The following is a 52,426-nucleotide window of genomic DNA, read 5'->3' on the forward strand; positions in this document are numbered from 1 at the left end:
GCCACGGCTTATAAGTCTTGCTGGGTCTGATCTGACTCTTTGGGGAGCCATTCAGGTGCCTCTGCAGTTGTTCCCCGAAACTTCTGACTCCATCAGGGCACATTAGCTTGAGCTCTTCACCACATGCTTCCAGACCCAAGATGACTCTGAGACAATCTAGGCATATTCCTACTCATAAACCCTATAAGGATAAGATGGGCCTTCTCAGAATCAGCTCTGGTACCTCTGAGCTTCAGGGACAGCATAACCACAAACTGGAAAAGCCACCTAGACACATTAGGGGTAGCTCATTTCATCAGCACTGAAAGAGAATTTTGAGCATTCAAAGTCATGCACAGATAGTATCTACTGAGGACATCACACCTTTGCAAAATAGACTGAGGAGTAAGATTTATCATTGCTTTATGATGAATGCACCAGCCTAGAAAGAGGCAAGCACACTGGTCAAGGACTCTGGAAGTATGTGTCCAGTTCTTATGTCTGCTTCTGGCCTGATGTACTGCTTTGTGCAAGTCCGTTCACCCCCCACCACCTTCCCCATCTCGGTTATCTCCACTTGTATAACTGTGGCATGCGTCTGTTGGTGAGAGGCACTAATAAAACAGAGATTTAATGGTAAAGGCTATGAGAGAACTGGTGGCAGATGGAAGATGAGGACCCACGAATTCAAGGCTGCAAGCTCTCGACCCAAGAACCCTTCATCTGAAGAATCAGTTCACGGCTTTCACTCTCATAAATGATGTTCTTCATGTGGTGTTTGGGGCAATAATCATAGCTGATGAAGGTTTTTTTGCCCCTCTATTCCAGCTGATGATGATGTTGCCCCAGCTGAAAATAAGGAGACCCATCATCTAAAAGTTGATATGAAAATGACCACACTTTGACCTTTACATTCACCAACAGAGAGCCCAGATGGGAGAGAAAGCCCTTAGGTGCTGTAACTGTGGAAATGGTTTTGATGGGAATTCTGACCTGACTCTGCATCAGCTGGTTCACACTGGAGAGAAGCCTGATCTTTGTAGTCCTTGTGGGAAGAGCTGGAGCCAGGATTCATCCCTTACTCAGCATCAATGGACCCACCTCAGCAAGAAATCAACACCTGAATGGAGCAGGGCAGGCATTCATTCCTGCACCAGAGATGGGATAAAGGTGAAGGTATCCAAGACCCCGTTGAGAGTCTTGCAGAGACTATGAGGCACAACCCCAAACAGTACAGAGAGCGATCTGACAACGCCCCAGTGCAGTGGGGTAACAGCGGTTGGATGTGAGTACCCTGCAAAGATGATGGGCCTTGGGAGGTCACGTTGGTTTGGGGAGAATCACTAATGAGGGAGGAGGAGGTGCAGGGAAAGGGGATCCTTGAAGTGGTGAGAGACAAAGAGAAGAGGTAAAAAAGGAGCAGGGTGAGTGGAGTCATCAGGATGGCAAACGGCATCTTTGGGGTGTTAAGAGACTTATCTGGGTGCTGGCTTGGTAGTTAATTGGGCATCCGGAGCACCTGCCCAAACCAGAAAGAAGATAACTTTATCCTTGTTCTGTTCTGAGAAAGCATAGTACAACGTATTCTAGAGTTATTATGAGTCATTATTTGCACTTCATTAGTCACTGCTGGCTGTAGCCTGTAAGATCCTAGGCTACACAAGACCTTATAGGGTTTGTTTCCCTCACCTTCTGTCCCTTGACAGAAGCCAAACATCTAGGTCTAATATCCACCGACATAGCTGTGACAAGCTAACCTGTAAACAACTTTTTGGTCTTTGTTTCTTTATTCTCTCAGATGCTTTGAGGACTGCAACTCACCTGTCCCAGGAGATGTGACAATTTCAGAACAGACAGAAGACTCTCACTGTGACAAACGCACTGCGAGCACAAAACAAGGATGTGGTCCCTACCTCAGCCAGTTTACAATCTAAGCCTCCCATGCAATGTAGCAAGGTTTTTTTTCTAAGGTAAAAAAAACCCCACCCTTTTTATAGGGTCATTCTGCTTTTATGTTTTCCTTGCAGTGTTATTCTTGTGCCATTCTTAATTAAATGCAAAGAAAACTAAAAATATCACACAGCGTGAATCATAAAAAAGGCCCTTTTTGTGTGTTTAGGACAAAAGCTTACTTCATGAGAAATGTGTGCCCTTGCTCATATGAAACAATTCTGCTTCAGTCTGCCCTTCCAACAATAGCACCGTAGCTCCAGACAAACAATACTTCCTCACCCTGTGTGGATGGTCATATTTTTCTGCAAGCTCACATCCATCTTTACAACCCATCATAGGGGGAAGGTTTCACTTCCCATGACTGAGGGGAAGGAGGGACATGGGGAATCCTCTCCCGGTATAAAATGGGAGGTGATTTCAGGAACATGTTCTCATTTTTCTAGTATTAAATTTGTGACCCATTATAGGATTCATGTTAAGTTTAGGGTCTTGGAAAACCACCATGGGTGGCCTAGCTGTGTTTGGGTCTTGTGCTACCATGGGCCAGAAGAGAATCTGCATTTTCAAGACCTAACAAGGTCACTGATATTAAGGATCAGAAACTAGGTGAGAGTTGGATTTCAATAAGGGTTTGGTCCCGCAGAAGATATTTGGGACCAGGGCTGTGATCTCCAGGTAAACCCTGCCAAGTTGCATTATCCTGGGCCAACACAGTGCAGGTGTTTTGGAGAACCACAGCACTAATCTTGTTGCAATTTCTGGAGTAGAGTGAGGTTTCATTGATGTACGGTTAGGATTGGATGTTGAGGATGGCAGGATTGGGTGGGACATAAAGGGCCAACCTTGGCCTTGCTTTTGCAGGGTAGGGGAGGAAGAGGGATCAGGCAAAGCCCAGAGGAGAGGGGTTTCTCCTGCTGCTGTCAGGAATGGGAGAAATAACTGTTGCGCTACAGGAGAGGGTACCCCAGGCAGTAGGATTTGCTTCCTGTGCCCAACAACTCCTCTCAGTCAGGGCAAAGACTAGGGACTGTTTCTTTGGGCTAAAGCTGATGTCCACCATCCACAGATCCGGAGCAAGCAGCCGGTCTGCAGCCCCACACATTTCCCTGCTGATGTGAGCCAGTTTGACCCGCGTGCCTTGAGCTGAATGAGGGGCTCTCGTTTCCCTCTGTAGCTAAAATAACAGAGATTTTATTTTAAAAAGCTGAAACTGTACTAAAACGGTAGATTTTTCTTGAACACTCTCACAGAAAGCCTTAGTAGTAATGCAGTGCAACTGCTTGCCCGAGCCTAACAAAAAATATCTGAGGGAGGAAAAGGTAATTTGATATTTAAACCTGCTGGTGTGATGCTGTACAGACTTCACCCACGTACAGGAGCATGTATAACAGTATGGTATTTGTGTTAATGTTATCTCACCTGGATGCAGCCAGGAGACCAGGTTTTGTCCGGAAAGCTTCCCAACAGAGGGCACTACTTTATTATATATAAAGGCTGGGAGATCGTCACCCCAAGGACTCCTCTCATGCAAAGACACGGAATGTGGAGGAAGGCAAATTTCAGCTTCGTTTGTCCTCCTCTGCAGAAACTATGAAAAATTATTGCGTTTATCTCATTAAAAGTTATGCTATTATGCGTAATTATACCCACCAAAAAACCCCAAACAAAACTCCCAAACCCAACATGCAGGTCTCAGGGAGAATTCTGAATTTCTGAACTTTTAAGTGCTTGATTTCACAGCCATTCAAGAGTCTCTTAGCACAAGCCAGGGACTTTTGTGTGCAATCTGTTAATTAACAGAGAATCATCTTTATTGGTGCATGGGACAGATTAATTTGTTTGTGGGCTGGATTTTGTGTGTAGCCAACAAGAGGAAGGAAAGTGAAGGGCTGGTCTGAGTCACTGCTACTGACCTGACTCAGATGGACGTTATCGTGTGAGGATCTCAGCTAGGAAGAAGCAGCTTACCTAGCACAGTGGTTTCTGAGTGAGGAGGGACAGGCAGGATGGGGTCGGGGCAGAGGCAGTGCTGCTGTTTTGAGCACAGGGGAGGGCTTTGAATTTCATCCTCCCACCTGTGCTGCACGTGCTAAGGTGCTGCAGCCACCTGCATGGGTAAAAACCTGCACAAGTGCATGTGCAATGTATCCAGCCCCTACACAGCAAATTCCTCTTTTCCAGGTCGAACCAGAGGGCTATTTGGCAAGCTCCTCAAAGGCAGCATGCTTCTCCTTTCATTTTTGCTCTCCATGCTGGACTTTGCTGGGGTCCTAACTATAGTTTGCTGTTTGAGCAGCTCTGGACTAGAACAAGATTGCCTGCAGTGCTGTGACTTTGTCTGTATTCCACCTTTGCCTTAAAGTAATTTATTTCTAGAGCTCACAGTTGAGCAGAAAGCCTGAAGAAATGGCCACAGGATAACTGGCCTACCTGAATCTGAAGAGAGCAGAAAGGAGGAATCAAGTTTCCTAGTTGTTCTGGTAGCAAATTGATTTCTTTATCGTCAGTGCCCTTTCTACAGAGGGCTCTGAGTGTCATACACCTAACAAGTTATTGCCGTGAACACCCATATATGTGAGAAAAATATGAGAGGAAGACTCTGCTTAAGTTCTTGCCTTGGCAAACGGAGTGGAGGTATTTTAAGAGTCGCAGTAGCCTTCTCCCGGACTTCTCAAAGGATGCTGAGGGAAAAGAAAGAGAGAAAATAGCCATTGTCACTGATCCTTTCTGTTTGACTCCTAAGGAAGGAGGGGAAACATCCGTGTGTGAGAGCCAGGTAAAGGGCAAGGCTGTTAGAGACCCCAATCCAGCATGTGTATGTAAAAGAGACGTGTGTGGAGCGGGCTGGGAAACAATTTACTGCACCAAGACATAGCATTAGGACTCTGATTCATGTTTGCACGAGGACTTAGCCGGGTCTAATTCAAGCATTTATCTGCTGCGCAGCTGCCCTCCCTGCCCCTCTGCTGCCACCCCGCAGGAAGGACGGCCGGACACCGCACTGGCAAATTCCCATTTGCCTGTTGGCTGATGCTGATCTCCACTGACTTCCTCCATCCCAAGAGGCCAAGTTCACAGGCCATCCACTCCACCAGTCTGCAGGGAGAATTTGATTCTTAAATGTCTGTAAGATCAAGAGTCCTGCAGAAGTAAAGAGAGGAAACGATAAAGTATCGAGGCTGTGAGTTACAGCCACATTGCCTCAGCTCTGGAAGGAGCCCCAGAAGAAAACGAGCAAAACTGTTATCAAATTAGTCTCCTGTTCAAGGGATAAAACATTCAAGAGGGGGCTCTTAAGAACTGGACCCCAGTCAGACAGCTGCAGAGGCACCGTGGCAGCCTCACTGCCTGGACCAGACACTGAAATATCCTCTGGAAGCTGCTGCTCCCCTGCACTGCAGCCCACAATGTTCTCAGCCGTTCTCGCAGATCTTTGATTTGTGAGGGCACCAAAGGATTTGGGGAAAAAAATAGTTTTTTGTATTCCTCCTGCAGTGTTCAGAACCACAAACGCAGAAATCAAGAGTGCTGCAGGAAAGAGAGAGCTGCCTCCTAAAGCCTCCCTGGGAGCTCTCTCTGTGAGAGGCACCTGCCAGGAATAAGCGATACCCGGAGTATCCTTTGCACGTAGCATCTCAGTGGGGAGAAAGCATAAGCCCAAAGATTTCCTTAAAATTGTAACCGAGTTAGAAATTGCCTCTGTCAATTGGCGTAAAAGAACAGCTGTTTGGAAATGTTTGCATAACCAGCTTTCATCAAGATTTTTCAAAATTTGTGGTATTTCTGGATAGTTAAGACCAATATTGCATATTAGGGGAGGTTCAGACTGGACATTAGGAAAAAATTTTCCACAGAAAGAGTGGTCAGACAGTGGAATAGGCTGCCCAGGGAGGGGGTGGAGTCCCCATCCCTGGGTGTGTTTAAGGGTCGTTTAGATGAGATGTTGGGGGATGTGGTGTAGGGGAGAACTTTGTAGAGTCGGGCTGAGGGTTGGACTCGATGATCCCAGGGGTCTTTTCCAACCTGAATGATTCTGTGATTCTATTCTGGATTACCTCAGATTAACACTTTTGATGATGGAGTAGAGGCAAAGCCCATTAAAAGCTTTCCTTTCTCCTTGTCTGACGGCTCATTCACCAATACAATTTTTTTTTTTCTCTATAATGTGTTTTTGTCTTTTAGGAGGCATCTCAATAATATGTAGCACCATTTTTTAACTTGTTTTTGTTTTCAGTGTTTTATTTCTAGTTACCTTTTGTAGATTCTCTTCAGGTAGCCTATGGACCTCCTGATATGTCTGGACAACAGGCCAGAAATTACTACAATAGCCTTACTCAGTGAAAGACACCTATACCTAGACATTCAGCACAAAGTACCAGGGAATGCCTTCACTGCTGTTCTCGGTCATAAACCATCTTTTCCCTGCACTAGTTCAAGCTTTACATTTTGGGAAAAAAAGTGTATCTCAAGCTCCTGTTACTGAGCTGCAGGAAACTTCCATATAGATTTCCATATATTAATTGGGTGGGAATAAGGCTAGAAAAGCCATATATATTCAACAGGAAGGAGTGTGATGTCATATTGCATCAAGTATATCAAATCTAATTTTTGCAATTTTGGCTGAGGAAAATCTTCCTAAAAATGTAAAAGTTTACTACTATTTCACCGAAATTTCAGTCACTGACTTGACAGATACTATTGGTGAGCTGGAAACAGGTTGCTTTGACCACAGTATGTATCGTTAAAGGTTGGCTAACTGCATCAGAGAATATACCCCATTTAGTTATAGCTCCTTTTTTCCCCCAATGTTTATTCAAAGGAGCTTCATTGCTTGTGCAAGAAGTCCATATTTTATTAATCTTGAATAAGAAAAGGATGTTTAACTGAATTGGACTAGGCTTTAAGCTATTCCTTTCTGTCTTTTAAAACAGTATATAAGGAAATAGATGTGAACTTTTGGGTTGTATTTTGCTGTAGCTAATCACATGAAATCCTGTGTAGGAGATACGTTGTGGGGATTTTTTTTCTTCTTTCTTTCTTCATTCTTTGGTTTGTACCTAATGCTATGAGCTGTTCACCGTAGTTTGTCTTGCCTTCTGCTCAGCTGACAATATTTGCACCCTCAGGAAAAAAAAAACCAAACATCTGAGACTATTTTGCCTGCTTTTGCTCTTGGAGACTGGCCATTCCTAGCTCCAATTCAAGCAAATTCAGGAAAGGTCAAGGAAACCAGCGTTGGCACGTGTGAAGCTCACACCTTTCTGAAGCCCTGGCACAAGCAGTCATTTTCCTTGACACCAGTCTGGATTGCAGTGAAAGCTGCAGCTGTGATTGTGCTGGGAAAGCCCATCAGCCTCCGCCAGGCTCACATACACAAAGTAAGAACCACCTTCTTGACTATTTAAACAGGCAGTAGTTTATAATCACGTGAATTGTTGGGTAACGTCAGGGCTAAATGGATGTATGCAAATAAAAATATGCTTTTGCCACGTTATGCAGCTGACAGGCAGGGACTCTGCAGACAAACCCTCTAAGAGCAGCTTTTGTCTCTGTCACTGTGAAGTCTTGTCCATTTGTTTAAATTTTCCTGGCAGCACCTGTAGGAAAGTGGGGTTTCGCAAGCAATCCATTTAGGAGAATGGCCCAATTTGCACATCAGGCAAGACCGCTGCTATTATTTTGGAAGAAATTTGTACAACGTGCTAAATGGGCCATCCATTCTTAATCCATCCTGCCAATGTAGACCTTCATAGTAACTAGTACATAGTTCATCACGACATAAAACTACCACTCCACGGCACATATGTAGGTATCCATTTGGACAAAGAGCCCTTACTGCTTTTTGTATTTAAAAAAAATGCATGAGGTCAGATAAGGATTATAAAGATAATTTAAGTGGATTATTTTTCTCCTGGTTTTAGTCTGTAAGAGCAGTGTTGTGTCTAGGCCGCTTGTTGGCTGCAGGCTAGTTGGGATTCCCAGGAGAGAAAGCACGTGGGAATGAAATGGGGGAAGCCTGTTTCAGTCTCTGACTGCTCTTCTCAGGATGTACATGCTCTTTGACAATACAGGTCATTGTCTCAGGACTTTTGTTATTAACTCAGATTGTGTCAGCAACACAGTTTTATAACTAGTTTCACATAGGAAAGCATCCCTAGCTATATCACGTGAAGGACTTTCCCAGTTCTGCATTTTCCTAATCCTTTCTGTCATGGCCACATATGCTGGAACAGATTTCAGGAGATTCCAGAAATCAGTCTCTGTGAAGTCCATAGGCTCTCGAAGGCCTGGGATAAGTGACAGCTCCCAGACAACAGTAGGAGTTCACCATCATAACTGCATCCACAACTGTCACTGAAGCAGATTCTCAGACTAAGACAGGCCCAAGCTCACTTCCACAAATGAAGAACTACTATAAATAAAGAAACAAAAGCTAAAAATAGTGCTCCTTCGCAGCTGTGGGGAAATCAGAGCATGAGATACACCTTAATCTGAACTGGGGAGGCCCAAACCAGTGTTTGCACGCTGAAACAGCTTAATATTCCACTGCATCCTTTCTGCCCCACCAGACTGAACCCAAAGGGATGGTCATAGCAATATATAACCCCGTCAATAATAAGGCTGTATTCAAGATGAAAACAAAAAACGTGAGTGAACTGTGCAGATCTGACATTTTTTCTTTTACTCCAGCATCTGCTGTAGCTCAGCAAGGCACCAGCACCTACAAATCCAATGAGAGGACAAGGCCTGTGGCACCAAAGCTGCGCTGAGGTCTGGGAGGCTCTGCCCTGCTCTCCGTGTGCCTGTGGAAATGCCGTGCTGGCTGCTGGGACTCCGCTAACTGCCGAGAATAAGCTGTAAAAAAGGGGCAGGGAAGAAGGTGACTGACTTTCAGAAGGACCGTTACCACTGGATGTTCACAGCAAGCTTTCAAGGAAATGAAGGAAACAGCCAGGACCTGACTCACTGGCGATGGATGTTTTACTTGCTGCTTGTATAAGCTTACTTTGGTTCAGCTTCCAAGCTCAGTTTTCCATTTCTTTCCATTCTTACAAGGGCTTTTCTTGCCATATACACAGACTTGCATCTACTTGGAGGAAGGTATAGCCACTAAACACACCCAGGGAATTTATTTGGTATTCCAAGGAACGAGGGCTCAAGCAGATGATTTTAGTTAATTTTTAAAGACCTCCCCCACAGCACTTCTGACATGTCAGCAGTTTAACCAAGAGTTACTAAAACTGCCAGGTTCTATTCTATCCTGTTGTCTGCCTGGCTTTTTACATTTACAGCCGTGTGCTTTGCATATAGAAGTTAAACCCAGAACAATGTCTGCTCTGGAGCGGCGGGGATGGGACAACACAGGACTTTAGCAGGAGGATGTCTGAGAGGGACGTTAGTGTCCGAACTGCCTCAGCCCGCTGAGGTCACGGCGTGCTCAGATAGTACAGGGCACTGCGGGAGCAGGAGCACATCAGGGTACAGGACCCTGCTCTCAGTGCTGCTGGGCCTCTTTGGAGAATCAGTGTTTGCTTGGAGGGAAAGGGACACACCAGGTACTCGGTGCAGCCCAGCGTTTGGTGGGCTGAGACAGGAGGTGATGCAGCCCAGGCCACCTGGGACACCTCTGTGCTGCTCTGTCCTGCTTCCCACTAACGCTGGCTCTCGACTTGCTGGGAGAGGACCCCTAAAGGAGGTGGAGGGATTATTCCCCCTACGGGACAGCACCTCTCTTGCTCACACTGTGCAGCGCTCCAGATGTGTGGATATTCCAAGCATAACAAAATCCTTTCTTTCACTGTGCGGGTGGTTACGCTGGCCCAGGCTGCCCAGAGAGATTGTCAAGTCTCCATCCTCGGAGATATTAAAAACCTGACTGGACACGGTCCTGTGCAGCCTGCGCCAGCTGACCCCGCTCTGAGCCAGGCCTGGGCTACATGATCTCCAGAGGTGCCAGCCAACCTCAGCGATTCTGTAGCACACCTATTCTTCAGTGACCTTTCCTCCATGTCACTGGTAGAAGAAGTACCTGAATAGCACTGCAGTAATTTTGCATGGGTCCACACAGAAGTCAGGAGCCCTGTTCCCACCAAGTTAGGGAAGGAGAGCTTGGCCCACAGAAGGATATAGATATTGTGCTGCCGAGAGCTGCATGTTATCACTTTTAAGGCACTTCTTCAGCCTATGTAATACATGAAGAGAAGTCAGGCACTCAAACTCCCTGTGCAACGGGCAGGGAAAGCAAGGTACCTCAGGATATGATTCACAAAAGCAAATAGAAAACTGCTACTGCAGCTGCTTGACATGCCGAAGAGAGGGGTAAAGGTTAAGCCCTTCTCAAGACAATGGGTTATCCATTTCTGGATGACAGAGGTGCCATTTTCCAGTCAAGATGCCCAACTCCAGCCCACTGCCAGCTGCTAGGAACTTCTTATAAAATGCAGTAGGAAGAGGCATCACCTATTTATGTAATGTCCCAGAGGTTTGAGCACCAACCCAAAAGAGACATGATCCAGAGCTGGTTTCCCAGTCTCTTGGCTTGTGGGAATTTGAAGCATCCCTTTCCTCTCTGTTGACTGTAAACGCAGTGATGTGGAATAGGAATCTCAGCTGCAGAAGCTGATCCGCTACGGTGAAATAATTCATCCACACAAATGAATTAAAGCATTAATTGAATCAGAAAGCAGTAGCAAGCATGAGTACGATTTTGTCACTGGCTGGGTAGAGCTTTCAGCATCCCACTTCTGGGGGGAGTTTTCCTGCCTGGGAGACCCTGCACGGGTCACACAGGGAAGGGAGTGTTGAGTATTGCCTGGCTGTGGGGCACAGGATTTCTTCGGTGGTCGGGACAAGCTTCCCCTTCTCTTTTGCTGAACTCATTTGGAGCACGTCCTGGAAGACAGACACCTGCAAGCCTCATGAAATGATTAGAGAAAAAAAAAAAAAAGACTCAGCAAAGAGATGGCACTGGATATCAATTTGAGGCGACAGAAAATATAATAAAGGTAATGCCTTCCTCAGTCACCTGTCTAGCATAATTGTTTGGTCACCTTGCATTCTTTGTGAGCAAAGATCTATACTGCAGTAAAGTGCATTCTCACATAAATCCTGTACTTCTTGAAGCAAATCCAGGCATCTATGCCACAAATACTAAAATTGGGGCAGTGGAGAACCAAGCAACCTACTCTGTTTATTTTGCCTTTGAATAAAAACCCCAAAATTTCTGAATTTGCCACTTCATACCCTTCATTTGCCCCTATGATCACAATAATCAGCTGTGTCAGGGTTTGCCTTTGCCCTGCTACTCCCAGACATGTTGTCTTGTATCTAGACATCCTCCCCTTTTCTTCTTTCCCTTTACATATGCCTCTTCTCTGCAAAGCTCTGTCCCACCCTCCTACGTGGGGGAAGTCTCCCTACAGACTGTATTCCCCTACCGCTACAGTCAAGCTGGCAGACAGGGACAGAATTTCCTTTATTGGGAACAGATATGCTGCGCCCTTTCAGCCCACAGCCGAGCACAGCAACCAGAGAAAGCTTCGATGCAGGTAGGGCTCCTCAGGATCTTCACCTGTGTGCCTAGGAGAGGCAGGATGCCTGAAAATGGTACCTGTGGCTTCAGATTTTTAGTACAACCTACAGAGTTCTTCCACCCGCATCCCGCTCAACTTCTGAATCCAGGTGTTTAATTCATTTACATTTATTTGACCATCTCGGATGTAATTTTGGGATCTCTGAGGTCGGCTGCTGCAGAGGCAAAGACCCGCCATGCGTTGCGAGGATGAGTCTCCCTTAAACACCATTTTTCCTTGAACTCCTGCTTTTCCTTAAAACCCCGTTTTTCCTTAAACACCCCCCCACCCCCACCCCTTTTCCTTAAGATCCTGACTGCCTGTTGGGGAGAAGAAATAATACAAAGCAGGAGGGTTCACGCACGCAAAGTTAAGGAGTGACCTCGAGGAGCGGGAGAATGAGAGACTTAGGTAATGAAGTAAAATTTAAAACTAAGTAGATAAATAAATAAACAAGTAGCCCCTCTGTTTCTAATGAAGAAAAATTTAAAAACTAAATAATCAAATAGCCCCTCTGTTTCTAATGAAGAAAAATTTAAAAACTAAATAGATAAATAAATAGCCCCTCTGTTTCTAATGAAAAAAAAATTAAAACTAAATAAATAATTAGTCCCTCTGTTTCTAATGAAGAAAAATTTAAAGTAAATAAATAAACAAATAGCCCCTGTGTTTCTAATGAAGAAAAATATAAAACTAAATAAATAGCTGGTTTCTAATGGAGAAAAAATTAAAACTAACTAAATAAATCGATAAATAGATAATTAGCTGGTTTCTAATAAAAAAAAATTAAAACTAAACAAATAGATAAATAAACAAATAGCCCCTGTGTTTCTAATGAAGAAAAATTTAAAACTAACTAAATAAACAAATAAATAGCCCCTCTGTTTTTAATGAAGAAAAATTTTAAAATAAACAAACAAATAAAAAGCCCTGCTGTTTCTTGAGCCGGTCTGGGTCCCTGGGATCAGCGGGTCAGGTGTACCCGCTCTGGTTTTACTTCGGAGGCAACGCAACCGAGCGCTAAACGCCTCGTTCTTCCCGTGCAACCCGGGGGAGACGCAGTTATTGCCCCCGTTAACAATTAAAGAAAAAAAAAAAAAAAAAAAAGGCAAAATAGCAAAATACCTTCCGCTCGGACGGAATGTTGGGGGGGTGGAGGGCTGTGCCTGGTTGGAGACGGGGGGACTGGGTCCCGCATTGTCCCTTCGGCGGCGGCTGCGGCCGGGCCGTTCCGTGCCGGGCCGTGCTGTGCCGAGCCGGGCCGGGCCGTTCCGTGCCGTCCCCGCGGCGGCCGGGCTCTCCCCGCACGCCAATCAGGGCGTCCCGCCTGCCTTCCTGTAGGTGTGCCCGGCTCACCTGGGAGCCTCGGCACTCATGACATACCTGCGGCCCCGCGGGCGGCGGGGAGACGGCGGCCGGCTGCCCAGGGCGGGGGGCCGCGGCGCGGGAGGAGGAGGAGGAGGAGGAGGAGGAGGCGGCAGCGGCGCCGGGGAGGGAAGGGGCAGCGCTGGCCCCGGCCCTGCGATGCGAGGCCGGCGCAGGTAAGGGCGGCCCGGCGGGGGCGGCGCGGCCCGGCCCGGCGGGAGCGGCGTTGCCGTCTTCCCGGGAGAGGCGGGCCTGGCGCCGGATCCCTGCGGAGCCCGGGCCGGAGGGGCGGCTGCCCGCCACCGCCACTCACCCCCCCACCCCGGGCGCCTTCTCCCCGGGGCCGAGGCGGCGCGGGAGGGCGGCCCACCATTTTAGGACCCGAGGGGGCGCGGGAGGAGGGATCTCCGGGGAAGGGCCGCCGGGCCCGCCGGGCCCGCAGGTGTGGGTGGGAGCGCGGGGGGAGGAGGGGGGCGGCCGGCGGGACCCGCAGCCCTGGGGAGCCGGTGCCGGTGAAGGGGGAACCTCTCCGCCGGCCCCCGGGCAGGCCCCGGGAGGTTGGGGCGGGCGGGTGTGTGTGTGTGTGTGTGTGTGTGTGTGTGTGCAGCCTTCGCAGCGGCCTGTGCGGGACGGCGAGGCTCCGCGCCCCGCCAGCACCCCCCCGGCTCCCCCCTCCCCACCACCGCCGGCTCCCCGCTCCTCCCCCGCTGCCGGCAGCAGGTAGGGCCCGCAGCACAGGCCCGGTCCCAGGCTCCGGTGCCAGCAGCCGGAGCCTGTTCCCGCAGAAATGGTGCCTCCCACGCAGGAGCCAGATCCCACGGTGGCGGCTGGGTTTGCTGCCCGTGGCCGGGGCCCGGGAGTCTCGGGGCCGCGCTTGAACTCTGGACACCTCGTTGTTTTCCTCCTTGCTCTGCTGGCGGCCGCCTCGTGACTTTTATGGCCTGTCACGGAGGGAAAGGCAGAAAGGCGAGGTACCTGCCTGCTGCTGCCTTCCCCTCTCCTTCCCGCAGCCGCTTCGCCAGCCCCAGACACTGCGGCCGCTCTGATGGCAACCCCAGCCCCCCAGACAACCTGCCGGGGGGCTTCTGAGCTCCCACAGCTCTGGCCTGACCCATCCTGCCCCCAGCACCCGTCTTATCCTTGCGCTCGATGCCTCGCTTATTGCCAGCGGTTGGTTAAGACCTGGATCGAACCTAGTAGGGAATACAGGGTCAGGGAAGGAGATCCGGGCTCAGCTCATCTGTGTTGGCTCGTTGCAGACTTTACTAAGGAGCCTCTGGATGCGGATGCCGTTGGCTTCTCCTTGAGCTGCGTGGCCGTTCCTCTCTGACCAAGCCGCATCTGTAACGCGTTGTTGAAGTTTTGTGACCTGATTCTCTGGTGTTTTGGAGTTTCTCATAACCTAAATGGCTTGTTGGAGATGGCTCGGATAAGGGCAGAGTCCTTTTAGAGGGTTGCATGGGAGGGAGGTGGCTTGGTTTGGAGCAATAATGTATGGGTGACCCAGATTTCAGAACTGCAACTGAACTGGGCGAGGAGGAGACATCTGTAAATCAGGCTCAAAGTTGTACCAAATCCAGATTCTTCTTAATTCTCGGTTACTGTCAATACTTAGAAAGCTCAGCTGGCTTCCGTGTAGAACCACATCTTGCCAACTCATGATCGAGGGTAGCTTTTGTACCGTGCTGTCCATGCAGCGGCATGGTGATCTCAGTAAATCTGTGAGTGGGGTTTTATGGTGTCGTTGCTCGTGATAACAGGCGACTAGGCTTGAGCTTGGTGCTCTTGCTGAAGCCCCCTGTTCCTGCTCTCTGAAACAGTGGGACTCAAATGCTTCGTCTGGGAACCTCTTGTGCATCCTGGTAGATTTTGCTGGTAAGACTCTGTTCCCTGGGACTCTTATTTCATCCTGTTAACTTTAGATAGATGTTCTTTCTCCTGCTCTATTGAGTCTTCTCCTTTATTACAGTTCACTTGTTTCAAGTGCTTTCTACAAGTAAAGAGCCAAATTTTGCTATAGTGGTGGGGTTTTTTTAACATACTCTACTTTGGAGTCCAGTTTGAAGTGAGCTGTTTTATTTAATTAATTTGTATTCATGCAAATTATGTTCACTCTTCGTGGTTATTCCAGGCAAAATTTAAGAAACAACCTGCAAATGATTTCAAATTCATAATAGGAATCAATTTTTTTCCCCCGTGAATATTTGGTTCTAAGAATTATGCTTTCTGTCATCTGGTATCTTTCCAGTTTGATGTTGACTACATAGTTACAGTTTAGCTAAATTGTACATGGCTAGTTTATTTCAATAGTCATGCCTGGTAAGTTTTGTAATTCCTTTCAGCTTTGTAGCTCTCCACTGAACTCCTGTTGTATCTTTTAATGAAGTCCTTAGAAGTGTCCTCAGTGCAAGTGTAGTTGTGCTCTGTTGTTTCGGCACTTGGGCTGTGCAGAGAGAAATTGTTTCCCCCTTCTGTGAGGAGATCGTACAGTTGATGGTCCTGGTATCAGCCATTTGGGGACAGATGCCTTATTCTGACCCCTGGCAGGTATTTACATTCCCAGCTGGTTATCGCTGCATCAAATCCAAAATTCTATTAGAAAAGTACCCAGTCTTGATTTCAAGATATCAAGTGATAGACTGCACTGGTTCCCCAGGTAAATTATTCCAACGGTTGATTACACTCGCTAATTTCTTATCTCAATCTGTCCAGCCTGGTTCCTAACCACAAAGTCTTGTTACAAATTTTCATGCCAGATTACAGAGCCTGTTGCCGCCAGGATGACACATTCCAGCAAAAAGATGGCCTATTGTACCGCAAGTTTACAGCTGTTATCCGTATCTTGCTTCTGGGAAGAGGCAATCGTGGAGCTGTAGTCACAGGGTGACTGGTGTGATTTAGAGCAGCGGCTGAGTGTGCCTGGCTGTGGTGTCTGTGCGTAGACAGGGCTTTTGGAGAAATGTAATTGAATAACTTGTGTTGCTTGGAGTACGGCTTCGTGTAATGGTTAATCCAGCGTAACTACAGGCTGCTGCTGAAGGAACAATCTGGTTCTCATCCAGTCCTGACTGCAAGCTCCTGCTGCTTCCCTTGGATCGGATCTAGTGACCAAGTGGCCTCAAATCACTGCTCCAACTGAAAATAAACCCCTTTCCCTAAACAAAAAATACAACTTTTGATCTGGAAGTTGGATCACCCTGCTCTGTTGCCAGATAGTGCTAGGTCTGATGCAGAAGGGTTGCATGCTACCGGGGCACTGCTGTTGAAAGAAGCTATTGTGCTTACCTGTTGTCATTCCCTGCCGTGGTTCGTTGTGAGACCACACGCATGCCTATACCACCAGAAGAGAAATGACAGTGTGAGGATGGGAATAAGGAAGGCAGAGGGTAGGACTCCTTTTGGCAAGCCAAAGAGCTTGTGAAACTAAGGCTTGACATACAGGAATTGCCACAAGCACACCTCACTTTAAGTCTTAATGGAAGCTAATGTGTTTTTTCACCTTCCCTTTGCAGCAGACATGTGAGAATAGCTGCCCTGATTTGCTCGGTAGCCCAGGTTAACTCCGTTGCATGACTTGGGAGAACCGGGTTTAACCAAGACCGAGTTTAGTTCAGCTGCAGTTATGTCTTTGGTCAAGAAGTGTGTGTTGGAGTTAGACTTCATGTGGGAAAGAGCATTTAATGTACAAAGAAGAAAGTCTGTGCCTTGGCTGTGACATGCTGATACCTATGAAAGGTTCATCAGTGCAGAAGAGTTGCAAGCTAATGTATTTGTGTGTTCTAGATGTGAGGTTCTCAGTGGTTTTCGGTGCCTGAGCAAGGTGGGGTTCCCTTTTGGGAAAGCTTCGTTAATCTTGTCTCTTCCATTAACAAGTGACTCCAGCTTTCTTGCTCTTGTAGTGGGATTAGCTTGCTGGGACAAAATCCATTCCCCATCTATTGTTTTAAATGCCGTTCCTTTAGGTGCAACGCTGAACACCACAAGGGACATGGAACTGAGCCTGTGCTGGAGACTCATTTTGAGCTCACGCTTTGGGGGCTGGATTACAGCTAGATGAAGTCAAAGAATAATTTCCCATAACTTTAGTACAAGTTCAGTGCAAGGTCAGGGGGAGGGCTATTGCTTTTGATAGTGGGAAAAATTTAGAAGGGGGGAAGGTGATTGCTGTGACATGTGTACAAATGTATGTGTGTAAATAGACACACATATGTAAATGTATACAAAATAAAGGGCATTCTGATGCTAGAAGAGGTTGAGGAGGAGTGGCTACAGAAACTGAAATTGGGTGGTATACAAGAAGTGAACTGAGGAAGGTCATGAGCCTGCTGCTTGGAGAATATCGCGTGGAAGCAGAGCTGGCCATAAATTAGCTTCCTGGGAACATATTCTATTTGTTGTAAGTCACGTAGAAGAGTGTGACACTCAGACATCAGACTACCTCTTTGTAGTCTCAAATTGAACAACTGGCTGCACGCAGGTGTGCAGTGTGTGAGGTCTGCTGCCCGTGGCCTTGCTGGTGCTCAGAGTGCATTCAGCACTGAAGTTCCTGGCGCTGGTTGTACACAAAACTTCCCAAATCCTTACGTGGGTCAGGCTGAAGTGCCCAGTGGGATCCACAAGCTTGGTGGTGCCCTGCATGTGCCACCCGTGGGCAGAGCAGAGTCACAGGCTGGTGAGCAGACCCAGCCTTGCGCAGGGTGTGACTGGAGGAGGAACTGGAGGAGCAACAGATGCAACAGTAGAATTTATGGATCCAAAATAGAGGGGAGGGGATTGGCATCCTGGTCATGGCAGGGCACGATTCCTCCAGATGGCAGAAGCCCCGAGATAATTGGGGGACATGTGGCGCAAGGCAGGAGTCTGGATTACGCGCAGACCTGTAACCTGTGGGACGTGGTGATTGTTCACAGCTGCCACAAGGTGGCTGCAATGGCTACACTTCCATATTCACTTCATAGAGAAATAGATGTCCAGATCAGTGTTAAACTAACGCATACACCGCTGGTGGGAGGGGGGGTGGCAAGAAAAAGGTGCTCTTCCACAGTGTTGCTGGGCAGCCACAAAAAATAAGCATGTGTAAGCTTTATGGTATGTATGCTTTATACTCACAAAAATTTACAGGTGTAATGATCAAAAGTGCCTACATATATTCTTTGAATAGCATAAATCTTAACTGGGCCCTTATGTCTTTACTACAGATTCCTGTCCTGCGAGGAGGTGCTAGTGGAAACTTTGTAAGAGTATACCAGTAAGAGTGTAGCTCTGCTGGTATACTTCACTTCAAAGGAGAAGGATGCCATAGCTATACCAGTGCTGAGCGAAACTCTGATGCTGTAGCTGTGTCTTTAGTGGCTCTAGTCTCTAGGCAAAATCCTTGTGGCATGGATTAAGCCTGAGCTTCTGTTTAAATGCAGAAATTTTGCTGTAGGCGTTCCATAGTGCAGGCATCCGAGGGTAACTCTAGACCTATGAAATGTAATCTAGCTGCAACATTTGAGTCGACCTCCTTTCTAAAATAATCTGAGATCACTGTCTGTTTTTACAGGTGAGGACTGTCAGGTTGCATAGCAGTGAAGTTGAGAAGGTGCAGTGTGTATCTCTTTCCCCTCTGTTGCTGGATTTATAGGAGAAGAGATGTTCCGAGTATGCTGCCAGCCCTTCAGGACAGGGATGGTGTCTCACTGCACAATATTTAGAATGGTGAGGATTCGGTCTTGATTGCTGGTGTTGCAGTTGGCTCAAATAACTCTTCCCGTTGTTTGTTGCTTCTCTGCATCTCTCTTTTTCTATAACTCACTGTGCATGGAGATATTTCAGGCTTGAGTCTGAGTACAATATAGCTGATGGATCTTAGGGGTGGCTTTAGAATGATACACTTCTCTCTTCCCGTCTCTGTCCATCCCCAGAAAGGTGTTTTCTCCTGGAAAGGTGTGTTTCAAGTATAGGCAAGAAGAGGCTCAGGATGGATGGTGTGGGTAGCACTGAGAAGGCTGCACTACAGCACACAACCTTGTCAAGACTATACTCTAACAAACCTCGAGGTGCAGAGAGAGGATGCTGTGGCAGACAGGCAAAGAGAAGTGGGAGTACCTCTGTTTTTATAACGAATTATGGGTCATAGTGTGCCTTCCTAAATGCACAAGCGATTGAGAGAAAGGGGGGTTCACCCCTCACGTTGCCCGATAACTTCTTGACACCATCTAGTGCTGCGTTGAAGGATGGAAAATACATTAATGCATAGTCACTCTCTTCCTCATCCTTTGAAACCACTGGGAAGAGGGGATGACCTCCTAGTGCGCGTGGCAGTGATTGAAAAGGAAGCTGTAAGGTGTTCCTGTAAGCACAGGGTCAACGCTGCTCATTTCGGTCAGAGTCCTGTGCCATCTGGGAAGGCAGTCTTCTCTGGACATTGCCTGTGCAGTCCAACTTATCTTCCTGCCCCTACCCAATGAGTAAAATGAGCTGTTTCATTTCAGAGAGGTGAAGAGAAAGGAAGATGAGCAATTTGGATGTGTGCTAGAGCAATGAAATGTGCCTTATCCTGGAAGAGCGAGCTAGTTAGGTCATTGTAGCGTGTGTTCTGACCAGTTTCAACAGAGGGTCAGGGCTGTAAAAAGCAGCCTAAAATGGTGACTGTCTGTATAGAAGAATCACGCCAGCTGAGTCGCCCAGTGGGTGTTATCAGACACACCAGAGCCATTTTTCCTTCATTTTGTACACAGCATCGTTTTTACCTATTCAGCTGCTGAGTGTGTAATGATAGTGATATCAAAGGCATGAAAATAGGTATCTTGAGTGTAAAAGGGGAAAAATGGATTGACTCTGATAGTCATAGAAAAATTACTTAAAAAAAAAGAACAAGAAAAGATGAGATGTGCTGCATTGCATGTGCGATGAAAACTGGCATGAACAGAAATCTCAAGTTCAGCAAGGTAATACGAAGAAAATCTACCCTGAAATGTATTATGTTTTACTAGAATGTTGCCTTTGAAAAGTTAATTTAAAAGATGGCATTGTAGAAGGTTTGGTTGTGACAAAGGAAAAGAGTGAACAAAGCCCATTTAAAGGGAAAAAAAAAGTACTAACAGTTGCAGGAGCCGCATACAGAAGTGTTGAGGTAAGCATGTGCAAAACCACCGACTTGGTTCTAAAGAATGGCTTGAGAGATACAGTTTGTGCTTGGAGGTAGCAAGAAATATTTGGTGCTGTAGGTCCTAAGCTCATAAAATTGATGGAATTTCAGAAAGGGTCTCACCTGAATGTGGACACAGTGAGAAATAGGCAACTGTGAATATCTGACATGTGTGAGGTTATGGGGCAGGGGCTTTCATTGACTGGGCAGTGAGATCCCTACAGTGCAAGAAGTATGATACCAAAGTAACTGGGCTGAAACAACTGATTACAGACACTGCTTTGTGTGAAATACATGTCTTTTATTTGTACTAACCAAATCTGCAGCACAAAAGGAAAATATCTTAGTAACCTGGTTTGTATCTCAAAGAGCTTGGAGGCAAAAGACACGGAAGGAAGGAACAGAATGGGCAGTCAGTATATTTTTGTTGGTGAAGGGATTGCTTAAATAAGACTTTGCTTATGGTTGTAATCAGATACAGAGTTTATAACAGGGCTTTGCATATTCAGTGCACTGTGCAGCCACTCCCTGACTAATCCTCAGAGTATGTCTGTGAGGTAGGAGGGGTTAGCATTACCTCAGCTGCACAGATGACCCTCAGACGGGCAGAAACTGCTGGAAACTGCCAGAATTAGGTGATTCTGCTGGATGATGTCGGAATGATGGCACAGTTCTTGGTTGCCTTGGAAAAAAACAGTTATAATCTAAGCCTTCTGTAGATCCTTCTTTTAATGAATGACTGCAGCAGGGAATTGAAGGAAGGAGAGCTCCTAGCATCCTAACATGCCTGTTCCCATTTCAGCCTGTATTATGTTACTGATAACAGTTATCCTTTGTGGACCCACTAGCTTGAAATGTCTGGGTGACCGCAACTGTGTTTAACTGCTCATAAGCTGTAGCTGTTAGTAGAGGCAAGACTTGAAACAGCAGTCCTGTGAGTGCATCTTCATCACCTTCTGTTAGGGTAAATAGTAGTAGAGCAGGAATAGCCAAAAGTTCAGAGTGCTGGGTGTTTCCCATGTGCGCGACAACGGCGGTAATGCTGATACCTCCTGCTGTGGGTATAGCTGTAATTGCACCTTCGTTAATGGGATTGCTTCTTTGGAGCTGATCTACTGTGATCTGTGTCATACCTCCTGTGTAAAGAGCTGCCAAGGGTGACAGAGTAGATTTGTCACGTCAAGGCGTGTGTCGCTGTTCTTCAACAGCCTCGTGGCAGGGAGTCATCGCCAGGTACAACTGTCAGCGCTCCGGGATCTGCCACCGAGGCAGTTGCCCATAAAACGCCGTTGCTCGTAAAACGGTGCCTGGACTCTGGTGGTTAAAGCCTCCTACTTTGCTGCCCATCCTAGGCAAGGACCACTGCCTCAGCCTTTCACTCAGCCTGCTGCAAGGGCAGGGCCTTGCTTGTCTTGTCCTCGGCTCTCCACCTCACTTGCAGTTTTTCTGTCCTGTTGAGCTGGGGACTTATAAAAGTCACTCTGTGCCCCTGCCTGTCCGCTAACATGCTGGCCAGCTGGCTGCCACACATGGAAGAGGCAAGGTGCTGGGTTCAGTAATAGTCAGCAAACGTTTATGCTGAAAGCTGGGTTCCTTAAGTGCACCAATCTGGCAGAAGTAAGACTGAAAACCCATTTTCCATACAGGAGGGTGTTTGGGAAGGAGAATCTAAGAAGGAGAGCTCTGACTCTTCCTTTCCTCCTGGGCATGGTCCACTGACAGCCCCACCCCCTTTCCTGGTACCCTCCCAATCCTCCCCCCTTCGAGCACCTCTTTTGTTCTTAGCTTCCCTGAACTACAGCGATCATACCAGATTGTACTCTTTGCTGTTGCCTGTAGTGATTTTCTTTAAGCGCAGCGAAGCATTTTGCCGTGTGCCAAGTCCGATAAACCTGTTTAGGTGAGTTTGATGGGCAGTGTCAGAAATTACAGCTGAGAGCCACCTATGAGGCTGAACTGCAGGAACTCTGCTGTATCTCATTGAACTTGGGAGAGATGGGATGTTTATGTGTTTATTTATGCCCCACTGATCAAAGCGTGTTGCAGGTAATGGGAAAGACGGCGAGCCGAGTCTTAGATTTCATTTAACTGGTGCCTGTAGCTTCCCAGGGGAAGTTTCTCATTCATGCTAAAGTATGCACAACTTCAATTAAAATATAGCGTGCACGCTTGCGTAGGTCGGTGGATGCAAGTGTACTGAGGACTTTGCATTCCTGAGCCAGAGCTGGCATTATTTTGTGATCATGTCATAAAAGAGGTAAAGGAAATTGTATCGGGTCTGTATTACACTATTAGTCACGGTGACTGTTAGGAGTTAAACTGCCTCATGTTCTAATTTCTCTCTAGCACACCAAAGTCATGCGCTTGGGGTGAATTTAAGGCACACAGACCTTATTTTACTCCTCTGCATCGCCATCTAATAGAGTGGGACTTGGGAGGGAAAAGAGAGAGGTAGTTTTACATGCCCCAGGGTTGAGGAAAAGAAAGCCGTAGGCCAGTCAGGAGTCCGAGTCGATGTCTTCAAAGACTGCCAAAGGGCAGTCTCAGGATTTTAATTGCTCAGCTAATACCTGAAGAGCCATGGAGCCATCAAGGAGTACTGTTTTAGGAAATCTTGAAGGGTGGTGGTGGGAAGCAGACTCTGCCCCCTCATTCATATGCAGAAAAATGAAAATGGAGGGAGGAAGGATTAAAATATCTGTAATTATTCCTTATTGAAACTCATTTAATTATTAAAATGGGAAAAATATTGTAATTAGTACATCACAGAAATGCTAGTGATATTTTGAAGCTGTTATGAAATCTATGCTTTAAATTAATACAGACTTGGAGCTGTACTGCACAGGAAAGTATGTGGGCATAATTTTTGCCCATTGACCAATAAGGGGATATATGGCTGAAACAGAGAATGTCAGTATTGTTGATCTGGCTGTGCTATTTCTTAATTTTTGTGTAAGGTTTTACCTGTAGGGCTCTACTTTTTTTTTTTTTTTTTAAATTTTTATAATATGCTGTGTTAATTAGGGTATTAGGAACTAATGCTAAATCTTAACTACAACATGTATGAGCTGTAATTACTCTATAAACTTTGAAATAAGGTAGTGGTAATTGGTGAAGCTGGTTATAAAAAGCATTTCATAAGATTGATGTATATCAGTTACACCATTTAAAACCCTGATTTATACAACTTTTCACTGCTCGTTCTGAAAGACAAGGTCACAAAAATGCCTTCCCCTCCCCTTCCGTTTGGAATACTTCCATGCTAGACTTTGCAGAGGGTTTGAGGAGGTTTCCAGGCTTTCCCTAGCATCTCCTTCATGTTGCTACTTGTTTTTAGAGTTGCTCACAGTGGGCTGGCTCCTTCAAGTTCATCTGGCTGCCATGAAATGTCCTCTTAGACCCAGTCCTTCGCTGAGGGGAGAAAGCTGCGTTTGGGTTCACGGGAATGGTAGAGTCAGTGACAATAATGAGAGAAGGAAACATTAAACCATAAAATAATGGCTTCTTTGGAAATGGTTGTAAATCCAATTAGAATATCCCACTTCCCATGGTGCCTGCTTCTAACGTGGAAGGGTAACAAACTTTACTAGCAGAGGGCCTGTCCCAAAAATGTAAAATTTCTCTGCTGCTTCTGTTCTTTGTGGGCTGGTGAGGATGCATCTGTTTCTGCGTTGGAAACACTTGGCAGTCCCACATGGCAAGACACCTACACCGGAGTGTCAGGGACTTGCTTGTAGATCCTGGGTGTGGTTTCACCATAACTTAGGTCTAAGTCCAGGTTTCTGCTTTCCCGCTCACCAGCCCATTGCCCAGCCTCTTGTTCCTGCCCATTCCTTGCAGTTGCTGCTACGGCTTTTACAGCTGCACGTACAGCTACTGCAGAGAGCTGTCATATTTACCTTTATTTTTTTCTGTTTTGTTTTTCCTCCTGGGTCACACCTTTATGGCTGCTCACACCACTCTGCTTCTGGGTTGGTTTTTTGGCTCAAAAACTCCCTGGGCTGGCTCATGTATGGTCACGTGCGTACCAGCACGTGGGAGCAGATGGCAGCAACCTGTATACGTGTTGCCTTAATCTGTTCTGGATTTCAGGGCATCACGTCAAGTCTTAATCAAAATTTATTAGGACCTGATTCCGGGTGCTGTTGGCTTGTACAGTCAGCAGTGGCAGAAGGAATTGAAGGAGCTCTGCACCTTTTTAGGACTGGACCATAAACAGACGAACTTTGCAGAATATCTGCGAATACATAAATTGGGCCTGATGAACTTGATTATTCATCTTTGTTAACCCAGTTATACCGCGGCATATTTCTCTGCCAGTCTTTCAGTTTCTGGTAGCTCGTGTAGCTCACTGGATCAGGTCTAAATACTCTGCAACCAAGTTCAATGTCATCAGTCCCAACTGCTGAAAAACAGTAACCGGGTGGAGGGGAGAAGGGGAGTTGCCTTCTTGTTAGTCATAAGTTTAAATTTAACAATTTGCCTTAAAAAATTAAGATAAACCTAGGCAGCCAGATCTAATTTTTGAGCCGTACTTTGTTTTTCAGGCCTTTTCCACACCCATTAAAGGCCAGACATGCATTTTTCTTAATTGTAAGCCAAAATTCTCACATAACCACATGATTCTAGGAAGTGGGACTATATGAAAAACAGAAAATATTTGATGCACACAATAAACCTATGCCAGTTGGCCATGCAGGCGTTACACCGTGAGTAACAACAAGTTTTCCATGTGTTTGCATTAGTACCTTCCTATTCAGCACCCACACAATTCCTGTGGCTTTGGGTGTGTGAAGCTATTTTTCCACGGGGAGAGGGAAGGGGTCCTCACTGGTGCTTTCCCACATTTACATTTCTTATAACATTTTATTTATATCTAATACTTTTTGCTCCCAATAGCAAACATGTCTCATTGTGCTTGTTAACTTCTTCAATCTAAGTACACCAATTAAAATTCCAAGAAAGTATGGTTTGTTCCCTGAAAAGCTGGGTTAGGGAAGGGTTGTACCAAAATCTGTTTTCCCCACACACATCCCTACATCCCTTTTGGATGGACTTTTTTTCCTTCAGCTGCAGTTTTCAGTCCAAAGCTGCATCACTGTTACGGTATCGCCAAGTATTTTTTATTACGATGCAAGTCTCGTAACATTTTTTTTTTTTCCCCCACATTTTTTTATAAATCTCATTACTGGAGTCATCAGGTAACTAAAAGTGCTGTGGGGAGCTGAAAACATGCATTCAAAAAACACAAAATGAGGACTAACATGTTCAAGGTTTTTATTTTTCCTGTTGTTGTTGCTATCTCATGGTATGTTGATTCCAACAATTTTTTATTGTTACCTGCAGCTGATAGTACTGACAATATTGAAGCCAGATATGTGGTACAGGTTTCTGCTGTAGGTACAGCTGTTAGGGCTGATGAAGTTGTGCTGGTAGAAGTCATTAGCATGGTGTGACATACAAATGCAGTTTTGTTGGTATTTTGGGAATTGCTTTGGTTGCACAGGATATGCTTTACCTACTGATACAAAAGCAGCATTTTGCCAGTATATTTATGGCTGGGTATATTTTGCTGTATAAGCTTATCAGTCATCCCATACTGCTAAAATGTTCCAACTTTGCCTCATCTGTCCTGTAGGGCTCTGACAATTATCAGTAATGGCAGCAAGAAATCTTACAGTTTTCAAGGTGGAACTTGATCTGGCTGTGAAAGAGGTTATATTACATGTTTGACGAGAACATCAGACAGGATAACTTCAGAGGCCCCTTCTGCAGGGGAGGACAGTTTGTCCCAGTTCAGTGTGCTGAATGTTGTTCATCCTTATCTGTCCATAGCTTAACTGTGCTCAGGACTGGTACAGGTAACGTGACAACAACTCTGCTCAGCAATGGTTCCACTGTGCAGACTGGGCAAGGCCAAGCTTTCAAGTGTGTTTCCAAGCCCTTTGATGTTTTAATGGCATTTGCATCTGTCAAAATGGTTTGGTGCAAACATTAGCATTCTTTAATCTGAGACTTAAAAACAGCAGCGTGGGATTCTGGCTCATGCTGCTGTAGCATTGTAAGAGACTACAAAATTTCTGCTGTTAACTGGAGAATCTCTCCCATCTAGGTCCTGAATCACTCTGTTCAAAGAGAAAGTGGGAACTCCTCTGGTTTATAGCAAAACTGCTGTCTAGGAATGTGTATAGCGTGCTGCTAGCAGCATGAAAAATCATAGCGTACGTCTCAGAAGTCCTTGCCTCCTTTTGTACCCTAGATGTTTCTGTCAGTCATTTCTCCATCCCCAGTTTGGAGAGAGACCTGTATGGAGGAACTTGCAGTGACTCTGTGTGTTGCTTTCCCTGTGGGAATTCTTCCTCTGTCTGCTCAGTAGTGTCAATAATCTTTCTACTAAGCTACAGCAGTGAGAACCATACACGATTCCTTTTGTTCCCGTACTAGAAGACTGCAGAATGTCAAGGCTTACCCATTGCTTTTAGGAATATAAAACTTAAGCTCTGCTTAAAGTGAACCGAGTTTTTTTGACATAGAGGTGACCCCGTTTTATCTTAAGACTGAATTGTTTTTATTGCATCGCTGGGAAGTGCAATGTACAATCCAAGCCACGGTCTTCACTCCTTGTTTGGCCAACACTCAGTAGCAATTTCCAAGGTGAAATTTTGTTCTACCTGAAACAATGTTTCTTTGGCACTTTTCTTTTTCTTAGCATTAAGTATTATAATCTACTTAAATGGAAACAAATGTAGGAAAGCTATCTTTTTTTTTCTCATTTAGTGAATCATTAGATAATTAATAGGCTCAGTATATCTTGAGTGTGCCTACCATGAGCGAAAGCTAGTGAGATGCTCCTGGAAGTGTTAAAACTCAGGCAGACTGTCTGCACTGGTGTGACCAGGAGGTCTCATTCACTTCTCCGAAGCTTCAGTAGCAGCTCAGATGCATTTTCCAGGAGATTAGGTATTATTGACAGCTTTAGTATTTTCTCCCCTGCCTGGAACACTTGAGGTGGCTCCTAGTTCCCAGAATACTTACAGCACGTAGACCGTTTAGCACAGCAGTAGACTGAATGTTATTTTGGCACCTATCTTTTTAGATTGCTTTTCTTATTTTATATATTCTTTCCTTCAGTAAGTTCCATCTGCTCTTCATACCCTTAAAGCTGACTCCACGTAATATTGTTTCCCTCCTTCATTCTTATCTCTAGTGCCCTGTGTAATCTCCTCTTGAGCTCAAGAGTTTTGACCCCACTCCTTCACCTCTCTCCATGGGCTGTACAGTGATAGAGCAGCCCGGGGTGGTGGGTGAAGATTGGTAACTGTTTCTTTGCAGAGAAATACATACAGTGGGCATCCCTCATGTGGAGGAGGCATCCAGCTGAGAAAGCAGGCCTAAGCATGGCATGAGTAGCTATATGAAAATAAAAATTGAGACTTGCAGTAGCACAGGGTTTGTGGTTGCACCGACCCCTTTCCTGAGTGTCTCACTGAACTGAAAGACGTGGCCTCCCGGGAGAGGTGTTAACTGGTGGCAGTTCTGCATGGTGAGCTCTGGATTTTGTATGGAGAAAGGCTGGCTCTGAGCTAGCCCCTACTGACCCAACTCCTTTTAAAGTGGATCTGAACTGTGGGATGGACTAAGCTGAGCTGAAATAGCAGGAAAGGGCTCGGGGTGTCCTTGTTGCTCTTTGGGTGGGTGTTACAGCCTACATGGAGCTCTTTCCTGCTTGAGCTGTGGTGCTTACAGCTGGCTTTGGCATTTCTACACCAGCTGTGGCCACACCAGCGTGGATATGCCCAAGCCATGGACTGCTTGGGAAAGCCTTTGTTTTAATAACAAAATCAGTAGCCTTGTCCACGCTGCCCAAAGACTGTTGTGAACGGCTTTCTCCTCTCGCAGCCAGAAGCTCTCGCTGCTGCTTCGATGAAGAGGAGGAGAGCAGGGGAGAGGAGCCCCTGGCGCACCCAGTGGGCTGTGAAGAGACTCTGGCTGTGGGTGCAGCTCCGGCAGGGCAGCCAGGCCCAGCCCATCGTTGCAGGGCAGGGCTTTCTCTGCTGGAAGCATGTTTGCAGCAGCCCGGGCGTGTGGGCCGCCCCGGCGCCTGCGGCAGGGGAGTGGGATGGGGAGCACGGCCTGCTCTGCTGTGGGGGCCAGGGCCAGCTGGGAGGCACCCGGCACCACGCAGGGAGGGTGAAGGTGGCAGGCTGGAAGCTGGGTCTCTCCCTGATTTTGAAGGAGGAGGATCTCAGGGCTCCACTTAATTCTGTGTTGCCTTGTTTCCTGGCTAGCTGAAAGGCTTGTCTGTGCTTGATAGCACTTGTTATTTCTCCTTTCTTGTTTGTTGGAGGAGGGGGGGAGGGAAGGTGAGGTACTTTCTATTTAAAACCAGAAGTGTTTGTCATCTCCATCCAGGTGAATTAACCCACACTGGAAGGAAGTATGACATGCCCGTTGCCTTTTGTAATCTGGGAAAGCTGTGGATGGGTGCGTGCATCATCGCAGGAATTGCTTTGGCCACTAGTGCTTTCACCGCTGTCCTGTTTTGCTTCTCTGGCCACCCTCTGCACCCTTCCTCTCTCAAATTTTGCACTCCCTACTGCAGTATGACCAAGCATTGCCCCTTTGTTCTCATGCTGGCATGTGGCCAGCTGCACCCTCTCACGGTTCCAACTTGCAGAGTCTGTGCACCCAGAGTCACCTACGAGTTGGGTGCACATGAGCTGAAGTCCTGGGTTTCCAGGCCCTCTTGGGAGAAGAGCATGGTTAGCTTTATCTCAACGGGGGACATCAGATCGCCTTGTTTGACAAATAGAGCATACGAGGGAGTGATGGCAAGCTCAACATCTGATCCAGAGAAATGTGAGAGATCAGTAAGCCCTAGCAGTGGGAACGGTGAAGTTTCTGGGAGAGTTTGTGTAGCCTGCTAGAAGCTGGCAGTTGCCAGATAGGCTTCTGTGTGCTTGTCTGTCATGTTATTGGCCCTACTGCAAATGCTAATTGAAAGTTTGGTTTGGCTAGCCCAGCTCCTGGGGGTCTCCTGGGCTTTCCCTTGGTGGAGGACCAAGCTGACCTGCGGTGGGAGCATAACATGTCAGTTCTCCACCTGCAATCTCTTCCAGTAACTACTGGGCTCTTGTACGTAGCTCCTCTGTATGTGAAGGCTACAGGTGCAGTCAGTCTTATTTTATTATTTCCTCTCCCATCTCCATGAAATCCTTATTGCAGAGACATCTGCGTCTTTCACTACAGTGCACCAGACTTCAAGCAGGAGCTTAACTGTTTCCCTGACTAGATGATTAAGTCCTCCCCCACTGTCTCTGCAGAAAGTTTGCCTGTCCCTTCTCCTGCCTCACTTCCCAAAGCTTCTCTCTTGCTCTCCCTGAGGTGTGCAAAACACCTGGCAGTAATACGATGAGACAAATCTCACTTGGCAGCTTCCAGTGTTGATCTGCTGTGCACCTCCCTCTACCCTGTCTCCCAGTATCATCATGGAACTGCTCCAAATGCAGCTTCAAACTTGTCCCTTCACCTGTCCAAATCCCTTGCAACAGAGCCAGGGAAGTGGAAACTGGGTCTCTGAGCTTAATAAGAGGAAATTCAGTGTTGCGTACATCTGTAATAGCACAGGGAGCAAGAGTTCTTCCTCCTCTTGCAGAGTGTGGGCTTGAGTTTGAGTATCTTGCTACTCAAACCTTTATAGGCCATCCTGTCTTTAGTAGTAGTCAACCTTCCTTAGCCATCTGCTTGTGTCCAAGACCACCCGTCTCCCTGAACAGTCTTTCTGCTCCTGGGGAGCCTGTTTTTGAAAAGAAGTCTGCATTAGGTGAGAAAAGTAGTACTTTTCTAGTCATGTAGCAGGGGAGACTCAAGTTAGGTAGCCGGAAGGGCTAAGAGCAGCGTAGCACAAGAGTGATGCGATGTGATTGTGGAACTTTTGTTAAAGGATGGGTAGACATACCTGTCGGGGACGATGAGAGTAAAGTTGATCCTGCCTTGGATCAACTTGTGGCTGCTTATGAGTTTATGACCCTGCTACGTTCTGTGCGCCGCCAAACTCTCTCGTTTCTGTGCTGGAGCTTCTTCCTGACAGTCCTTCCCATGTGCAGCAGTTTCAAAGACAGTTTAGCAGCAGGGAAGTAGTTTCCTATTAGCTGACAGCACTAAGATGTGGCAGTAACCCTGTGGGAACTTTCTGAATGGACATATCTCTTTGAAACATACCGTTTGTTGAAATTGTAGCTAATTACAACTACTCGCTACGTGGCGGGGGAAACTCCAAACTGCTGAATAATCCCAGTTTTGGCCTGGTTTTGTAAGAAAGACTATCTTTTCAATATAAATAAAAATTAAAGATCACATGAGAAAAAATATGCAGGAACAAAGTGAACTGATGAGTTAACTCAATTAGTTAACTCAATTTTTTTCTCCCATTTTTTAAAAAGCTATAAGATGATAGCAGTCCCTGTGACTAAGGTGTATATAATGCTTCGGTTCAAACTCCAGAGCATGGGCTCATTGCTTTCAGAGCAGGTGTCCAGTTTCACTTGACTTATGGGAAAATATAAGCTAAACCAGCTTTCAGGTCAGGCATGCCCTGGCCGTGGAGTTAACTGGGACAATTAGTCCAGATGTAATCATGCCCTTATTGCTTTTACTTTCTGTGTGGGATCAGAAAAATATTACTTGTGATTATAGAGGCACTCCAGTACAAGGAATACACCATTGATCTCAAAGATTTCTCCTTCCATGGAGAGGCTTTCCTTTTACTGTTTGTGAGTCCCCCAAGTTGAAATTGTCACACACACACACCCCTGACAGCAGTTGAAACTCTGGAAAAAACACTGTTCTTAAAATTGTGGGGAAATTAGGAATGGCAGAGAAAGAAAAAGTATATCAATTTGGTTGTCTGTTACGAGCGAGAAAAGGATTTTTTTTTTTTTTTTTTGTATGAGCTTTGCAAATGCTCTAGAGCCAGGCTTTGGGGTTTTCTTGCCCCTAAACAGCTAGCGGGCTTTTACCTGAAGAAGTGGGGAATGGTTTCTCTGACCAAAAGATTCAGGACTATGCATTCGTGTCTGGAAACTTTGACATCTGTAAGACAGGATGAAGGAGGAGAACGCTGAAGGTTTGTTCAGGGGAAAGTCTGACTGTGGCTGCACATTGCAGCAGATCCTTCAGGGCTAAAGTACAAGCTCTGGTATGACTGCAAGGGTACCCAGTGTATGTGAAGCAGCAATTTATAAGCCATTTCTGATAAACAGGGGATAGAGAATAGAGAAGACAGGCTGGAACACTAGAGAAAGTGTCCCAAAGGCAGAAGAAAAGGGAGGGGAGCCACTAAGGTTTGTCTCTTTTAAGGTAGGGATAGTGGGTCATGGGATAGGTAGAAGCCAGAAAGATAAAAGGAGTGAATCAGATTCTACCATCCTTTTCACAGACATTTCCCAAATGTACATTCCCTAGTGCTTTGTCATGTCTGAACTTCAAATGCAATAATGGATGGGAAATTCCACTATATCCTTTGGGAAACTGTCCAACAATCCTGAGATTACTTCCCCCCCGCCCCCCCTCCCTAAAAGAGTAGACTAAATGATGATATAGTTTCTTTCTGGAATCTGTAGATATGTCCACACACACCAGAGGTACTTCTCTCAACCCGTGTGGTTTACAGCCTTCAAATATCTTGTGTTTTGTGTCATGTCCTAGTTATCTGTCAATCCAGTTCTTACATTCCTTTGTCTTGCTAATCAATTCCTGTGATCAGTTGCAGGAGGGCCCTCTGTTGCACATACACAGAGCCATCAGCTCCAAAGTACAGGCCTTTCCCTGTTGAAATCAAGGAGGTCTTTGAGACTCAGCTAGCCACTAGAAGAGGTCATGAGTATTTGTCCACCATGCCAAAATTAATGGAGGTTTTGATGATTTTCTTGTTCTCTGAATCCCCTTTTGGGTTTGAGATCGCTAGGCATGGCCAACACTTTTCAGAAGTTGCACTGCAGCTGTTACAGCGAGATCAGCATCTCTGCTCTTTGACCAAAGTCACTTTCTGGATTTGCCTGTAAAAGTAAGACACTGGCAGTTTTGTTTTGGCATTACTCTCATACTGCAAGCTTACATTGGGTGTTTGCCTACTCTCAGTCTTTGTATTTGTTTCCCAACTCTTATCACCCGCTAAGTATGTATTTTTGGGTTTTTTTCTCAGCTGCATTAGTACCTGTTTTTAAGAGTCTCTTGAGCCAATTAGATCCACTGTATCATTCTGTAGTAGTAACAGAAAAATGCATTTTTCTTTAGCAGGATGTGTCACTGATGGAGTCTGAAGAAACCAGTGAGGGAGGTAGCACTTCCCCAGAAGCCAGCAGCACCACTGAGGAAGCTTGGGATTCTACAGCAGTTGAAAGAGAGCACCATGTCCCTCACACATCAGCCGAAATGAGCACCAGCCTACCTGACTCTGCAAAGGGAGCAGAGCTCAGCACTCCCAAGGACTGTCTGTCTGCTCCAGGGAAAGCAGCAGAGATGCTGGGCAGACCCTCTAACCCTGTGCAAAAAGTGCCAGCAGGACTGGAACAAGAGCAAGGTGATGCAGAACCTCAAAAGAGACTCTCAGAATTGGAAGGAGAAATGCTTTTAGAGGAGGGTGATCTGGATTGTTCTCTGAAACTTAGGCAAGTAGAGCTGGTTGACCTGGAAAGCAACCAGGACTCTTCCTCTCCCAGCACAGTCCAGGATGGGCCAGCCCCTGGCAGTGCCATCCTTCAGGCTGTGGACATCAGCACTGAATTTCTTCAGTGCCAGGCAGAACTGGCTCTTCATGGCTCGGACCCTCAGGCCCAGCACCCAAAATCTCCTTTGCTTGATGCTGTTCTCTCTCAGAGAGAGACACTTAAGTGCTTCTTGGTGTGTAAAACTGTTTCAGAGGGACATTATAAGGCTGAACCGTTTCTGGATAAGATCTCCACGGATTCTTTGCAGGAGGTTGATGCTGGTGCAGAGCAGAAGCAAAGCAGCAAAAAAGTGGCACCAGCAACTGATAGGCAGGCTGCTTCAGAGGAAGCAGTAGAGGACGTGGCTAAACCTTACACTTCTGAAGATGCTAAGGAAAGCATAAGAGCACTCCAAGGTTTGGAAGAGAATACAGAGTCTTCCTCTTCCCATCAATTGTCTTCCACCTTAACAGATGACAGCCAAATGATTTCACTACAAGCAGAAGGAAACATCTCAGCTGGTGAAACAATGAATAGTGGCGTGGTCAAAGACCAGGGAATAGCAATGGTTCTTAAAGAAAACTCATCCACTTCCAAAAGCCTTCATTTTGAAAGTGATCACAGAGAAACAGAGAGCAGACCTGCCTCTCCAGCAGATAGTGCCTTCCAAGTAAAGGATTCTGCTAAAAAAATGGAGGAAGTGAATACTTCACAGCATAAGGAACCAGCACAGGAGGAGGCAGTGTCTGAACTTCAGCAGGAAGAAGAGAAGAAAGAGTGCAAAGAGCAGAATCTGCCAGAAGAAGGAAAATCTTTGGAGCCCAAAGATCAGAGAAACAAGGAACGAAATGAGCAGGAACAACTGCAGAGGGAAGAGCTCAAACTGGAGGCTCTATCATCAGCTTTCAGGTCAGAGGTATCTTCTGTTCCCAGGCATAACGTGGACTTGTGTGGTCTGGAGAATGTTTTTTTGGCTGAGCAAACACGATCAGCATTTCCTCCCGGGGAACCTGTCTCTGCGGATCATCACGCTGATGAGGATGTACTGCTGAAAGCTCATGTCACAGAAGCACATTCTGGATGTCAGCCTCACGCTGTCAGCCCTCTGTTCTCAAATAACCTGAACCCAGTGGGTGAAGCTCCGGTGGCACCTCCACACATGTGCCATATCTCTGACCAGGCAGAAGACCTGGAAGACTCCGGCCGCTTTTCTATCGGTGGTCAGGATATTGGAGAAGCTGACTGGGACGACAGGACAAGACTGGGCAGGGAAGATGTGCACAGTGATGGGCATGAAAAGGCTGTCCAGAGGTTTGATAAAAGGGATACACCACTCTGTGGAGGAGTGGCAGCACCTTCTAGCGCCGAAGACCCAGGGGCTTCTGTTCCAGCACACCCTTCTTCTGGTACCAAGAACTTGGAGCGACCTGATCCCATAGATCCTCATCCTGAGCTTCAGGAATTCATCCCAGCTTTACCCTCAGAGCTTACCTCTGTGGCTTCAACGTCTGTCCCACAGCAAGAGGGTGCTAGTGGAACAGCCTCTGTGACCCCTGAGGACTGTCCTGGCCCCAGCCTGAACAAACTGCTAGACTCTGTAGAGGAGCCAGCCAGCCAAGCTGCTCCTGTACAAGTGCAGGACCCAACATCAGGGGAAACTGCTACTGTAAGTACTGATCCAGGGGAGGCCAACACTTGCTGTGAGCTCCTTACTTCTGAGGAAGGCTTTCATGAAGACCTTAGCAGCTCGTCTTCTTTCTCTGTACTGTATAAGAGCTGTCTTCCTCTAGAGGAGAGTCTTCCTGAGGATAGGAGGACTGTGGCTGTCATTGCCGGGCTTCTGGAACCACCCCAAACCCCAGGCAGGACTTCCACTCCCCTGAACCACCCAGAGACAATTCAGCAACCCCCCCCTGAAAAAAGTGCCATTAGCCAAGGAAAAGAAACAGGAGCAAATGTGGATCACGAAGCACAACAAATGCCTTTACTTGATCAGTCTGACTGCAGTTTAAACCAAAAAGAGCCTGGATCCAGAATCTCCAGTGTCCTGAGCACCCTAACTTGGCCCTCCGAAGAAGATACGGTCCTTGCTGTGAACCAGCAAGAAGAACCTCTGTCCCCTGTGTCCCCCTCAAGCCTACCTCTGGTGTCTGAGCCTGATGCCAAACAGCTTCCTCATCCTCCTGCCCGTGTCCAACGTGTCCAAAGCCCCAGTCAAGCTCAGGCCCCTACACTTAATGCAAATCACCTTGCTCAACCTCGATCCCTTGAAAGTCACCAGCCACTGGCCCCTGTACCCCACTCTAGGCCACATCTCAACTGTGGTATGGATGATAATAAGTTGCTAGCCATTCACCCTACTATAAGCCATCCTCTCCGGACTGCCACCTCCGTGTCTGATTCTAACACTGTGGCCTCTGCTTCTGATGGAGAAGATGTAGCAGAGAAAGATGACCTTGTTGCAGTAACTAGAGAGTGGGATCTCGGTGACTCAGGTACCCATGATACAGAGACTTCTGATGACTCAGGGGTCAGTTTGTTGGCCAAAAGCTTTTCTGCTGTTGGAAATGAGGCGTTAGCTGGCTGCTCTGACACCAGCCCTGAAACAGCAGACCAGCACATGGATATACAGTGTGGAAAATCCTCACCTGACCACCCTTCTTGGCCCTCGCTGGAAGGCCTGATAACATCCACAGACTCCAAGAGCAGAGACTCTGCACAGCCACTTCCAATGTTAGCATTCACCAATCCAATCCACTTCCTCCAGCTCAGCCCTCCGTCACCGCCGACCACCAGAAAGACCTGCCAAGAGGAGGAGGTCTCAGGGCAGCTGCGATGGGAACAACAGGCAGGTATCTTTGCTGTGGACACAAAGATCATCCAAGCTCCGTTGGCAATCACGGAGAAAACAGAAGGTGAGAGGAGGGTCAAGCAAAGGCTGGAAGGAGAACACAACTTGGTAGTTCAACCAAAGGAGGAAATGCCCAAACATTTACCCTTGGAAAAATCATCAAGTTGGCCAGACAAAAAAACGATCAGGGTTGTTGCACAGGAGCCAGCAGCCAATCAAGAAAACCCAATTAAACGCCGAGTGAAAAGCAAGGACTGGCACCGTCAGGGCCTGAAGAGGACGTCGGTACCACCAGACATCTTGCAGGGTGAGTCCTCTCCTCCATTCCCCCCGCAAACTTATTGCAGATACCAAAACCATAGGATTAAATTAAATAGGCCATGTGGTAGAGAGGCATGAGAGCTGAGAGCTTGGCATTGCTCATGTGCCTTTCTGGTCATACTCCTGACTCCAGCCCTGTAGGCCCTTTGCTGTCCTGCCCCAAGCTCCCCCCACCCAGCTCTCCCCTAGCTCCTCTCTGCTGCCCTGTAACTGGTGCATCCTGCTTGTTCTCTTGAGTAGGGCTGCACGCTGGGGCTCAGTCCCCTCTTTTCACACTAACACCTGCAGCAGAGAGCTTATCTCGCTTCACGGATCCCTCACCCCTCCACTTCGCATCCTTCTTGTCACTTCTCCATGTTTAATCATCTGTCACCTTTACTCAGTAACAAGGGCTCTTTTGGCCTGCCTGCAGGAACGAGTTTCGTGGTAAGGCTTAGTTCAGAACTTCTGCTCATCATCTCTGCTGCCATCACATGGCCGTTGCCTTTTGCTGCACTTGTAGCAGCCCGTTTCCAAGCAGTCAGGAAGACACATGCACACACCCTCAGTAGCCCTTATCTGTTACCGCATGTTTGAGTTCCTTGTTTATTTGCTACCTCCCTTTATTTTGCAACTGACACCTTTAGGTTCCAGTTTGACCTTCTGAAAGAGATGATCTTCCTGAGAGCGTAGGATTTGAGATCACAGATAAGAACGCAGATTTGTCAAACTCAAGGTCCCAACTTGCATAGAAGCCAAATCACTGATGTCACGAATGGAAAACATGCATCTTCTGTAACGCAGCTCATTCAGACAGTGCTTATTGTCAAGATGCGTGTCTGTTCTTTATTATATCTTCTGTGATCTTTAGACATACTTGCTTCTTCTCAGCTCTTACTTACTTTTATTTTCCAAGCTCCACAACATGCTGGATTTTTGGCACAGAGGAAAAGGAGGGAAGCGTTGGAGGGATGTAAAAGGTTTGGCAGCACTTGAATCAAGATTTGTTCATGTGTTTGACCTGTAAATTCTTCGTTCCAAATTTTAAAACATTCAAGGCAACGGTACTGTCTTTCCCCTGACATATACTTGCAGCTCAGTCTTTGGGCCTTCTTCTTCCTCCTCCTTCCAATGAATTTTATATAGAATTTCTTCCCACCTTATTTAATTAAATCCCTCACAAAACAAAAGAAAAATCCACACTTTCCCCATTTTACGTAAACAGAAGATGACTCAAGCAGCAGTTTGTGAATGCCCACATGGTACATAAATGTGAGAACTGGATTCCAGCATCCATTCTCAGGCTACATCCCTTCCAAGACTCTTCACAGGAGTGACTTTTTTAGATGTCCAGCGTTTCTGCCCCGGAAGTCACTGAGAGTTTTTTGTGGGGCTCAACATCCACGAAAGAAAGTTTAGAACTTTGGGTCTGTTGATCTTCTGATGCCTGGCCCAAGTTGCTGAAAGGGGAGAGGTGACACCAAACAGGGCCCATCAGCACTGTGTTTGCTTGGGCAACTGGAGAGGGAAGCTCTCAGAGTTACTGTCACTGCTGAAAGTGTCAGCCTTTATTCTTTGTATGAAAAGAAAATGTGTCTAAGTAACAGATGTAAAGTGTAAGTAGTGTCAAGGATTATTAAAACCAGAATGTTTCTGACCCAGAAATAAAGGTCAGGAGGGCACCTGTACTCCAACCCAAGACCACCACCTAGGTGGGGTATAGGTAAGTGGTATCTGTGTATCATTTGGATTGTAGCTTGACTCTAAAAACAGACTTATGTGTTTACTTTCTAATTGTCTTATATGCAGAAATTCCTTCTGTTCCTTCAGACGAAGAAGCTCACAAGGCACACAGGGAACCACCAGTCAGTTCAGAAACAGTTATATTGCGGTGAGTCTCTCAAAGGCCCCTTAGAATTTGCCCCCACCCCTGTGTAGCACAGACACCTGATGCTCTCCATTGCGCCTGAGGGACCAAAGATAATGATAAGGAGTAGAAAACTATAATAAAATTACTTAGGCCTGTGTTTCAGTCTATGCCCTCTGGGAGAGGACCCCACTGCAACAGAAGTATTTCTGTCTGTTTAGGACAGTGCTTCCATTAAGCCAAACTTTAAGTAAAGCAGGTGGAGCTTGAGCTTGTTGGAAAGAGAGGTCCTTGCTGTGACAGATCTGTCACTAAGATTTGGATAAGCCGTCTCTGGCGCTGTGTTCTTCATTCACTCTTTGTTTCCAAATCCTTGTTCCCTGACAGAGAGAAGAAACCCGCAGACGCGATGGAGAACTTCAAACGCCGACACTCCAAACTGATCAACTCCTGTAAGTACCTTCTGCCCGGAGTGCTGGGGCAGACCCCTCTCCTCCATCATCTCTCACCCTTGGAGTAAGCATGAAGGAGAGGGGCTCCTGCCACATGGTAGTGAGGAGGGAGCGTTAGAGCGTGGTGTTGAAAGCAGAGTCCTGCAGTACACTTGGGCAGCTGGGGAGCTTTGCTTACAGCAGGTGCGTGAGGTGTAATGTGCTCAGTTATCCTAAAATGAGACAGCAACAGTGTTTTCTCCAGACTGAAGCAGAGGGTGAGAAGCTGCTATAGAAGGTATAAATGTATATGCCTCTCTTCACAGCAAGACTGCTGTATCAGGAGTACAGCGATGTGGTTCTGAACAAGGCCATTCAAAGCCAGAAGAGAGTGGATTCTTTCGCAGAGGATATAGAGTCGAGTTTCCCAAGCTCCCCGAGGCTACGGAGGAAAGTGCTGTCTCCCCAGGACTCGTATTTGCAACGCCTGTCAGTCTCATCGAACGCGTCCCTCTGGCAGGACATCCCCATGATACGGGGCAGCAGGATGCTGCTCAATATGTCCCGCGATGAGCAGAAGCTGCAAGAGGTAACGAACGTATGTAACAGGGTAGATGGGTGGTCTATAGTCAAGAAAGAGTCCCAGGAAGGGTGGTTAGAGTGGAGAGCAAAATTTCTGATGTGGGAGTGCAGGTGGTTGAATGCAGAGGTCACCTCTACCCACGTAAGCAGTGTGGGGTTGTGGTACCAGTGCTTGCGAAGAAGTACAGTGCTGAAGTTCAGAATTGAAAAGAAAAGGAAGGACAGACTGGCCCATATCAGTAACTTCTTGAAAAGAGACATGGGGAAATTGGAACGAGATAAAACAAGGAATTTTGAGCATGTTCAATGCAAAAGAAAGTATTAAAGTAGAAGACTTCCAGCATTCTCCCACACATAAGCTTATGAGAGATGCTAATAAAACCACAGTGAATTGTAGTTTCTGTGGTAGAGTGTGAGTTTACCAAATTGACCTGTGTGAGCTGCAGGAAGACGTTGGGTTCAGCAAAATGGTACATAGAGAAAGTAGGTAAGGAAAATGAGAAGTGGATGGGAGGACCCAGAGAAAGAGGCGAAAACAACAGCATGGGAAACATGATGGAGAAAAACGTGGGTGATGCAGATGCTGGAGAATTTATGGGAGCATGTAAAACAGGGAACCTAGTGAAAGTGGGGTGAGAGGGAATAAAAAGTAAAATGAGAGCAGGTAGCTATTTTTCTTTTAAGTCATACCACAAGTCTGTCTTCTAAAGAAAGAAAGACTATATATAATGGCATGCTTGCCCTTCATTCCTAAAGCCTCTCTTCTATAATTATGTGCTGCTTCATGTATTGGGAGGTTTTCTTGCTTTGCCTCCGTCTCCTCTCCGTAAGATTTCTCACAGACTTGCATAGCTACTGATGCTGTGCTCCCTTATTTCATCTCTTAAGGCCAAGTTTGAGTTGATAATGTCTGAGGCTTCGTACCTGCGCAGTTTAAACGTGGCAGTGGATCACTTCCAGCGATCAGCGGAGCTCCAGGCGATGCTCACCAATCAAGAGCGTCAGTGGCTTTTCTCCCGCCTGCACGACGTACGCGACGTCAGCGCCAGGTGAGATACGGCCCTTTGCTCCCAGGACTAACACACCCTCTGTGAAGCACAGACACAGCCCGTCGTTTCCATCAATAACATCTCTCGCTCCTCTTCTGCCTGTTGGCTGACCTTCAAGGCAGATACGCACACGTAGCCCGTTGTGATTGCGGGCCAACACTGCCCTGAAAGGAGTATTCGCCTTTTTAGGTGACAGGACAATGTAAATCTTGGTGTTAAGTCCCAGATGTAATGGTGCAGTTGTGCACAGAGCTCATTGCAGGAGATCAGAATTATCAAAATGCTACTGTAGCCGTGTGCTATTAGCTTCAACTACAACTAAACTTGACTAACTAGACCTCAGCCCAAACCAAATACAGCTCCTGCCAAATACAAGACAAAAGAAGCAGCTGCACGAGCCCTGACCCAAAAAAAAAAAAAAAAGAAAAAAGGGGGGGGGGGGGGGGGGGGAAGGAAAAGTAAGTTACAGCCATCACTTGACAGAACCTAATGTGAATCAATTGAGCATAAGTCATAAAATGTAGACATGACCCCACATGCAAGGAATCTTGTGTGTTGTAGGATTCTGTTCTGCTTTTCTCCTGCAAGGCTTGGCTACATATATTGCTAAGCTTGTAAGGTTTGCTGCTACCTTTTCTATTTCTACTAGTGGGATTATTCTCGTGATGTCTTAATTTTCAGTTGCTTCCTGACCATGCCTTTAGAAGTATGACCTCTCAAGAACCAGATGTCTTTTGCCTCTGCTTCTTCCTTGCTGATATCTAGCCCTAAATTGTCATTGTACAGGCATTATGCTCTCTCTAGAAATAAAGAGCTGTCTCGCGTTTATACGTGGGCTGTCAGGATTTTAGAGGACTGAGGCCATTCCTGCTTTACTAAATGACACTGGTATTTCCCTCTCCTTTTATGGCACCGCAACCATGTGCTGCAGTTTCCTCTTTGACCTGGAGGAAAAATTTGAGGAGGACATGTTCACCTTCCATGTGTGCGATGTGGCTCTGAAACACGCCCCCGAGTTCCGCAGGGTGTATCTACCATATGTAACAAACCAGACATACCAGGAGCAAACCTTCCAGCGGTTACTGTAAGTTTTCTCATTTGTTGCACCCTTCTCCTCCCTTACTTCCTTGCTGCACCTCGAGTATTCACTCTTTCAAACAATGGGGAATGCTACAGGTACAGGCTGTTGGCCAGTGCTCTCACTACATCCCCAGAAGAACAGCCTGGAACCTTCTTCTTCAATTCAGTGGCATTTGGGACAGCAGGACAGAGCTGCTGCAGGCTCCTCTCTCATAGCATTGGAAAGGGAAAGAATAATTAATACCTGATTTTACTGCAGGCTATTCTCTCTGTCTGCCCTCTACTGAAGAGAGCAAAAATGACTGTCCTGGATAATGGTTTTCAGTCTGTGGTTTCAGAATACTAAGAAATGGAAAGTGATAATTTCAAAGGAAACTTCCATCCTCAACCATTCTGTGATCAAGAAAAATATGGCTGCTGTCAGTAAGCTTAAACTGGCTATCCAGGAGTCTTTAAAATGTATTGAAAATCCTGGGGCCAACACCATCGGTCTCTCTTGCTTTGGATGGTGGAGTGGAACATCTCTTGCCCTCTTCTTCCATACCCTGTGGCACAACCAAGCATTAAGCAGGCATGGGCCCAGTCCTGAGCAAGGTTTCCTTGCCACTTCTGTGGTGCTTCCCTTTGTAACAGCCCAATTCCAGTGAAGCTACAGTGATTCCAGGAGAAGATGCTGTTCCAAACAGGCTATTCAGGTGCTGTCTCTCGGTGCTGCTGCCTGGGAGAGATCTAGTCTTGCAACTGATTTCCTTCAGGGAAGGCTCAGTTCCACGCAGAAAGGACCTCCAGGATGTTGTCTAGGGCAATATCTACTGGGGCAACAACCTTCTTCCCCATCTCTTCAAGGATATGGGATTGGCTATTCTGGTGGCCAGTGCCACTTGCGTACCATTAGCCTTTTATCTGCTACTGCCAAACATGGAAAACTGGATGGCAGTGGCTGTGTGAGAGAGACATTGCGGGGGAAGGCAGCTCCTCTCAGGATTAGCAAAAGAGGGGAGGCAGCTGTTTCCAGACCCTGAACACAGCCCCTGAATCTGGACTGTTCAGTGTAAGGAAAGAATACAAACCACCACTGTCCCAGTAAAAGGTGCCTACTGATAGAGGGGAATTGAAATCTAGATGTTACTTCTGGCTTTTATTCCAGAGGGCTGTGGCTGAAGGAGGAAAGATATAATAACAGTTGTACTGCTGTCCTATAGCTGTTAGAAACCCATACTTGCTCTTCATCAGCAGAGTGGTGCAGTTTCTTGACATCTCTTGCCCTAGGGACAAAACCTGACTGTTGGGAGTACTCCAACACTCACTGAAATCTGAGACTAGGAAGACTATTTATTTGCTCTGATGCCTGGATGGCTTCTTTCTTTACTGCTCCCACAGAAATGGAAATGCAGGGTTCCAGCAAGTCCTGGAGAGACTGGAAAGTGATCCAGTATGCCAGCGCCTCTCACTTAAATCCTTCCTCATCCTCCCTTTCCAGCGCATCACTCGACTCAAACTCCTCCTACAGGTAACTGTTGATTCTCTGCTTTCCTACAGTTTCTCTCAAGCTGATCCTTCTTCGAGTCTGAAAGTCATATAAATCTGCCCTGGCTGGAAGAACTGCACAGAGCCCTTCGTGTTGCATTTGTGCTAAGTTTGGCAAGATGCTTTAAAGCCACTCTGTTGCATATATTGTGAATATGCCTTTGCAAAAACAAACCCGTTTGTCATCGTACAGATGTCTGCTGTGTGTTAGTCCAGCACCATGAGTTGGATTTGATAGCCTGTGTGAGGCAATGCAGTTTGTATACCGGTTAGGACTTTGTTGCAACACTGCTTCAATTGTACTCCAATAAATAATTCAGGGAGCCTTCTCAGAAGACATTGATTTACATTTTATTGAATATTTTGGCTTCCTGCTCGGAAAACAAAGCAAGGGTTCCTTGGCTGACCTCTGGAAGGCAGCCTGGCTCTGCTTTTTGCCCGCAACACTGACTAATAGGAGCCTTCGGGACAGGGAACCAGCAGGTCCCTAATGAATTAGTTTTGAGCTCTTTCTATGAAATTCTTCTTTTTGATTATTTGAGCCTTTTTTTTAACAGGAGAAAAGGAGTATGAGGCAAAGAACAATTCTGTGCATAAGGCCATTTGTGCTTGGATTAACGGTTGCTTCCTATGCCACGTGACAGTTAATATGATTTAGATTTTCCGGGATGCCAGCTTACCAGTGACATTCTGTATCTCAAATTTCTGGCCTTGTTACCTCCATATCTCATCACCTACCCCTGCTTTAGTTTCCCTTGAGGCTGGCATCTTGGTGTCTCCTTGTTTCTCCTGCCCTTCCCAGATACATATGTCCAGCTTTCCCTGTTTGCATTATGAAAAACATCTTTTCTCACACAGAATATCCTGAAGAGAACTCGGCCTGGCTCTGAGGAGGAAGTGCAAGCAACACAGGCCTACGATGCTCTTGAAAAGGTAAGGCCATCAACCCATTCTGCAGCCCTGCAGAAAGGGATCTGGGGCTTTTGGTTGATGGTACCCTCAACAGGAGTCAGCAAAGTGCCCTGGCAGCCAAAAGGGCCAAGTGCATCCTGGGGTGCATTAAGCACAGTTTAGCTAACTCGTTGATAAAAGTAATTGTCCCACTATACTCAGCATTGGTGTGGCCTCACCTCAAGTACTGTGTGCAGGTTTGGTCTCCACAGTAAGAGAAGGATGTGAAAATATTCGAATGTGTCCAAAGGAGGGCAACAAAGGTGGTGAAAGGACCAGAGGGCAAGACTTACGAGGAGTGGCTGAGAATACTGGGTTGGCTCAGCTTAGAGGATACTGAGGGTTGACCTCATTGCTGTCTACAACTTCCTTATGAGGTGGAGCAGAGAGGGAGGTGCTGATCTCTCCTCTCTGGATGCAAGGGAATGGTTTAAAGCTGTGTCAGGGGAAGTTCAGATTGGATATTAGGAAAAAGCTCTTCACTGAGAGGGTGGACAAGCACTGGAACAAACTCCTCAGGAATGTGGTCATGGCTCCAAGCCTGATGGTGTTCAAGAAGCGTTTGGATAACACTCTTGGATGTATGGTTTAACTTCTAGTTTGCCCTGTGTGGAGTCAGGAGTTGGACTCGATGAGCCTCACGGGTCCCTTCCGACTCAGGATATTCTGTGGTTCCACAGCCATGTTGCATCACACAGCTGCAGGGCACTGGCACAGCCCAGTGCTTTCCACTGATCCTCACCCTTGTCGAGGGCCTTTGTCACTGATCCTCACGAGTAAAAAATCAGTGTGTTCGTGCAACTCTCCTGCATGTGCAGTGGTAGCTGTGAGCAGAAAACACTAAAGCAGAAGCCAGCTGGGATGCGACTGAACCTGCACCAATCACATTGAGCTACTTTTTTCAGGACTCACTCTTTGTAGTGTCCTAAACACCATTCCCCCTTTGTGTTCCTTACCCTTGCTTCTAATTAGTGATCAACTCCCACCCTAGCCCCACAAGAAAATCTTGCTTTAAAAAAAAAAGAAAGGCATGGCAAGACAGTACTGTGTTGCATCCCTTCCTCTATCCTGCTTATTACAGAGAAAAGATTTAAAGTTTTCTGGGACAGCTTGTTATCTAAAATTTGTACAGCAGCATCAGGTAGACTTGTTCCTAGCTAGCTCCTGTTCTGTCTAGTGATGATTTGACCTTCTTGGAGTGTCACTCCCTTCCTTACAATCTCTCCCCTATTCTCCACCACAAACCTAAAGACCAGTTCAACATGATGCCTACTTCCTTAAAGCTCTTAGGTCTGCACCTGAATGCTGCACAGCAACCAGAGCTCTGCAGTCTGAGGTGGGTGGGCAGGATGTCATACACTGAAATCCTTAGACTCCAGCTCTGTTCAAGCCAGGGTTATCTCCATAACACTGTTATGCAGCTGCCCTGTACCACCTCAGGCGGCTGCATAGGCACCTTACAGGCTGAAGTACCTCTGTTTTGTTGCGCCCTGTCCTCACACGTGATGGCAACAAGCTCTGAGTTGTGGAAAATTTGGGCTGATTTTTATCTAATCAGCCTCCTGTGTTTACGGTGGAGCTTCTAGTAAGAGCTGCTTCCAAATGACCAGCAATTCAACCTTTGTCACCTGAGAGATATCTCTAGTATCCCCCCCAGTATCCCAAAGTTAAAAAAAAATACTTATCACAGAGACTTCAACTAAAGAATACCTTCCTTAAGAAAGAATAATGATCATTATAGGTATGGAGAAGTTTAGTACGCTGACCTGGAAAAATACTTTTGCAGGAGGGTGCCTAAGGAATTGTCACACTGACTCTTGAGGGGCTCCTGAGAGTAACACTGATCCCACCAGGCAGTTCTGCTCCCACCTCATTGATCATCTGTTTTCCTCTGCAGCTCATCAAGGATTGCAATGAAAATGTCCAGCGCATGAAGAGCACTGAAGAGCTGATCTACCTCAGCCAGAAGATTGAATTTGAGTGCAAGGTGAGCTCGTCCATTCTCTGGGCCTTGCTCTAGCCTAACATATTGTCTCTCTTTCCTCACAGAGTCACTTGCGCTACTTTTTGTTCTCCTCTCCAATATACACAAGAACCTTTGAACCAGAACACAGGTCAGCTCCTCATCACTGCTTTCCTTGCCCAATCGTTTGTGTCAGCCTTCAGCTGAAGGTGCCTACCATGACTTAATCCTGTCCAGCCGAAGAGATGAAAGCACACTTCCTCTAGAGAAAGGCAAAAATGCAAATCCGAAACTCATGGGTACAGATTTCCTTGTACATACTTGACGTAAATGTTCATTTCTGTCTTGCAGATATTCCCACTCATCTCACAGTCGAGGCGACTTGTGAAGTGTGGGGAGTTGACAGCACTGGACTTCAGCACCCTGAGTCCAAAATGGAAAGTCACCACCCGTCCCATCTACCTACATCTTTTCAATGACTGTCTGCTCCTGTCTCGGCCGAAGGAGTGAGTGCTTCAACACAATTCTTGCTGCCCCTTCTAAAATACCTGTCTCTTTCTGGGTCTGTGCTTTGGTGAAAGAGTCCTTTCCCTCTGCCTGCCAGCAAGTGGCAGCATTTGTCAAGTCACTCTCCTAACCCAACATTATGTGAGTATCATGCAAGTATGTGGAATCTGATAGTCCCAACTTAATTACAACGTATGATAATATAACAAGATATCTTCTGCTCCCTAGTGCAACACTTCTATCCTGCCTTTCCATGTCTATAATGTGAAACACTTTAATAACAACCATTTATTCTAGTTCTGCTTGGTAAATAATTTCTTCCTAAAGGACAGTGTGAAGATTAGTGAATGTGCAAATCACTGGTTTGTCAAGAAGCTAAGAGGTTTTTTGGGGGTTGGCGGGGGGGGGGGGGTTTGTTTTTAAGCTGTAAGCTATCAAATAAAATTCTGACAGGACATAGCTTAGTATTTCTACCCTTTTCATTAAGTCCACTCTCTCTTCTCTGGCCTTCTGAGACTTCTAGCAACAACAAAGCTTAAGGTGCCTGGAGCAGATGAAGACTCATTAAAAGCTTTTTGCTTTCCTGACATCAGAAAACAACAGGGACTCACTTTGTAACCCTCATCACCTTAAAACTCACAACTTGTTTTGTTCCTCCTCTTTACCTGCAGGGGTGGACGTTTTGTTGTGTTTGATCATGCTGCTTTCTCGGATGTGCGTGGGGAGAAGTGCGAGATGAAACTACATGGAACAAACAAAAATGTTTTCCGTCTCTTTCTACTTCAGAATTACCAGGGAAAGAGAGTGGAGTTTTTGTTCCGTACAGAGACACAGTAAGAGCTCAAGGTTACCCTCAGTATATCCTGTTACCATAGCCAGACACCTCCCAGGAGCCTGATGGTTGTCCCTCAGCTACCTAAACGCTGAAATATCAAATGCAGCTGCTGAGCAGAGGACTTGAAAAACATCCTTTTGCCATAACAAGCCCCTAATGAACCACCTTGCTGCTCTCTCATCATAGCTGCTTGTATGATACTACCGTGTTATGTCATACCATCAGCCTCCAAAAACGGGAGGTTTTGCCTTTTCGCATCCCCTTCTCCACTTCCACTTTCTCTGCTTCCCCTAAGTACCCCCTCCCAAACCCCTCTGTTGTGGTTCAAACCCAGCCAGTGGCCAAACACCATGCAGCTGCTCACTCACCCTCCCCCAGCCCAGGGAAGGGGGGAGAGAGTTGGAGGGATAAGGGTAAGGAGACTCATAGGTTGAGATAAAAACAATTTAATAATTGAAATAAAATAAAATTAAAATAATAATAATAGTAATAATAGAAGATACAAACAGGTAATGCACACTGTGATTGCTCACCACCCACTGACCGATACCCAGCCCGTTCCCCGGTAGTGATCCCAGAGAAGAGAGAATCCTGAAACCACAATCCCAGAAGTGATAGTGAGCTTCCCGGTCAACCCTTATCTGTATACTGAGCATGATGTTATATGATGTGGAATATTGTTTTGGCTCTGCTCCCTCCCAGCTTCTTGTGTACCTGCACACTAGCAGGACATGGGAAGTTGAAGAGTCCTTGATTCCTTAGCAACAACTAAAACGAGTACATTATCAACATTCTTCTCATATCAAATCCCATACTGAATCAAAACACAGCACTATTCTAGCTACTAAGAAGGAAGAAAAAAAATTATCTCTATCCTGGCCGAAACCAGGACACCCTCCTGTGATCAAACCTGCATGCGCATGCCCCCATTCCCGTCATCAGACTGCTATCCCTCATAGTGAATCCTGACACCTCTCTGGTGATGTTTTCCAGCAGCGAGAAGCTGAGGTGGATCTCTGCTTTGGCTCCTCCGCGAGGAGAGCTGGACCTCCTGGAATGCCCTGGTGAGACTGCTCTGCTGCTACAGCGATGGGGGTGGGCTGGCTCAGAGGAGTTGGAGTCACTGTGAGGTGGAACATCCTAGAATGATTCCAAGGCAGAATACTGGCCTTTTTGTAAATAAAGATACTCATGGGCTTTCAGTGCCAGGTTCTGCCAGTTACTTTACCTATTTTTACTCCTCGTATTAGGTAGAAGACCTGTAGTCTCCCTTCTAGTTCTCTGCTCTTTAGTGTTTGGGCAGTCCCTTATCCCCTGTCTCCTCAGGGGCCGGTGCACACAGGTTTACTGTTGCTTTTTTAGTATATCATTGTGATCTTTCCTCCCCTTTAGATGCACCACAGGTTCAATGCATAAAGACTTACAAGGCTCGGGAAAACGATGAGCTGGCTTTGGAGAAAGCAGATATCATCATGGTTATGCAGTACAGCAACGATGGTGAGCAGAACGAACAATGGCTATCTTAAATTATGGGTAGGGAGTTACTCTAGTAGTGTAAAGCTTTAACAACGCCGTCAGGCTTCAGCAGGAGCCTCTCATCCCTGATTGTTGGGTTGAGAGGATGAGGAGACTCTTCATCTTTGTTAAGACACTTTATTTGGAAGCTGAAAGGGGATCTTTTTTCTCTGATCTTAGGGCCTTGTTGGAGGGGGCTTTTCGGGAAGAATGAAAAAATGTTTGACTATTTGGCCTCATGCTGTGCTTTTCCCCGCACTGCAGGATGGATTGAAGGAGTCAAACTTTCAGACCGGGAGAGAGGCTGGTTCCCCTCAGAACACGTGGAACTCATCTCCAGCAAACATGCACGGCAGAAGAACCTGAAGGAGGAACAACGTGTGAAGAACGCCAAGCAGCAGGTCTTCTGCAAGAAATAAGACTCTTACTTTGTTTGGACCTGTACAGTCTCCCTGCCACGGGGAAACCATCTTTTTTCTATAGTGCCTCAGAAGAAAACGCCTCTGCAAAGAGCATAATACAGCACTTTGACAGAACCAGGTGCTTTTTGCCAAAGAAAGCGGGAATTCAATCAGGAAAAATCATTCATTTCCTCTGTGTCACCAGGACTACAGCAGCAGTAGGAGGAAAAAACAGTTGCATGTATTGCTTGCTTTGTGGTAGTAGGGAGGGACTTTAATCAGTCAGAGGTCTGGGATCTGGACTTCTGAAAATGTATTCCTGGTTTTGCCACTGACAAGTTGCAGGACGTTGGGCAAGTCACTTCAGAATTCTGCCTCAGTTTTCCCATCTGTGAAATGGGGGTAAGCTTACCTACCTCACTGGATATTGTGAGGCTAAATTCACTAGTATTAGCATACTAAGAGCTTTGAGTTCCTGAGAAGGAAGGTGCTAAGTGCAAAGCACAGTAGAGTTGAGGAGAGTTTTCCATTTGAATATCCTCTTGATGGTATTGATCTCCATAGTGTAATTTCCATTTAGAACAATTTATCTATTTGATCGTGCAAGTCTACTGGTTTTTAGATAGGCAAATATTTCATTGTACCTAAATCTAACTCAGTCTCTGCATACTCTTAAGGGTCCTTGACAGCATTCGAAAATCCACTGGAGTTAAGCAAAGTTTTCAGAAGCCACTGTGATGATTTCTCCCACCTTAAGAGGTATCAAGCTGAAGAATCTGTTTCACAAAGGTCACCTCTTTTCTGAACAAGTGTCCCAATAAGCCATCTTGCCTCCCACTCAAAGTAGAACAGTGACTTTGAGAAAGATTTTTATTACGTGTTGGTACATGCCCTGTACAAAATAACCATGACTAGGCATATGCAATGAAGTGGCACTTTCCTGCTGCTCTTAATCTGATAGCTGATGTGGTATTGCATGCACCATTTTGCACACTTATAGAAAACACTGAGATATTTAGCCACTGTAGATAAAGTCAAAATATGTACCAGGGACTTTGTTCTTTTTTAGAACTCTCTGGTTTCAAGTCCAGTTTACATGCAGTCCTGCTTTTGTGCAGAACCTGTCTATTTGAGGATATGCCTTCAACTGTAAAATACTGTTTCTGTGTTAAAGTGTTTGCGTTCAGTTCAGTCAATGCAAGATCAAGTATAAGAATCAATACACCAAAGAAAGCAATGTGTAGCCTTCTTGCATTTAATATATTTGAAGAATTAGTTATCTTCATTTCTCCAGCTTTCTGTCTCTGTAACGTTCTGCCTTTAATTCCCATTTATGTTGTACCTAGTATAGCTTATTACAGCCTATTTATATCAATAATTTTAGCTGGATTAAAAAAAAAAAAAGTTGCTTTTAGTCCTAATAAACTCATGCACTTCTCCAGTTAAACAACTTTCTGCTTTCCTTGTTACTTAGGTTTTCGTCTCAGATGTAAGTAGCTTAATATTTACTGAATATATATTCGGTATCTTCATTATTTTCCATATAACTCTCCTTTCTGAGTGAATATTACTTAAGAGGCAGTGAAGAAGTCTTGCTTTACCAGCCCTACCTTAAGATTCTTCAGGGCATTATCACCAGCTCTGAAGGGACAGCTGCTGCAGGTTCCATAGTGGTGTTAGTCATCAGTATCTCAAGGTGAGCTAAAGGGATGACCACAGAAGATGGGAGTCCAGTCCCCTATACCAGTAAGACAGGATCCAATTATTAGATTGTCTTTTAATCTGTGCTCCAGACTACAATCTGCCTACACCTTTTTTCCCCTAGAAGAACTGAAGCTGGTCCCTAGCTAAGAACAAAAGCAAAGCTCTACCTCAAACTAAAATAAGTGGCATAAGAAGAGATATAATCCTCAACAAGACCCATGAATGTTCAGAGATCCAAAATACCTGCTTGTCCCAGGCTGTCATGAATTTATGCAATACATAAGTCATCAGGATCACCAGTCTCTCAACTGGGATACAGAGCACTGCCATGGGATCAGTTCAGTACGTGCCCGTGTCAGGTTGTCTTACGCAGGTGCTCTGAGGCATCCCCTATCCAGATCAGCTTCATCCTTGCTACTTGTGTCACGAGGAGGCAGGCCATTCTGAATCAGAATTCATGTTAAACATATTAAAAGTCAAGAATTCTTTACTCTTTTAACTTCTGCCCTCAAAAACACGCAGGCGTGTTGTTCATTAGAGTCTCCCAAGGTGGTTTCCATGTTAAATTCTGTACGTTCTTGTTAAAATTCTTGTTAAGATAGGAGACTTCCAGGCCACTACTGTTATGGCTGACAGGACTCCTACACTGTTTAACTAGTGGAATCAAAGGTTAACTTCTCCCTGTCACAGGTCCAGCCTTTCTTTCCTGTTGTCAGGTTTTTGTATGTTAAGAAACATTTTAAAGGTCAGGTTCTAAGAATAAGTGCTTATACCCTGGGTTTACTTCAATTTCTTACATTTCAGATAGGCCTCAACTTCTCACTATTCATTAGCCCCAACACCATCCTGCCACCAAAATCCATAAACACATCTGCACTGATTACTTCATGGTTTTTGAAACTGATTAACATCATCTTGGTTTGTACAAACTTAATCAAACTAGTACCATATCATTTACTTCATCACATTCAAGAGGCAGAAATCAAATTGACAGAACATCCACTGCATCCTATTACAGTCTTAATTATGAGTCAGGATCTTGCCCTACATTATCTAATGTGGATAACCTGACTTTCCAGAAAATCAGTATTAAACAAATAGAAATGCAGAGTTTGTCAGCCAAGTCCCTCTACTTTTCTAGTATGATCCCCAAAGAAGGTCCACAGAATAGGAACACTGTATGTGAGATGCCAGTGTATCTTAAACAGCCAGCTGTAAATCGAAGCATGAAGAAACCATCATCTTCCACAGAAACCTGTAGAGACTGATACACAGTGTATCTGGACAAAAGAAATACAGTATTTCTACAAGTTATTAAGTAATTCTATGAGTTACACTTTTTTTTTTTTTTTTGGTAAGAACAGCAGTGAAATACAAGAATGAACTACATTTTAAAAGTTTTCTTGAGAATCTGAGAAATTCATGGTTTATGTCTGAAAATCAAATCTTATGACTGCTGTCATTTCTTCATATAAAAAAGCATATATAAAAATATATATGTGGCTCTATAAAAAAGGTCGGAGTCCTGGCAACCTATGTTGGTCCCTCCTAAAGGAAAATAAATGAAAGAATTCTCCACAGTTCTTATTCCCTTTCACAATACTAGAAAAATCTGACATTAGGACCAGAGTTCAGTAAATAAACACAACCTTGCTCAGAGAGAGGAACCTCTAAAGTACACAGTGATTTCTATCTAATATTGAAGAGGTCCCATCCCCTCTAAGATCGGAGTTGTGTTTTGTCAGCTGAATGCTGCTAACAAATTAAATGCCATTTTAGCCACAATAGCATTCCAGCCAGCATGTCTTGCATTTGGTGGCTGAACCAGGTGCACTGTTAGACTAATTACAGTCTCCAAAATGTTGGCACACATGTTTCAGGTTACATTCATTTAACATAATGAAACTGCTCTCAGGTGAAAGCATCTGCAGACGCAGGACATTGGATGCTGGAGCAAATCTTGAAACAAAGACAGGGCATATGGGGAAATGCAATGAGATACTGAGCCAAAAAAACAAGATGAGGATGAAGGATGTTCTGTCTTGGTGCAGCAGACCGCAATTAAGCCAATGACATTCTTCAAGCAAGCACTGTCTTTGCTGTTTGCAGACACGCAAGTCGCTTTTACAGCTGGTGGTGCTTCACTTGGAAGTTA

The 52,426-nt window shown here is 45.9% G+C and overlaps 2 protein-coding genes across 3 annotated transcripts; one reads left to right on the forward strand and one right to left on the reverse strand.

Moving 5' to 3' along the window:
* Positions 1 to 10,587: 10,587 nt before the first annotated feature.
* LOC141923800 (uncharacterized) lies at positions 10,588 to 14,572 on the reverse strand. Its single transcript, XM_074825434.1, has 4 exons — positions 14,481 to 14,572; positions 13,845 to 14,062; positions 12,630 to 13,177; positions 10,588 to 10,824 (listed from the first exon to the last, which is right to left on the reverse strand). The coding sequence occupies exons 1-4, from the start codon at positions 14,570 to 14,572 to the stop codon at positions 10,663 to 10,665; spliced, it is 1,020 nt and encodes a 339-aa protein (XP_074681535.1). The 3' UTR covers positions 10,588 to 10,662.
* On the forward strand, positions 12,991 to 50,017 carry ARHGEF5 (Rho guanine nucleotide exchange factor 5). 2 transcript variants are annotated; one of them, XM_074825693.1, is made up of 15 exons: positions 12,991 to 13,045; positions 32,296 to 35,866; positions 37,669 to 37,750; positions 38,114 to 38,178; positions 38,484 to 38,746; positions 39,628 to 39,788; positions 40,720 to 40,872; positions 42,249 to 42,378; positions 43,254 to 43,328; positions 45,244 to 45,333; positions 45,661 to 45,815; positions 46,488 to 46,649; positions 47,645 to 47,715; positions 48,044 to 48,148; positions 48,431 to 50,017. In XM_074825693.1, the coding sequence occupies exons 2-15, from the start codon at positions 32,311 to 32,313 to the stop codon at positions 48,583 to 48,585; spliced, it is 5,223 nt and encodes a 1,740-aa protein (XP_074681794.1). In that variant the 5' UTR covers positions 12,991 to 13,045; positions 32,296 to 32,310; the 3' UTR covers positions 48,586 to 50,017. The 2 variants fall into 2 exon arrangements, with proteins under 2 accessions (XP_074681794.1, XP_074681795.1); XM_074825694.1 differs by having other exon boundaries at positions 32,299 to 35,866.
* The last annotated feature ends 2,409 nt before the right edge of the window (positions 50,018 to 52,426 follow it).

Source organism: Strix aluco, chromosome 5 (assembly GCF_031877795.1).
Source record: "Strix aluco isolate bStrAlu1 chromosome 5, bStrAlu1.hap1, whole genome shotgun sequence".
In the NCBI taxonomy this organism is placed as follows: Eukaryota; Metazoa; Chordata; class Aves; order Strigiformes; family Strigidae; genus Strix; species Strix aluco.

Excerpts from the sequence above, each read along its gene's own strand:
- ARHGEF5 (XM_074825693.1), top strand. The coding sequence starts at position 32,311 with ATGGAGTCTGAAGAAACCAGTGAGGGAGGTAGCACTTCCCCAGAAGCC. Across the intron at positions 39,789-40,719 it reads GTACGCGACGTCAGCGCCAG|TTTCCTCTTTGACCTGGAGG; the intron begins GTGAGATACGGC and ends CATGTGCTGCAG. Across the intron at positions 48,149-48,430 it reads TATGCAGTACAGCAACGATG|GATGGATTGAAGGAGTCAAA; the intron begins GTGAGCAGAACG and ends CCCGCACTGCAG.
- LOC141923800 (XM_074825434.1), bottom strand. The coding sequence starts at position 14,572 with ATGCCGCTGCATGGACAGCACGGTACAAAAGCTACCCTCGATCATGAG. Across the intron at positions 14,063-14,480 it reads AAGCCAGCTGAGCTTTCTAA|GTTCGATCCAGGTCTTAACC; the intron begins GTATTGACAGTA and ends ATTCCCTACTAG. Across the intron at positions 10,825-12,629 it reads ACATTCCGTCCGAGCGGAAG|GACGTGCTCCAAATGAGTTC; the intron begins GTATTTTGCTAT and ends TCTGTCTTCCAG.